The 71,878-nt window shown below is 46.1% G+C and overlaps 1 protein-coding gene across 1 annotated transcript; it reads left to right on the top strand.

Annotated features, from left to right (window-relative positions):
* The first annotated feature begins 49,346 nt into the window (after nucleotides 1-49,346).
* LOC132427902 (CREB-regulated transcription coactivator 3-like) lies at nucleotides 49,347-55,487 on the top strand. The gene is made up of 5 exons (XM_060015424.1): nucleotides 49,347-49,547; nucleotides 49,635-49,715; nucleotides 51,157-51,259; nucleotides 51,713-51,917; nucleotides 55,457-55,487. The coding sequence occupies exons 1-5, from the start codon at nucleotides 49,347-49,349 to the stop codon at nucleotides 55,485-55,487; spliced, it is 621 nt and encodes a 206-aa protein (XP_059871407.1).
* The last annotated feature ends 16,391 nt before the right edge of the window (nucleotides 55,488-71,878 follow it).

The raw sequence follows: 71,878 nt of genomic DNA, 5'->3' as shown, positions 1-71,878 counted from the left end.
GCAGATCTGGGTCCCAGGGTCTCTGGCTTCAGGGCCCTGGGGGTCTCAGGGCTAATTCCTGTGCACTGGTGTGTGAGGCTGGGTCCTGCGCTCTCTGGTGGATAGGCCTGTGTCACAGGATGGCTTTGGGCTCAGACGGTTTTTAGGCAGCCTCCTGTTGGTGGGGGGAGCTGTGTCCCCTCCTAGTAGTTGCTTGGCCTGAGGTGTCCCAGCACTGGCACCAACAGGCTGTGGGTGGGGCCAGTTCTTGGTGCTAATGGGCTGGAGGGAGGATTCCACAATGGCACTTGACAGCACCAATGTCCACGTGGTAGGACAAGTTCCCCAAATGTCTGCTGCCAGTGTCTATGTCCCCAGGGTGAGCTGCAGTTGCCTCCTGCCTCTTCAGGAGACTCTCCAAGATCAGCAGGTGGGTCTGACTCAGGCTCCTTTCAAATTACTGCTTTTGCCTTGTGTCCTGGAGTGTGTGAGATTTTGTGTGCATCCTTTAAGAGTGGAGTCTCTATTTCCCACAGCCCTCTAGGTCTTTCGAAAGTAAGCCCCACTGGCCTTCAAAACTAAACGTTCTGGGTGCTCATCTTCCCAGTACAGCACCCCTGGGCTGGGGAGCTCAATGTGAGGCTAAGATCCCTTGCTCCTTGGGGAGAACCTCTGCAATTGTAGTTATTCTTCCATTTGTGGGTGTTCCCCTGAGAGTATGGGTCTTGACTGTACTGTGACTCTGCCCCTCCTACCCTTCTCATTATGATTCCTTCTTTATACCTTTAGCTGTAGAAGATCTTTTCTGCCAGATTCCTGTCTTTCCCATCAATAGTTGTAATCATGGCGTGCCCATGAGGGGAGGTGAGATCAGGGTCTTCCTATTCTGCCATCTTGCAGCAAAGACTTCTCACCGTTGTTTTAATTTGCATTTCCCTAAGACAAGTGATGTTGAGCATCTTTTCATGTAAAATAGTATTATCTCTTAAATTTCATTTCTAAGTGTCCATTGCTAGTGTACAGCAATACAATTAATTTTTTTTATATTGACCTCAAATCTTGCATTCCTGAAAAATTCAATTATTAGATTCTTTTGGTATTGTCAACACATATATTGTGCCATTTGTGTATAAAGAGAGTTCTGTTTTTTTACTTTCCAGTCTTTATGCCTTTTACTTTTTTTTCTTTGCCTGGCTAGGGCTGCCAGCACAAGGTTGGATAGAAGGGGTGAATGTGGCCACCCTTATGTTTTTCCTAACTCTGGGGATGAAGAATGTTCATTCTGTCACCATTAAGAGTGATGTTAGTTGCATTCTTTATCAGATTTAAGAAGTTCCCTTTCATTTTCAGTTTGCTGAGAGTTCTATTATACTAAACATGTCCTGAAATTTATCTCATGCCTCTTTTTCGATATCTCTTGAAGTAATCACATGTTTTTTCCTCTTTATTCTGTTAATGTGGTGAATTACATCATTTGATTTTTTTAATGTTAAACTAGTCTTGTATTTCATGATATATTATCTTTTTTATATATCACTAGATTTATTTTGCTCATTTTAAAAATTATTTTTGCACTCTGTTTAGGAATGAGTTTGTCCAGTAGTTTTCTTTTCTCTCATTCTTGTCAGATATTAGAACTAGGTGTTGCTGGTATAGTAAATGACTAGGGCAATGTTTCTTATACCTATGGAAGAGCGTATGTGATAAAGACTTTATTTCTTTAAGTGTTTGTTACAGTTTTCTTGGGTAGCCGCCTTGGCCTGGAGTTTTGTTTGTGGATATGTTTTTGTTTAGCTTACAGTTTTAGTTTCTTTAATCATTACAGAATTATTCAGATTTTCTACTTCTTCTTGTGCCTGTTGTGTTATTATAGATTTTTTTTGTTTTTTTTATAACTAATTTCTAAAAGAGAATTACTTCCATGTCATCCCCTCAGGGCTCCTCCCACTCTGCATCATCTTCCTATTTCCTAAAAGCTAGGAAATGTAAAGATATTACCTTAAAGCTGTCACTCCATCCTGGATATCATCACTCACAGCATCTAGTGTAAGGATAGATTTAAAATAGATACTCCATATTTAGTTATTGTTTTTTCTGTTTTCCTTTTTGTTCCCAACTCTTGTTGGAATCTCTTTTTGTTCTATTGGTTGGTCTTTACAGGGAAGCTCTGTAAATAGTTTGGAGTTTTGTTTTCTTTTGACTCAGAAAGGATGCTACACATGTTAACTTGGCATTTGTAAGGGATCTTAACGTCAAAGGTCTTCAAACACATTAGGAATTTCTTGCTATTGAGCAAGCAATTCCTCTCTCCCTTGTGGGCCTGTGGCTCAGGGAGCAGAGCCTCAGTGTGTTTGCTTTCCTATGGAAAAGGATCCAAAGAACACAAGAAGCCACTCTTGGCTGCTTCACAGATGCCGGCTTGCTAGACCAGCAGTGGGACCCTCTCCAGCCTTCTTTGCCAATATTTGATGACACAGAGACGCACTAAACAAGTTTGATTTGAAAAGGAGCCACGTAGTCATGGAGAAAGGATGTGCTTGGAGGGGAACCCATTCAGTGCAGTAGCTTGGTGGGCTCTAAAACAAATGAAGGAAGCCCTTCCTCCTTATGGACCAACAGAACTGTAAGGGACCTTGGACATGACTTGGTCCAACCCTCTTATTAAACAGGTGGACAGACTACTGACCAGAGAAGTGGCACAATTTATCCAGTTCGTGCAGTGGGTGAAGGTGGGGCTGAGACCAGCAGCTCAGTCTTCTGACAACCACAGCTGATTGTTTTCTGCGGCTGAAGGGTGTCTCCCTTACTTCACTTTAGGTCCTTAGTTTCATGTTCACTAATCTACCCAAACAACTAACCTTAGGGAGTGATGCTCCTGCTTCTCCTCACAGTGGACCCACTTCCTTTGTCCCCTTCCATTCTTACCCAGGGGAAGAGACTGACAATTAATTGAGCCATGGATTATTTGTGATGTAATTTCCAGGCCTTAATATCAAGAACCATGTGCAATTTTTCTCTCTTTTGCTCTGTGTGGTCCCTTCACTGGGTAAAAGCTAGAAGTAGACATTCTCTACCAAGTGGCTGGTTGGGTAGGTGATTCAGGGGTCTTCTTGGGGCCAAATTACCTACTGAACAATCTTCAGGCATGATGGGGAATATGCATCAATAGTTACTCTTGGAAAGAGGAGGTCTTAGAATCTAAGTGTTATTTAACAAATATTTATAGAGTCTTTACACAGGGAATGCTACAGTGAATATACTAGATAGGGTTCCTGCCCTCGGGAAGCTAACATTTCAGTGGGGAAAGTGAGTAAATAAGAAAAGAAAAAAATAAGCAAGGTGTCATAAGTGGTGATAAGACCCCTGAAAGAAATACAGAAAGTGACACAGTAGAGAGGAATTTGGTGGTTGGCTGGGGGTCTAGCTTATACCTGGTGGCTAGGGAGGGCCTGTCTGAGGAGCTTCCACTTAATCTGGACCTGAAAGATGGGGAAGAGCCAGCCCTGAGCAGAACTTAGAGGAGAGCGGAGAGAACACGGCAAGGGACTTGGATGTCATAGGAATCTCACAGACTCCGGTCAATGTGGGCAGAGAATCACATGCAAGGGGAAGCGAGGTACCAGATGAGGTTTGAGTGAGGGCGAGTACCAGATCTGACAGGGCTTTCTGGGGAATTAGAGTTTATCCTAAGAGAATAGGAATATTTTAAGTTGGGGGCGGGTGACAAGATCCAATTTTTATTGATATTTTTTAAAAGATCGCTTTGGCCAGTGGAGCCGCCACTGTGCGGCAGAGGCTGCCAGCTCTTCCCGAATATCCATCTTTACTATCTTTACATAGTAATGGACTTTCTCACTGGTCACGTGGCCACCCAGGTAAGGATGACACTCCAACCTCCCTGGTAGTGGGTGTGGCCTGTGACCGGGTCGGGCCAGTGGAATGTGAGGGAAGTGACACAGGCAGGGCAGGTCTGGTTGAGGATTGACTCCCGTGCCCCCCACCCCCCATCATGAGCAGGGTATCCTCCTGCCCCTGTGTGGAGCGCACCTGTGTAGGATCAACTCCGCTCACCCGACCCAGGTAGGAACCAGACACATGTATTACACGCGGGCCAGGTCGGCAGGCTGATATTCAGTGAGACACGGAGCTGTAGGTCCTTACTCGTTGCAGGCCACCTCAGTGATCCCCGCCCCCTCCCCATCTGGGCTTAGGGATGGGAAAGGCTTGGGAGGCAGTAACCTGTCTCCACAGACACTGTATCCTCAGCAACGTGGCTCTCCCTTGTCCTCGTCCCCAGTTCTTTGCTTACGTAGAAGTGGGGGGATGGGGAAGGGGACTGCCAACTCTCACCTACCTCTGAGCGAGTGCCTGCTGCCCACATATGGGTGGCCCTGTTTAAACAGGGAGAACTTAGGGACTCTTTTCCTTCGGCTTTGGGTCCTGGTTGCCAATTCAGTGGTGACAGGTGGTCTTTATCAGCAGCCCATTATATGATTATTGCTGTCGTCAGTATCACAGTCATGGGCAATACCAGCCACATCATCGTCATCATTAAGATTGTCACTGTCACCATCCCTGTCTCCATCCCCGCCATCCCCACTGTTACTACGGCCCTATGACCGCTGGCCACCTCCACAGTCATCACCACTACAAACACCATGACCTCCTCCAGCATCACTGCCCTCCATCTGTAGTAGGTGGGTAGGACTAGCTGCTCTAACAAATGGACCACAGAATGTATGATGGCTCCAATACAGTAGAAGTTTCTTCCTCATTTACGTAATTGTCTGCAGCAGGTGTTCTTGGTTGGCAAGAGATGTCCTCCACACAGTGGCTTAGAACTTAGGACCTTGTGATTGTCTGCATGTAGCCCAAGGAGGGGAAGGAGGGTGTGGGTGGGCACACTCAGGCGGAAGCGACTCATATTTCTGCTCACGTTCCATTGGCTAGAACACAGTCACATGGCCGTGCCTAAACGCAGAGGGTCTGGGATGGGCGGTGTAGCTAAAAATGAAACAGTTTTTGATCAAGTGGTAATATTCTCTTCCAGGCCATCCTCACAAGCAATTTAGTGCTTGTGCTCTGTTCTAGGCTTGCGGGCTTCAGTAGTTGTAGCACGTGGGCTCAGCAGTTGTGGCTCGTGGGCTCTAGAGCACAGGCTCAGTAGTTGTGGTGCACAGACTTAGTTGCACCGTGGCATGTGGGATCTTCCTGGACCAGGGATCGAACCTGTGTCCCCTACATTGGCAGGTGGATTCTAAACCACTGTGCCACCAGGGAAGTCCCAGTGATCGGGGAGTATTCTCTAGAAGCAAAGTTGGGAATGAAGGGCCAACTCCTCTTTTGGCAGCTGGTGGTGGTGGAACCCAGGGCACTTCCAGCAATGATTCCAGCCTCTGGATTTGAACTTTCAACATTCATATTGCAGGGAGAGAGCCTCGCCGAGCCCCGTTTGGGTCCGGTGTCTGAAGGATCCATCTGCCATGGATGGGGAGCTGTCTTATTGGAGGTGGTGTCCTCCCCTCACCCTGCCCCAAGGAGTGTGTCCTATGGAGGACGCAGCATGGGGGGCATTTGGGAGTGAAGATCACAGCTGCGTCGAAGGTAGTTCTTCCCATGTTTCAAGCCCAGCACCTCTACTGACTAGCTGGGTGACCGAGGCAGACGGGCTGTCTAGCTTCTGTGCCTCACTTTTCTCACCTATGAAATGGATATTGAAAAGCAGAAACCATCTGAGAGGATCCATTTAGGGGATGTGTGGGGAGGGCTCCCCATGTGTGCATCTCCTCCTCTGCTGGGATCCGACTTGCCTGCTGTGATGAAGAGGCAGCGTGACCTCGGAGGAGCTGGGAGAGTTGCCTTCAAGCTTTTCCCTTGACAGTAATGTCCCTTCCAGGCTTGCCTGACTGGCCCTGCAGCCCAGGTGCGCACGCACTGGGGCAGGCACAGGGGAGCCCTCTCTGCAGGGCGCTGGCGTGTTTACAGATGCTCTAATAGCAGCGGGGCTGTGAGCCGTGAAGGAGCTGGAAATGCAATTTTCAATTAGGAGTCTTTGCTTGTTCTTGCTTACATTGCACTCTAATTAAATTTCAGTCAAACGTGGCACAGTGGTGCAGGGGGAGGGCAGGCTCCCCTTCCTCTAGACGAGAGGCCTCTCCTTTCCCTCCCCCTGGAGTGGTCTCAGTCTCCCACCCCTCGGCCTCCGTGGGGGCGGTCTGGAGCCGGTGTCCCTGCTCAGTGGGTCCAGCAGGCTGCCAAAAGTCCTGAGGGGGCCCTCAGCAGAATTAAATTGGCTACTGCTGTCGGGATGCCCAGCTAACGGGGGATGCTCCCTCCACCAGCCATTCTGGCTAAGAGAGGCGTGGAGGAAAGCAGGTGGAGGTGCAGCCGTGGGGCGCCGACTGGCTTCCGATCAGCTGGGCTTGCCGGCGCTCGTGCCCCCCGAGGGAGATCCCGGGCTGCCCTCTCCCCCTGTTCTCTAGCAACTCACCCCGCAAAGGTTTTAGCTAGCAAATCGCCCCGCAAAGCTCCTTTAAAGCAAACAATGCCTTGAGTGTGATGGAGGCAGAAGGGAGGGGATGAGGGGGAGAAATGCCCCCAGGATTGGCCATTATGCCCGCCATCGGGCTGGTCCTGGAAGGCTGGCTGGGCCAGGAGGAGGTGGCACCTTGGCTGGAGAGGCCGGGGATGGGACCCTCAATCTGGCAGTCTTTTAAAATCACACCTTATATTTTTTGCTCCCTAAAAATGTGTCGATGACCAGGCAGGGCCAGGTCACTTTCTGTCCCTAGCAGCAGGTGGGGCTTCACGGGCTCTCGGTGAGCCGGGCAGTATTAGGGACAGAAGCTACTGAAGAGGGACTGGGCACCCTCTCCCAGTGCAGGTGGAGCAGGGTGCACCTGTGGCTGGTCTCAGGTCAAGGGTAGACCAGCACTCTCGCCCTGATGCCTCCTCTGGCTGAGGTCGTGTCCTCCTCTGCCCTCCTCAGAGCCGTTTGGGAACAATACACCGTTCTCTTCATGACTGGGTAGCTGTCCCCGTTTTTCAGTTTTCTCTTTCACTTTTTTTTTTTTTTTTTTTGCAGTATGCGGGCCTCTCACTGTTGTGGTTCCTTCCATTGCGGAGCACAGGTTCCGGACGCGCAGGCTCAGCGGCCATGGCTCACCGGCCCAGCTGCTCCGCAGCATGTGGGATCTTCCCGGACCGGGGCACGAACCCGTGTTCCCTGCATCGGCAGGCGGACTCTCAACCAGTACGCCACCAGGGAAGCCCTTCTCTTTCACTTTTAATGGTCTCCTTCCAGCAGGGAGATGGCTTCTTTCCCTCCCGCTGCATCCCCGTTGGATATGGAAATTGCGGGGTTCCCCTCTCCCCCATCCCTCATGTCTCCTCCTTGGCTTCCGGTTTCCTCTCCCTTTCCCTCCTGGGCTGTGGAGAGCCCCCAGAACCTATCCCAAAGACAGGCCACGTGGGCGCCGGGCCCACCTCTGCTGTGAGTGCCCGGCTTCTTACATCAGTGGGGGAGGGCGGGTGTTGGACATTTTCTGCATGGTGACTCACTTCGGTGGTTCATGAGGAGAGCTACAGACTCTGCCCAGAAGAATCCCCACAGTACCTCATAGAATCCCTGAAATCATCCAGCTAAAAGCCTGTGACTAGATTGTCTTCGTGGCTCTGAGGTTCTATGATTCTCCTGAGGCCAAGGCTGGGGGTAGAGAACACACAAGCCCATTGTCTTAGGACGCCTCTCACACCAACCGTCCTCCTCCCCCAGCTCCAGGCAATAAATACCTCCCTGGGAGTGGGAATTCTGGCTCTGCCACCGCGGTGGGGGGGGGGGGGTGCTGGTTGGGTGACCTGATGGTACGGTCTGGGGTCAATCTCAAGGAGTCCCCCCCTGCAGTACGAGGTGCCGCCATTCTCCCAAGTGAAATTTCTCCTCCCTGGTGGGGTTCAGAGCTGCTTGGAGCCCTGCACCGCCCACTTCATCTCTCACCCTCTTCCCGCCAGTGGAGCTGAATACAAAGAGACAAGGCAAATGGGACAAAGTTCCTGTGTCACCAGGGACTCTCTGCTAGAAGCCGCTCTGGAAGACAGCTCTTGCTTCTGACTCCCTGAAGCTGGACCTTGGGACCACCTGACCCCGTCCTGCCCACCCCAGGAGCACAGGCAGGGGCCGGGGCTTGGCTTACCTGCAGGTCACTGCAGCGGCTCTGCCTCTTTGCAAAGGGGACCTGTCAGGAGAGGCTGTTCTGCTGGAGAGGTGAGAATAGATAGGAGCTGTTCTCTTTTCCCCTGGAAGCTACTGCCAGGGCCAGTGTCTCCACTGCTATCATGAGCTCGGGCCAAGGAGCGCTGCGTGGGGCATGGCTGTGCCGACGGGGGTGAGACGGGCCGCGCATACCACACAGCCCCATGCAGGGGGATGAGCTGCTTGAGTTTTGGTCCAGGAGAGAAGGAAACAGATCAGAGATGGCGGAGAAACAGTATTAAGGTTCGAGTTTGGCTGTAATGAGGTGCCATCTCGCACCGGTCGGAATGGGTGTCATCAGAAAATCTACAAACAGCAAATGCTGGAGAGAAGGGAACCCTCCCGCACTGCTGGTGGGAATGTGAATTGATACAGCCACTGTGGAGAACACTGGGGAGGTTCCTCAAAAAACTAAAATGATATGACCTAGCAGTCTCACTCCTTGGCATGTATCCAGATAAAACTATAATTCAAAAAGATACATGCACCCCGATATTCATAGCAGCACTATTTATAATAGCCAAGACATGGAAGCAACGTGAATGTCCATCGACAGATGACTGGGTAAAGAAGATATGGTACACGTATACAATGGAATATTACTCAGCCATAAAAAAGAATAAAATAATGCCATTTGTAGCAACATGGATGGACCTAGAGATGATCACACTAAGTGAAGTAAGTCTGAAAGAGAAAGACAAATACCATATGATGTCACTTATATATGGAATCTAAAATATGACACAAATAAACTTACCTATGAAACAGAAACAGACTTGCAGACGTAGAGAACAGACCTGTGGTTGCAAAGGGGGAGGGATGGATTGGGAATTTGGGATTGTCAGTTACAAACTATTATATATAGAATGGATAAGCAACAAGGTCCTACTATATAATACAGGGAGCTATATTCAATATCCTGTGATAAACCATAATGGGAGAGAATATGAAAAAGAATGTATGCATATGTATAAGTGAATCACTTTGCTGCACAGCAGACATTAACAACATTGTAAATCAACTATACTTCAATAAAAAGATTCAGGTTTGAGAGGCAAGAACGATCCCCAGAGACAAGCTTCTTCAGGTTAGGGGCTGGGACAAGGTAGAGTGAGCCGTCATAAGGATGTGAAGTTGGGATTCACACGGCCCTGACTTCAAGTCCTGACTCTGCTACTCACTAGCTGGTGACCTCAGTAAGACTCATGCCCTCTCTGAGCCTCAGTTTCTTTATTTATAAAGCGAGAAGATAATACCTACCTCACAGGTTGTTGTAGGAATTGAAGCATTTCTAAAGTAGTGACACATGATACCTGCTTTATAAACGTTTGCTATTATTAACTTGATGGGTCAGGACAAGAGGCATAGGCGCGAGGCCGCTGAATCTCAAGTCAGCTGAGGGGACAGGTAGGAATAATTACATCTCTAAATTTTATAGTCAACAGAGAGAAAAAGAGTACTTTTAAAAGCATCCAGAAAGAAGTGAAGGCATGGACTCCGATGAGTGTGTACTCATTATTCGTAATAGCCAAAGGCTGGAAGCAACCCAAGTGTCCACTGATAGATAAATGGATACATTTGGACACGTGTACAACATGGATGAACCTTGAAGGTATTACACTAAGTGAAACAAGTCAGTCCCAAAAGGGTAAACACTGCATGATTCCATTTACATAAGGTCCCTAGATGAGTCAAATCCATAGAGACAGAAAGGAGAAGGGTGGTTGCCAGGGGCTGGGGGAGGGGGAGAAGGGGAATTGTTATTTAATAAGTACATAGCTGCTGTTTGGGAAGATGAAGAGGGTTATGGAGATGGGTGGTGATGACGGTTACACAACATCATGACTGTACTTCATACCACTGACACACACTATTTAAAAATGGTTAAAATGGTACATTTTATGATATGTGTATTTTACCACAATAAAAAAGAATCCAGAGTTTACGCTTGGGGTGACATTCGACGTGGGTGGAGGGGAAAGGTCTGGCTGACCCCCTCAGCCTCCTGAGCTCTACTTCTTTTTCCCAGGTGTCCCCATCCTCCTGTTGAGGGAAAGACCACTTTCTGTTCGCAGCCCCACTTGTCACAGACTTTTAGATTGAGCGCTGCCCCTCTTCTGCCAGCCCTGCTTTCCCTCTCCCCTCTAGAAGCCCCTGATTCATTCGGAAGATGTCTCCTGCTGTTCTCTGAAATCCCGTTGGCAGCCCTGGTGAGCGTCAGGGGCTGGCTGCTCTGATATTGGCCCTGGCAGCCGGGACTGGTACAGCTGCAGGCCCTGGCCTCACAGTCAAGCATTCCTGGCAGCTGGGGGCTTCCGGGGCTGGCTGCCCATCCAGCCCTAGGGAGGCAGATGGTGGCAGGGATGCAGGGCTGGCAGGGAGCTCTCTGCAGTGTCCACTCTACTCAGCAAGGGGGAGATAGAGCCCCACGTTTGGTTCTGTGGCCTAAGAGAGCTGCCCGTCAAAGTGCTTCTGGTGTGTGGTGTGGGATAGGGGCACGCCGGTCCTGTTAAAGCCCCACCCGTCCCCACACAGCTCGGATGGAGGATGGATGGGGCTGGGGTCCAGACCCGAGCTGTGTGCCACCCCTGCTGTCAAGGCATTCGTTCTGGGTACCTATTGGTTACGTAACAAACCACCCCAGCCCTCAGTGGCTTTAAACAGCCATTTGATTATCTCACAGTTCTGTGAGTTCTGACTCACATGGTGTTGGCTGGGACTGCTGTCCTCCGAGGGCTCGGCTGGCTGGGACGTCCAAGATGACGCACCCACGTGGCTGTGGACTGGGAGGGCCGCTGGGGCTGCCAGCTGTCGTCAGTGCCCAGACGTGGCCGCTCCAGGTGGATGCATTTCCGGAGGGAGCGTCCCAAGAGGAAGTGTTCCAAGGGGGACAAAGCAAACGTTTCCACTTCCCAGGCAGGCACTGCATTAACGCCGAGGACTTCTGATTCAGCAGCCCCGGGGCCAGCCTAGATTCAAGGAGTGGGGAAGCCAAGAGAGTGCCAAAGAATTCATGGCCAGCTTGAATCCACCCTAGTCCTGGATGGCCCCAGGCCTCAGCTTCCCCTTGTCAAATGGAGCCACGTTGTGTTTCCCAAGACTTTAACAAACCTTTAAAACACCATAGAGAGTCTGAGGAGCAGAGCGCAGGCTGGTGGTGTGGTTGAGGGCGGGAGGGCCGAGCAAGCCGGGGGGGCGGCGCTCTTGCTCAGTGGGCTGGTAGTTGGCTAGAAAGGACCGATCTTTGCCAGGGAAGGAAACCCACAAATTGCAGACTTACTCTGTACCAGATGGTGGACTCTACTTTCATTTTCCCTAATCCTCCAAGTAATCCTGTGAGATGGGTAAAATCGGCCCCCTTTTATAGATCAAGAAATTGAAATCCTGGTAATGGCTTGCGGGATTCACCAAGCTAGAGAGGCAGAAAGGTGGGCTCCGAACCCAAGGGTGTCCCTCTCTGGAAAGCTGTGCCTCTTCCACTGCACTGTGGTCCCCAGGAAGCAAAGCCATGCTTTGTCTGCAGCTCAGGAATCTTCAGAGCAGAAGGACCAGGTTGACCTTAACATCCAAAGGGCCCTTCAGAGCCATTTATGGTAGGGAGAGCAGGGAGCTGACTGCTCAGGAGGGTTCAGAAAGGGTCAAGCTCACAGCATGTCTTGGCCGGAGCAGCCCCAGCTGGAAAGAAGCTCCTGGGAGCCGCAGGGAGAACCTGAAACTATGGGCAACTCTGGGTCCTACCAGGCAACAGAGGAAGAGGGATACTTTATCGGGAGGCAGGAGGCAGAGAGAGGAGGCTAGGAACAAATTGAAGGAACTTCTGGGTTGTAGGGCTGGAACCTGGGAACAGCAGATAAAGGCTATCCATCCTTTCACCTATCTGTCCATCCTTCCATGAATTCATCCATCCATTCATCCATACACTTATGAATTCATTCACTGCTTTCAACATCTGAGTTTCTACGATGTGTCTGACCCTGTTTTGCATATATGATTAAGATGCAGCCCCAGGCCTTGGGGAATTCAGATTACCCTAGGGCAGGCAGAGCTGTGACCAGGTGACGGCATTATTGTGTTGGTGCTGAGATGGGGAGTGCAGGGGGAGCAGCTATGGCAGACCAGAGGAAGGACAGAAGACTCTGAAAACCAGAGACCCAGTGTGGAAGGCAGGGGTGCCAGGGTGTAACTGGGCCTGATTCTGGAAACGATGGGCCTTGGGCCCAAGGGCTCAGCCTCTGGGCCTGAGAAGAGCCGCTGTGTCTGCGGAGGATGTATGTTCCCCTGCAGTGGCAGGACTCCAAGGTAAGGCCTGGGGTCTTCCAGCCCTTTCTTTTTTGTGTGTGTGTGGTACACGGGCCTCTCACTGTTGTGGCCTCTCCCGCCGCGGAGCACAGGCTCCGGATGCGCAGGCTCAGCAGCCATGGCTCACGGGCCCTGCCTCTCCACGGCATGTGGGATCTTCTCGGACCGGGGCACGAACCCGTGTCCCCCGCATCGGCAGGCGGACCCCCAACCACTGCACCACCAGGGAAGCCCTTCCAGCCCTTTCTTAAAGATGCGAGTGGTCTGACAGTTCCAACTTCGGAGACTGTGCCCTTGGGGAACTGTGGCTGAGGCCACGCCTGTGACATCTCAGAGAAAGTGTCTGACAGCTCTTTCTCCAGGGAGGATCAGACATGAGGAAGACAGCCCTGAATGTGCAGCATGAAGGGTTTTGGTTCATCTTAAGACAGAAGTTGAAGAAAAAGTTTTTCTCATCTTGATGTAAAAAAAGAAAAGATACTTTTATTATATTGGAGCATATATAACGCAGACTCGTTTGATATTGTAATAAAACTGGTTTATCCTTGGTAATGTCCTTTGCACTAAAATTGTTCCCTGTCTGGACCACTGCCTGGAGCAAGGGGGCAGGATATTTTGCCATAACAGAATTGCAGAACTCAAAATTCAAATTCTCAGGTCTGAGATGACACACAGGAAGAAGTGTGATCAGAAGCATTTCGTGGTTCCCAGTTTTTTCACTTGCAGATATTTTCCACGGGACCTTATGCAGCCTACCTGGATGTACAGTATCGCCTCTTACTCTTCTTTTCCCTCTGTACAGTATTATGGGATTGTTTTGTCATCGTGTACTCCTCACATTTGCTTTGTGATGTAGATGATAGTTCTTCCAATTCTTCTGATGAAAAATTGAGTCTCAAGGAGGTTATAGAGACCCTCCAAGATCCCACAGCCAGTGAACAGCAGAACTGAGACTCAAATCCAGGTCTCTGATGCCAGGCCTGAACTCCTTCTGCTCTGCTGGACCGCTTCATGTGAGAATTGAGGCACCTCCATCCGTTTGGTGTTTGGAGGCAGATGGATAGAGCTTTGGACTCTCAGGGGTTCCCTTCGTGATCGTCAGCTGGAGATGCGTGGACCACATACTGATTGATTCTCTGTGTATCTTTTTATTTTTGCTATTAGCTCTATTACTCGTATTCTGCTTATTTTCTTATATTACCCACTATGCAACTGTGTCTTCACCCAAAATAATGATGGCTAAGTGACTTGAAATAATTGACCAGCTACACAATGCCATATAAGCTTAGGATTGGTTGTAATAGTATGAACTCTAGATATGGAAAGAAGCAACAAGGGTAAATGATTTCTTGGGCCATAACAGACTAGTAAGACAGGTGGTCCAGAGACCTTTATGGCTACCATTAGACTGGCCCAGTTCAGTCATAACACACTGAGTGATCTATCAACAAAATTATCTATGTATCTCGAGTGGTTTGTGGCAAACAGTGTGCCTGTTCCTTTGGTCCCAACTTAACGTGGGGATGTGGCAGTTATTCTGTTGGGCTGCCCAGCAGGTTTCTCCCTTTTCCTCTTACTTCAGTTAACGTACATGGTCCTCAGGTCTCCTCCAGATCACAGGGGTTAGCATGTGACCTGTACCTGGTCAATCAGAGCATCCCAATTTCCCTGGCCTTAGTGATATGTCCAGGAACGTTAATGTGATCCACCTGGCCAATTAGAGTCTTTTCCCCTTGATTTTCTTCTACTGATGGCGGCAAGACAGTCTTTTATGTTGGGGTCACAGTGCTGGAAACATGTGGCTCTGGGCTGCCAGAACGTCTTCCCACCTTATGGAGGAAGCCCATTCATAAGAGAAGAGGAAGCTCAAAAATAGAGGGCCAGGAGGTGGCAAGAGAGCTCCCCAAGGTCGCGACTTGCATCCTGGATTCAGCTGTGTGGGGTGTTAGCTACCCCTGCCTCCACCCAGCCTTCTCAGTTATATGAGTGAGCACGTTCCATTTATGATGGGGCCAGCTATTGCAGGGATTTCGTCACTTGAAATCAAGAGTCCTGACCAGTATAGGGATCACTTGTACTAAACAGAGACCTAGTCAAACTAACTTATGTATACAGGGAGTTTATCGTGACCACTTGGGGGCATATACTGGAATTGAGAAGAGTGGTGTACAGCTAAACCTTGTAGGTCCATGAGATCATGAGGCAGCTCCTCTAGCGATCTTTCCTTCTCTCTCCCTCTGGGGTCTCATGGCCTCAACTCTGCTTCCTTCTGGGTTTCTCTGTTCCAGTCTTCTGTTTCCCTCTGTAGACTAGTTTCCTCTGCGACTTGTTAGACCCCTCCTATACCTAAGCTCACCTGTGGCTTTGGCCAGCCCTGTGCCCACTGTGGCCCTGACCTATGTGACTTTGCACCTCAGCCATCTGTCTTCTGATGTGATGTATTGATACTAACATGGCCTGGGAAGAAAGCAAAAACATGTGTTCACTTCTGGGCCAGTCATCTGTGGCTGGAAGCATGAGGTCAGTGGATATAATTATGGCTGCTTAGACAACCCTGTCATCAGGGACTGTGGGTGGAACAGTTCCTCTCCAGGGGTGGGATAGGGAGGCAGCCGTGGCACAGCTGGTGTTGGGTGGCTGACATTGACGTCATGGTGAGGTTGGGATATTGGACCCCTGTCTCTTCTCCCAGTAACCCTGCATGGCCAGAGGTCCCATGGCCTCCAGGGGCCCGAATCATTCTGCCATGCTTCTTCCTGCTTCACTCTTCCCAAACGTCTTCCATGACTGACTCCACACTTGCCGTGTATGTGGCTCTGTCATCCCACCGCCCTGTCTAATCCTGGAATGCATCTCTCCAGCACTGCCCCTCTCCTTAATGACCAGGAGAACCCAGCTTAATTGTCTGCTCCTCATTGTAGCCTTTTCTGAGCCCCAAAATTCCTTGTCTATGCTCCCCAGTAAATCCTTGCTCTCTGCAATGGAGTATTTATTACATTGAGTCACAATTATGTTTTTTTTTTTTAATTTGTCTGTCTCTCACACTAATTGTCTGTCTCTCACAGTCATTTAGCATGTAGTGGGAAGATTTGGGAATAAAAAATAAATCCTGAGTTCAAATTCCGACTCTAACGCTCTTTAGCTGTATGTCTATGATGAGTGATTAAGCCTTTCTGAGTGTTAATTCCTAACCTGTAAAATGCAGACAAGCAAGGCACCCACCTTATGGTTTACTGTGGGTGTTAAATGACATAATGTGTATAGGTGAATAAATGGCATTGTGCGTTCTTGAAGGCAGGGACAGTGTGTAACTCATCTTTGGCGCCTGGGTGCTAAGCACAGGGACTGTCATGCAGGGGACTTAATACAACTTTGTTGAATGGATGAATGTTTCATTCAAAGAGTAAAGCTCTCAGGGTGGACTAGCAGGCCCTGTGGTAGGAGGGGATGCTTAGAGGCTGGGAGGTCTCTTCTAGTGGACTGGCAAGAGATGTATAAGGTATCATCTCTTGCCCTCTCCCAGGTCTCATATCATGTGCCTTCTCTATGACTCACAACACAGGATGACTTCTCATTTTGGTCCAAAAGGAGCTGGTGGTATCAGACTTACTCTCTGTATTAGTTATTTTGCTGCATAACAATATCACCACAAACTTTTAAGGTTAAAACAACACACATTAGTTATCTCATAGTTTCTGTGGGTCAGGATTCTGGACACCCCTTAGCTGGAACTGCTGCAAGGTTACAATCAAGGTATTGGGCATGGCTGGGATCTCATCTGTTCCTTTACAGGTTGTTAAACTAAGGGCCGCAGGTTTGCACTGGCTGTTGGCCAGAGACCAACACCAGTTCCCTGCCCCGTGGCCCTCTCCACGTGCAGCTCATAACATGGCAGCTTGCTTCTTCATAGGCAGCAAAGGAAAGGGAGGAACTGCAGTAAAACAGCCCTACGATTGTGTGTCACACCATCATGTACAGTAATCATGTATACATGATGGTGTAAATTCCATCACCTTTGACATATTCTTTATGGTTAGAAGCAGGTTACAGATCCTCTGTATACTCAAGGGAATGGGACCACATAAGGATGTGAACATCAAGAGACAGAGATAACTGGAGGCCATTTCAGAGTCTGCCACACCATCTCACAGCAAACGACTATAAAATGGAACAAAATATTTGAAACAACTATTTTCAGACATTGAACAGAGCACAGAACTGGACTGTGGACCTAGAAATAAGCATGGGAGATAAGCTTGGCATTTACCCTGGCTTTCAGCCTGGGGTCAATTTTCAAGCCGTGGTACAGGAAAACAGAACTCAGGTAGAAGGTGGAAGTCTTTTTGAGCAGAGGAAGCAGAGATTGGAATTCAGGGCTGCTAAGTGGCTGGAATTGGAGGCGTAGGGCACCAGAGAGGAGGAAACCACAGAGGAGAAGTCCCCCAAATTCCCTAGGAACTTGGCCAAGTCCCAGTCTGTTCACATTTAGAGAAAGACTCTGAGAAGACAGTAACAGCTGCTGGGGCACTTTGGCAGATTGTATTTTGTAAAGATGGTCACAGCAATATCTCCTATGCCACATGCTCTTCTAAAACGTGACTCTGGAATGGTCTCATAAAGAGATGGAGTCTGTTTCTGTACCCTGGAGTCTGGATGGGCTGTGATTGCTTTCACCGGTAAAGCACAGGGAAATTATGCTCTGTGATTTATAAAGCTAGGCAACAAAAGACTATTCAGCTTCCATCTTCTTTACTAGAATTCTTGTTCATAGAGTCCTGGGTGGTTATGGAAGCATTCTGCCTATCCCAAGCCATACAGAGAGGCGACATCTAGACAGACAGTCTGGTCAGCAGCCCTGAACTTCAAGTCCTCTGAAGCCAGGCGCCAGAGAGGTCAGATAATTCCAGCTTGAACTGTCAAGGTAGACTCATCACTTACCTGAATCTTGCCAGCTGAGGCTTGAGACATTGTAGAGCAGAGACAAGTCAATATTACCCTACCCAGCTTGATTTCCCTACCCACAGGATTAAAGAGCATAGTAAAATAGATTTTTTTTAAGTTGCTACATTTTGGGGATAATTTGTTAAACAGAAACAGTTACCAGAACATGAAATTAGAGTTGAGCAGTTTTCTGCTATGTGCTGGGGAGACATTGGAATTCTGTCTCATGCAGAGTGACCTTGTTGAGCACACTGGACATTTAATATAAACCCTTAGGAAGAACACCTTTAAAATGAAAAGTCTGTGTCCATGGAGGGCAATACTCTAAGATTAAGAATAAACCTGAAATAGACCCTCCTTACCAGGAATTTAACTGCCTAACAGAACAAAACATAGCACAATTTAGAAGTAGCTAATATAACAAAGTATCTCTATACAGTGTCATTGAAAATGTCCAGCATACAATAATAACCAAAAATGTGAAGAAGGAGAAAAATATGACCTATAATGAGAATAAAGTTAATAGAAGTAGAATCACAGATCCCACAGAGGTTAGAATAAGTGACTAAGGATTGGTTCAGTGGGTTGTGTAGGCTTCCTGGGGTCAGGGGACTGGTGCCAGTGTTCCGGTGGATGAGGCTGGATGTTGCCTTTCTAGTGGGCAGGACCATGTCCGGTGGTGTGTTTTGGGGTGTCTGTGACCTTATTATGATTCTAGGCAGCCTCTCTGCTAATGGGTGGGGTTGTGTTCCTGTCTTGTTAGTTGTTTGGCATAGGATGTCCAGCACTGTAGCTTGCTGGTCGTTGAGTGGAGCTGGGTCTTAGCGTTGACATGGAGATCTCTGGGAGAGCTTTCCCCGTTTGATATTATGTGGAGTTTGGAGGTCTCTGGTGGACCAATGTCCTGAATTTGGCTCTCCCACCTCAGAGTCACAGGCCTGACACCCAGACAGAGCTTGAAGACCGTCAGCCACACAACTCCCAAGTCTACAGTTGCTCCCAAAGTCCACTGCCTCAATTTTGGGCTAATTCGTCATCTATTCAGGTATTCCACAGTTGTAGGGTACATCAGGTTGATTGTGGAGATTTAAACTTCTGCTCCTGAGCTCACAGAGAAATTTCCTTTTCTCTTCTTTGTTTGCACAGCTCCTGGGGTTCAGCTTTGGATTTGGCCTTGCCTCTGTATTTAGGTTGCCCTCTGGTGTCTGTTCTTTACCCAGACAGGAGGGGGTTAAAGGAGTGGCTAATTAGGGGGCTCTGGCTCACGCAGGCCGGGGGGAGAGAGGGGTATGGAATGGGGGACGATCTTGGGGTGGCAGAGGCACGCGTGACATTGCACCAGCCTGAGGCATGCCGTGTGTTCTCCTGGGGAAGTTATCCCTGGATCACTGGACCCTGGCAGTGATGGGCTGCACAGGCTCCCAGGAGGGGAGGTGTGGCTAGTGACCTGTGCTTGTACACAGGATTCTTGGTGGCTGCAGCAGCAGCCTTAGCGTTTCATGCCCGTCTCTGTTGTCCGCGCTGTTAGCCGCAGTTCACGCCCATCTCTGAAGCTCGTTTAGGTGGTGTTCTGAATCTTTTCTCCTCGCACACCCCGAAACAATGGTTTCTTGACTCTTAGGCAAGTCCATACTTTTTCCCAGATTCCCTCCCTATTAGCTGTGGTGCACTATGCCCCTTCAGACTGTGTTCACACAGCCAACCCCAATCCTCTCCCTGGGATCTGAACTCTGAAGCCTGAGCCTCAGCTCCCAGCTGCACCCTCCGCCCTGGTGGGTGATCAGACAAGCCTCTCAGGCTGGTGAGTGCTGGTCGGCACTGACCCTCTGTGTGGGAATCGCTCCGCTTTGCCCTCTGCATCCCTTTTGCTGTGCTCTCCTCCGTGGCTCTGAAGCTTCCCCCCCGCCCACCCTCGTCTCCACCAGTGAGGGGGCTTCCTAGTGTGTGGAAACTTTTCCTCCTTCACAGCTCCCTCCTAGAGGTGCAGGCCCTGTCCCTATTCTTTTGTCTCTGTTTTTTCTTTTTTCTTTTGCCCTACCCAGGTATGTGGGGAGTTTCTTGCCTTTTGGGAAGTCTGAGGTCTTCTGCCAGTGTTCAGTAAGTGTTCTGTAGGAGCTGCTCCACATGTAGATGTATTTTTGATGTATTTATGGAGAGGAAGGTGATCTCCATGTCTTACTCCTCTGCCATCTTGAAGGTCCTCCATGATATATTATTTAGCCTTAGAAGGAAATCATGCCATTGGAAACAACATAGATGAATCTTGAGGGCATTATGCTAAGTGAAATAAGTCAGACAGAGAACGGCAAATACTGTATGACCTCATTTATATGTGGAATCTAAAAAAAATAAACTCAAGGAAACAGAGAGCAAATTGGTGGTTGCCAGGGGTGGGATTGGAGGTGGGTAAGGGTGTTGGGATGGGCAAAGGTGACCAAAGGGTACAAACTTCCATTTTAAGCTGCATAGTTTTTGGGATGTAATGTACAGCCCAGTGACTATAGTTAACACACTGGATTATATATTTGAAAGTTGCTAAGAAAGTAAATCTTAAAAGTTCTCACAGCACAGAGAAAACTGTAACTATGTTAGGTGATAGGTGTGTTACTAATTTTTTATGGTAATCATTTTTTAACATGTACATGTATCAAATCATTACAGTGTACACCTGAAAACTTACACAATGATATATGTCAATTATATCTGAATAAAGCTGGAAAAAATTGTTTAATGAGTCTGAGAAGGGGGTGGGAGCTTCTATCCCCACGTAACAGGCCAGGATGTGGAGGTTTAAAGGGTGCTGTGATCAGCTAGTAGGTGGATGTCCAGACACCTAGGTCTTTGCTTACAGACTAATCATAAAGAGGGGGCTAACACCTGTTGTAGTGTAAGTGTCTGACAGTTAGCTTTTTAAATTGTAAGATAAGTGCCTGACATTAAGCTTTTCATTGCTGAAGCAGCCATTTCAAAAGCATCCATCTGGATTAAGCATATTGTTAGCTACACAACTTGGTAAAGAGCCAGGCTGCCCCACCCACAGACTTCTCCTTTTATTTAATTAATTAAATTAATTAATTTAAAATGTAAAATATTACCGTATTTTTATTCGTCTCATTGGTGGATGTCCCTTCGTTGCGGCAACAGCGAGGGGAAAGAGGAGGGGAAAACAACAACAACAGCAAAAGGAAACTTTATTTCTCAACGTACTCACGCCAGCTGACGACGGCCAGCTGTCAACCTTCGGTGGAATCGCATTCCGGTGCCCAGAACCGGCCTGGCATGGGGAGTGAGGAATCCGTCCCCTCCCCAGCAGTTGTACCTCACCCAGGGATGTTGGAGAAAAATGCTGCCGGGTCCCAGGTCCCAGGTCCCACGGCTCCAGTCCCTGGGTCCCCTGTGCCCTGTCCACGACCGTCCCTGAGTGGAGAAATGCACACCAGGAGGATCGGGTCTGTCATCGTGTCCCCACGGCCCTGTGCTCCCGGTGCGGCCCACTCACTTGACTGCCGGTTGTCTTCTCCTTTTATTGATAGAAAGCCCCTGGTGACCTAGATAGCTGACTTCTTGAGGGACCCAGCTTTTCTTTTCCCATGCCCTAATTGCTACTCTTATGTTTTAAATTCACCAATAAAGAGTGAACCTGCATAACCCTAGGCATCCCACCCTCGACCCCAGTAAGGGCAGAACCCAGATGTGTGGGCCCCGTACACTTCCAGGACCTGAGGGTAACAAACCTTGTTTCTTTAGTTTCTTGCTGGTTATTGTGAGGTGCATCCTGCAGTCATAAGGACCACCAGCACTGGCCTGCAAGTGCAGATGAGCTCGCCCAGGTAGCAGATATTGTATTTAAAAGGAAAATGTAAATGTAAAATGGGATGATGGTATCTGTCTCCATGGGCACTCATTTAATCCTCTCAACACCACTATGAGGTAGGTACACACTACTAACTCTATCTTGCAGATGAGGAAACAGGCACAGATAACTCAAACAACCTGCTTACGGTAGCAAATCTAGTAAGTGGCTGAGTGAGGGCTGGAACCCAGGCCGTCTGGCCCAGAGACCATACTCTTAACCTCTTCACTTCACTGGCTCAACTCAGCAAAAATCTCCATTTACTGTAAACTTAAACATGAATATCTGAGGACTATGTTTAAGCACGAAACTTGCATAGAAAATGTATGAAAGGGTGGATGGATTTCAGGCAATTCTTACTTCTTCCCCTTATGCTTTTCTGTCCTGTTTGGCTCTTTTTTTTTTTTTTTTTTGAGTGAGCATATGCTATTTATACAAATACAGTTGTTAAAAAAAAAAAAACTGATAAAGCTAAGAGGAGAAAGAAAACAAACCCTTCTTGTTCAGTCAGTTTCCCACATCCTGAGTAGCTCAGTTGGACCTCAGAATCCCACCCTGGTAGGTAGGTGGATTTACCTGCACTGTTTTCTGAGGATTTTGGTTAGCTCAGGACTTTAAACACACAGTAAATGGATTCACTCAGAATGAGAAAAAATTCATACAGTTATGTATGTACGTAGGTATGATTTTATACTACAGGCTATGCGTGGCTTTTGGGGACTTTGAATTCTTCCTCCCTCTGATAGGAAGTTCCTGGTCAAGTGGAACCCCTGGCCTGTGCCTGGTCTTTATTTCTCTTCTTCTTCCTTAGGCCAGTTTGTGTGAGCATTCTTGACACAGCCCCAGTGGTGCTTTTGTGTGTTGAATCTTTGGACTGGACATGGATGGTGACTGCTTATGCTGCCTATGAGCAGGTAGTCGTGGTGAAAGGGGATGTGCAGTAACAGAATTGCATACAGTGGAGCTTTGGAGGGAGGAAGTGGGCACCTGGTCAGAGGAGGAGTCATGAGGGCAAGAAGTGGGGCAGGAACGATCCAGACCTGGGGGGGATAGTCAACATGATGGGTGACAGAACCCAGTTCCGGTGATGAGGGAGAGGAGACCCACAGCATGGCTGGCTTCTGGGCCCACGTGGATGACGATGCCTGTCCCTGGAGCTGGGTTTGCAGCAGCAGGAAAGGTGGTGACTCAGGCTTGGGTGTGCCTGTGGACCATGCAGCAAAGATGTCCCAGTGGCTGTGGCATATATAGCTGAGAACTTAGAAAGGGAGAGGGAAATTATGCTTCCACCCTTACAACTGGAAGGAGACAAATGTCCCACCTAGATGCATGAGTCTGAGTTATGTGGTCCTGGCTGGGTGATTTCCTCTAGCCATGTCTCAGAATCTATGGAAGGGGGAGCATGCACTTTTGATGGGCAGCTGCCTTTTGCCTCCTCAGATACCCATGTCTTCTGGTGATGTATTTACACACTGACACATTGCTGAAAGGTGTGAAAGCTCTGTTTCTCACTTTCGCTCTTCATCTCTCTCCCCTTGCATCTACCCCTCCAACTTCCTCCTTTTCCTTCTCAGATCTGATGCTCGGGGAAGGGAAAGTCTTAATACCTTGCTTATTATGAATCAGTTTTATCAATTAATTATATTGATAGTACCTACTGTGTGTCAAGTACTGTGTTTATTGAGACTATAGCACAAATGGAACATTTAACATTCTCTCTTTTTAAAAAAATTTAATCCTTCCAATGGTCCTGTGAGATGGGCAGCATTTTTCCCATTCTACTATTGAATAAGGGCTCCCTGAAATGTCCCCAAAACAACTTGTTTGTAAGACAAATGAGCTTATTACTTATTGTGTTAAGGGAAAATCCTACTTTGACAGTTGAGTCTCAGTGTCTCAGAAGAGAAAGGGTAATGTTGGGATACTCATTGTGATTTGAAGTCTGGTTTAAGGAGTGTCTCAATCAGGGACTTGGTTAGGTTTGGGTCAGGGTCATGATACAATAATTTAGAATTGGTGGGCATTGCAAGGAGAGGAGTTTTGGGCAAAGGCTTCCAAGAGTGTTGGGGTGTAATTTGTCACTGCTGATTTTTTTTTGAAGAGTTGATGGTCTTTCAGGAAGTTCCTGGAGTGAACAATAAAGTTACTTGCAACTTTTGTCTTCCTGGGAAAGAGTTTCCTGGAATAATAGTAAAGTTATGGTGATGAAGAGATGGAATAGTAAAGGCACATTAATGTGGGCAGTAAGCTGTATGAATGTTTTGACTCTCACCACATAAATGATATTGATTCAATGCAGGAAAGACCAAAATCTGGGTGTGGTAGTTAATGTGTGTTTGTAAGTTTATACTTATGAATCTCCATTTGTAAGAGTGTCCCCCTCTCCATACTGGGGAAGGGAAGGATGACTCTAAATCACAAGAAACTCTTATCAATGGAGAAGGCACTGACTTAAATTTGTATAACAAACTGTACCCTTGTTTACATGTTTTCCTGGTTACCATCCATAACTGGCTTCTCCCATTCCCTAATGTCTTTCTCTGGTCTTTAGCTGAAGATGGTATTTAAGGTGGTGGCTTGGGCCATCTCAGAGAGTTACTCAGTTGTCCTTGGCATCTTCCATGTATACATGAGGTATACATATTAATAAACTTCTGTTTTTTCTCTTATTAGTCTGTGTTATTACAGGAGGTCTCAGCCAAGAACTCAGAAGGATAGAGGAAAAATTATTTTTCTTCCTCTATAGAATCAGATTTCAATCAATATGGAAAAAGAACCTCATATAAAATTCAATAGTGATACCTAGCAGGACTCTCTGGGGCTCCTGGGCACAAAAGCCTTTCTGTGTCCCTCATTTCTTGATTACAGGAAATGAACTTCAGGCTCCATGACCTCCCCTGAGTTCCAATAAGCAGGTTCAAACTGTTGCTAATTAGGGAAGGGAGGGGATGCAGAGACAAGGGAGGAGCAGGCAAGAAACAATAGTGCAGCCTTGGGGCAGGGTCCTGGTTTCCCATCAAGGGATATACATAGCAATATCTTTGAGCTATTTGCGGATACTGAAACCTCCACCAGGTGGGAGAAGTTAACCATATGCTGCCTACAAGCACATAGACCCCAGACCTGTTGGAACCAGAAGGTTGATGATGCCGACTCCCACTTACCTCACTACCAACCAATCAGAAGAATGTCCACGTGCTGATCATGCCCTCTTTGAACCATTGCTATAAAACTCCTCACTACCCTCTCCAGGTCAGGACACACAGTTTTGAGGGCATTACCCTACTGTGGCCCCCTTTGCCTGACAAAGCAATAAAGCTATCCTTTCTTACTTCACCCAAAACCCTTTCTCTGAGATTTAATTTGGTGTTGGGGTACAGAGGCCCGGTTTGGCTTCAATAGTAATGAGTAAAAGGTGTGCCATTTAGGTTCTAGAAACCAGAGGCACAACTTCAGGTTGGAGAGGAACTTGTGGAGGTCATGTGAATAATTTTAGGGATCAGATCTGTAGAGGAGGTTGTGGCTGGCATTGTGGAGTCTGTTACGGATGTGTCCTTTTGTGAGGAGTTGTGACATGCAAAAATCCATGGGAAGAAGAGTTGCCAGGATATCAGGGAGAGAACCCAATCAGGGCGTGTCAGGGACAGAGAAAAGAAATGAGGATGCTGGGTAGGTAGAGGTGAGGGTGAAGGGAATCTGTGACAGCTGCCCTGAGATGTCTAAAGAGTTGTCCCATACCAGGGAGCTTATCTCATTCTATCTTACTGTAAAGCATATAACCAGGATGGATGGGCAGATGTTTAGGGCAGCATATATTTGCTAACAAGAAAGAAAATCCTCATAGTCAGAGTGGTCCAACAGTGGGGCAGCTGCCTCCTGAAGGATGAGTTCCCCATCACCAAAGAGATGTAGCAGAGGCTGAGCGACCAACCACATCAGCATGTGGCAGAAGGGGCCCAGCTGGACTCTGAGGTCCTTCCCGTCTGTGAAACGGTGGTTTGTCAATATTTCTCAGTTCAGTTCCTTTTGGACTTAAATAAAAACTTACTTCCTAGAAGCCTGAAAAAACTCAGGTGTAGCATTGAGAAATATGAAAGTGCTTTCTAAAGGCTCCTCTGATTTCTCTTTGAAATGCTAAAATATGTTGTAAACTTCTTGGCTTTGGAACTCACAGCTATTCAATTCCTTCTACAGGTGATAAAAATCATCCAGCCTGGAGCAAAGATGTGTGAAAATAGATTAGGCAGTGTGTGAAAACACTTCCCATCAGACACTTGGCGGCTTTTTTTTTTTTTTTGGAAATGTTAATGTCAGTGCTACAAAGCTGTTACCTTGGAATTCACACCTATTCAATTCCACATCCAGGTAAATAAACATCCCCTGTGAACACAGAAGTGTGAAGCCAAATTGAGGAAAACTGTGAAAATTCTGGTCTCAATCCATCCTAAGGAGGAAGGAAAATAACGTTGTCTTCCTTCTTCATCCAGTATCATTTATTTGTGAAAAATTTGAACTTGAAGGGCTGCAGGGGAAATAACTCACTAGCATTAACTGAGCACCTACTACAAGCCAGGGTCATGTTGGGGGTATTTATATTTAAATATCCCCACGACCCTGTATTTTAAGTTTTATTAGGCCTGTAAACATGTAAACAAACAGAAACCTCAATTAAATAGGGTTGTGAGACTAGAAGGGGAGCTCTCACATCCCGTGACAATAGCAGAGTCCAACAGGAAGAAGAAAGTCTTCCCTTCCTCACTGGGCAAGGAGTCAGCCAATGAAAAACCATGGACTCCTTATTTACTATAGCTCTCTCAACTTCTTTATCCTCTCTATAAAATCATTCTCCTTCCCTTGCCATGTGGGGACTTGCATATGGCGCACCATGTTTGCAGACCCGAATTGCAGTTCTCTGCTGATCTCGAATAAACCCATCTTTGCAGAAGAAATATCTGGCAGTCTATTTGTTTCAGGTCAACATTTTGGTGGTCTGTATGGGCACCAGAGTAAACTCCCAGTGGCTCTAGGATTGGTGAGCACACAGGTGCAGTATCCACAATTTAGCCCATTGATGCTCACTGATTTTCTCCCTGACCCTGAATTTTGAAGGTACATCTTTCTTCTGGATCCCAGTTCATGCCCTCTTTATATTTGAAACTCTCCAGGCTCACAGGGGATCTATTTTAAGGTGATTAAAGGATAAGGTGTTGTTCTTTATACGAGTACTCATTTCACACTTCGATCAATTTTGAGAACATACTGTTTCAATTGAAGCTGGCTGAGATGCTTTCAGATCATTCCTTTGGGAACAATGGCTACTTCACTGAAACTGTCCTGTTTTTTCAACCTTTGGCCCATTCCTTTGGAATAGGGGCTGTTCTATGGAAACTGGCTGAAAAGTCTTTGGCCTGGCACATCTGGGACCAAGCTGTTTCCTTAGAACTGGCTGATATTATCTTGCAGGCTGTTTGAGGTTCAAGCTGTTTGTATTGAGCTGTTTGAAAATTGTACTTTTATTCTAGGAGAAAACCACTGAGAAATGGGATTCCAGTTATCTAAATATTTTGAGTCCTCTCCCTAACCCCAACAGGGACTCTGGCTGATTTTAGGTTTAAAAATTGTGGTCCTTCCTCATGCACATTTCTAATTAAATAGACTCACCTAACCAAAGGCAATTTAGAATATCAATGGCTATTATGGGGAAATTTTGAAATCCCCAAACTTGGTTTCCTTGAAACTGAATTGGACTACAATAGCTCAAAAATTTCTATAACTGAGTGGAATGCTATTTTATTTGGTATTTTGAGGTTTCCCAATGTTATCAGGGGTCTAAAATTGCATCTTTGAAAAATAATATTTTAATACTAACTGAGGCAAACAAGCGCTTAAGAAAAGATAAAATGGGTCCTGAAGCCTCAGGCCCTTCCTCTTTGGCTTCTTTGTCTCAGGCCCCACCTCTGGCCCCATCTTGCCTCTCTCCCTCAGCTCCTCCTGGTCAGATTCTGCCTCTGGCACCATTATCATTCGTCCTTTCTATGCCACCTATGATTCCTCTATACCTGTAGTTCCCCCATACTAACTATCTTGCCAAATTTCCCTTTTTCTCTGAAACTCTCCCTGTTCCCTTTTCCTCTGAACTTATCAGGACCTGCTTCTTTAAAATTAAGCCTTCTAAGGATCCAGAGGCTAAACCTTTAATTTCTTATATTCCCTGGACTAAAGCTGAATTGTGAGACTTAGTCAAACATTTTTCCAAAGTAAACAAAGATCCTCATAGATTTGCTGATGAATTTAATAGAGTCATTCAAACTTATCAGCCTGTTTCTCTGATTTATATCAGCTAGTTTATATGCTTGTTGTGGAAGGCCCTGCCCAGCATTGGATGAAAATTGCTGATTGGGAAAATCTTAAAGGGTCTCTAGAATTAAAACCAGGAGAACCACCTGCTAACTTACATGATCAGGCTTGGACAATCGCTAGGTCACTTCATTGAGCAATTCCTAGGGCTTTTCCAAAGCCTCTTTTTTTTTTTTTCATAAAGTTATTTATTTAATTTATTTATTTTTCGCTGCATTTGGTCTTCATTGTTGCATGTGGGCTTTCTCTAGTTGCGGCAAGCGGGGGCTACTCTTCTTTGCAGTGCATGGGCTTCTCATTGCAGTGTCTTCTCTTGTTGCAGAGCATGGGCTCTAGACATGCGGGCTTCAGTAGTTGTGGCATTGCATGTGGGCTCAGTACTTGTGGCTCACGGGCTCTAGAACGCGGGCTCAGTAGTTGTGGAGCATGGGCTTAGTTGCTCCGCAGCATGTGGGCTCTTCCCAGACCAGCGATCAAACCCATGTCCCCTGCATTGGCAGGTGGATTCCTAACCACTGTGCCACCAGGGAAGTCCTCCCAAGCCTCTTTTTTTTTTTAAAGAGATTTCCATTTTTATTTTTTAATTAATTAATTAATGGCTGTGTTGGTTCTTTGTTGCTGTGTGTGGGCTTCTCATTGTGGTGGCCTCTCCTGCTGTGGAGCACAGTCTCCAGGCACGTGGGCTTCAGCAACCGTGGCTCGAATGCTCTAGAGCTCAGGCTCAGCAGCTGTGGCACACAGGCCCAGCTGCTCCGCAGCATGTGGGAATCTTCCCAGACCAGGGCCCGAACCCGTGTCCCCTGCATTGGCAGGCAGACTCTCAACCACTGCGCCACCAGGGAAGCCCCAAAGCCTCTTGATTCAAACAAAATTCAGTCTCGCACACAAAAATCTGATGATTCTGTTCATGACTCTTACTATTGACTTCAGATGGTTTTTAAAGAAAATTGGTCTTCCTTCAGATGTTGGTTCCATCAGGTAGCTTTTAACTCTGTGTTTATTAATGGGCTGAACTGGGACTTTTCCCTTCTAGGAAAAAGGACCAGAATGGAATGGGAAACTATGTTCACTCCAGATTTATTTAATCTGGCATGGCAAACCAGCTCTCTTGTACTCTAGATGAGTCACCTAAAAGGAAGACCGACAACATTCTTAATCTTCGACTCTAGCAAATGAAAGACCCCAAATGAGACCAAAACCCTCTTAGTTTCTGATATTATTGCAAAGAGCCAGAACATTAGAAAAGAGATTGTTATGAATGTAAGCACTTTAGGTGCCTTCAGTACTTTAACCAGCCTTTTCAACATCCTCCCAATTCTCAATGATGGAGCTTCAAGGATGGGGCTCTTCCCAATTGTCCCTCTTTTTTTTTTTAACATCTTTATTGGGGTATAATTGCTTTACAATGATGTGTTAGTTTCTGCCCCATAACACATTGAGTCAGTTATGCATATACATATGTTCCCATATCTCTTCCCTCTTGCGTCTCCCTCCCTCCCACCCTCCCTATCCCACCCCTCCAGGGGGTCACAAAGCACCGAGCTGATATCCCTGTGCCATGCGGCTGCTTCCCACTAGCTATCTACCTTACGTTTGTTAGTGTGTACATGTCCATGACTCTCTCTCACCCTGTCACAGCTCACCCTTCCCCCTCCCCATATCCTCAAGTCCATTCTGCAGTAGGTCTGTGTCTTTATTCCTGTCTCACCCCTAGGTTCTTCATGACATTTTTTTTTTCTTCTTAAATTCCATATATATGTGTTAGCATACGGTATTTGTCTTTTTCTTTCTGACTTACTTCACTCTGTATGACAGACTCTAGGTCTATCCACCTCATTACAAATAGCTCAATTTCGTTTCTTTTTATGGCTGAGTAATATTCCATTGTATATATGTTCCACATCTTCTTTATCCATTCATCCGATGATGGGCACTTAGGTTGTTTCCGTCTCCGGGTTATTGTAAATAGAGCTGCAATGAACATTTTGGTACATGACTCTTTTTGAATTTTGGTTTCCTCAGGGTATATGCCCAGTAGTGGGATTGCTGGGTCATATGGTAGTTCTATTTGTAGTTTTCTAAGGAACCTCCATACTGTTCTCCATAGTGGCTGAACCAATTCACATTCCCACCAGCAGTGCAAGAGTGTTCCCTTTTCTCCACACCCTCTCCAGCATTTATTGTTTCTAGATTTTTTGATGATGGCCATTCTGACTGGTGTGAGACAATATCTCATTGTAGTTTTGATTTGCATTTCTCTAATGATTAATGATGTTGAGCATTCTTTCATGTGTTTGTTGGCAGTCTGTATATCTTCTTTGGAGAAATGTCTATTTAGGTCTTCTGCCCATTTTTGGATTGGGTTGTTTGTTTTTTTGTTATTGAGCTGCATGAGCTGCTTGTAAATTTTGGAGATTAATCCTTTGTCAGTTGTTTCATTTGCAAATATTTTCTCCCATTCTGAGGGTTGTCTTTTGGTCTTGTTTATGGTTTCCTTTGCTGTGCAAAAGCTTTGAAGTTTCATTAGGTCCCATTTGTTTATTTTTGTTTTTATTTCCATTACTCTAGGAGGTGGGTCAGAAAGGATCCAATTGTCCCTCTTAATCAGCTTGGAAAATGTTTCTCCACATTAGGGATAAATATCTTCCAGTCCTAACTGATACCTGGGCCACACTCTTGGTGCTCAATCCCAATACTATAAAACAGCCACTGTCTCAGAGCACTAAAACCGTTCAACTAGTGGGGATCTTTAATGAACTTCAAGAGGTTCCTCTCTCTGAACCTACTCCCTTTTGTTTAGGCCCTTTGAGAGATAGACATTCTTTTCTCCTTAGTTCCTCTGCCTCTATCTATTTCTTAGGTGGAGGCTTCCTAGAGAATTATCATGCCAAAATTTCTTTCTCCCCAAAGGGGGAAATAATTCTAGATATTAACAAGTAGTCATCGAAGTAACCAATCAGGTAAATTAAATGACTCTTTGACATCTTTTATTTCTTCTGTCTCTGATGGTACTAGAACTGATTCTAGAAACACTGATCATTTGTCCCTATTGAAACAACTACCACTTTCCCTATGGGCTAAATCTCCAACTGACATTCATAAATTTCAAAGCTCACCTCCCATCAAGATTCTAATAGATCCTTTAAAACCTCTTTCCAGAATCCTTTCTAGGCATAAAGCCCTTAAAGAAGATTGCAAGGCTCAGGCCTCATTATCCCTTGTACCAGTCCCTGTAACACTTCTGTCTTTTACTGGTGAGAAAACTTAAGGGCTGAGGGTGGAGGTTTGTCCAGGACCTCCGTACAATAAAAAATATTGTTCTCTCAACACCCTGTTGTTCCTAACCCTCATATGTTAACAACATCCATTCCCAATGGAAGTAAGTTCTTTACTGTAATTGATTTATTCAGTGCATTCTTTAGTATGCCAGTTGATGAAGCTATCCAATACCTTTTCGCCTTCACTTGGGAAGAAAAACAGTTCACCTGAGCAGCAATGCCTCAAGGTTTTACTGAGAGTCCTTCTTATTTCTCACAATACTGAAGGCTGATCCAGATGATATAAAGTTCCCTAGAGGTTCTACTTTGTTGCAGTATGTGGATGATTTTCTTCTTTGTTCTCCATCTCCTTGCTAATACTTTTAGCCTTAAAGGGGCATAGGGTTGCCAAAGAAAAATTGCAGTTTGCCTAAACCCAGGTTTGATATTTAAGGCATCTGATATCAGATAGGGCTACACAAAGATCCAGATAAACTTAGGATATCCTAAATTTCCCCAAACCCAAAACTAAGTGCCAACTGTGAGGTTTGTCTCAAACTAGTTGATTATTGCAGAAATTGGACTCCAAAATTCTCTCTTATAGCCAAACCTCTATATGTTTTAATCAACGATAACAACTCCAGTCCAATTTTGTGGGAAAAACCGTTATGACCCAGCCTTCCAGACCTTAAAGGCAAGTTTGATGAACTCACTGGCCCTTGGGCATCCCAATTAGCAGCTTCCCTTTTCCCTTTTTTTGTGGAAAAGGAAGGGAACTCATCCCAAAATATATGGAGCACCATTGACCCACAGGGTATTATAGCCAGCAACTGGACCCTGGGGCACGAGGATGCCCCCCTTTTCTTGAGCCATTTTAGCCACTGCTGTTCTGGCTAAGCCCACTAAGAAAATCATAGGATTCCTTTAACCACTTTTGTTCCTCATGCAGTAGAAGCTCTCCTGAATTTCTCATCAATCTTAACATTAATCAATCAACCACCTCACCTTCTGTGAAGTCATTTTGTTAATTGCCCCTCATATAGCTCTTTTACACTGTAATAACCTTAACCCTGCTATTCTCCTCCCTTCTGTCACTGATGAAGTCTCTCATGATTGCTTAATGTTGGTGGATCACCTCCTGTCTCCTTGTGAGGATCTACAGGAAGCTTCTGTGGGTGACACTGATTTCTCATGGTTGACTGATGGTTCTTATTTAAAAGGTGACAATGGCAAATTTTGTGCCGGGTATGCTATTGCAACTACAATACTTTTGAATTGTTGAGGCAGAATTTTTACCATGGCTACTTTGGCCCAACAGGCTGAATTTTACGCTCTAACACAGGCTTGTAATTTACTCAAGGAGAAAACAGCCAATAGTTATACTGATAGCAGATATGTTTTTGGAGTGGCTCATGATTTTGGAATGTTGTGGAAGCAATATGGCCTTCTTACTTCTAGCAGAAATAAACTTAAAAATGGCCCCTCTGTTCAGGAATTATTGGATACAATACTTTTACCTGCTGCTTTAACTATTATTAAGATTCCAGGGCATTCTAAACTTGACTCTCTGAAAGCTAAGGGAAAATACCTTGCTGACATTTCCTCAGGGGATGCAATCCTTAAAGGGACCAACAGCAGCATAACCTCTGTCATGGTCCAAAGTGGTATTTCCCTAAATGATAACTTAGCAAAACTGGCTGGAGGACAGGAATAAAGATTCAGACATAAAGAATGGACTTGACATGGGGAGGGGGAAGGGTAAGCTGGGATGAAGTGAGAGAGTGACATGGACATATATACACTACCAAATGTAAAATAGATAACTAGTGGGAAGCAGCCACATAGCACAGGGAGATCAGCTCGGTGCTTTGTGACCACCTAGAGGGGTGGGATAGGGAGGGTGGGAGGGAGGGAGATGCAAGAGGGAGGGGATATGGGGATATATGTATATGTATAGCTGATTCACTTTGTTATAAAGCAGAAAATAACACAACATTGTAAAGCAATTCTACACCAATAAAGATGTTAAAAGAAAAAAGAAAGAAAAACTAGCTGGAAAAGTCTAACAATTGGCCTCAGAAAAAGAAAACAAGATGGGAAATTCAACAATTGTTGGTTTGATAAAAAGAGAAGGCTCTGGTTTGGACCAAATAACTACCCAGTCCCACCTGAGACTCTAAAATTTCCACTCCTCACCACTGTACATGCATTAAACCATTTGTCTACTGACAAAATGATATCTCTCATGAATCAATATTGGTGGGGAAACATTAAGAAGGCTGCAGAAAGTACCTACTTCACTTGCCCACTTGTTTGAGGTACAACCCAGGGAAACTTGTTCACTCTGCTTCTGGACATTTTAAATTGCCTAGTGGACAATTTGAGGTCTAGCAAATGGATTTCATACAACTTCTTCTGTCTAATGGATATAAATATGCTATCATCATGGTCTGTATGTTTTCACATTGGACTGAAGCCTTTCTTTGCAGACAGGCTACTGCTTCTTCTGTGGTTAAAGTCCTTTTGGAAAAGATTATCCTCCTCTCAAACTTCACAGTGATTGAGGAACTCATTTACTGGCCAGGTGCTTTGACAAGCCTGTGCTGTTTGGCTTGTTTTACTGCACTTTCACTGTGCTTACCACCCTCAATCCTCTGGTTTAGTTGAATGCACTAATAGCATTATTAAGACTCAATTAGTAAAATTTGTAGTGGCCCTCCAAATACCTTGACCAAAAATACTGCAATTGGTCCTTTTAAATCTCAGCTCCACCCCTTTTGGAACTCATAATCTCTCTCCCTTTGAGATAATCACAGGATGTCCAATTCGCTTGGCTCCTTCTCTTTTGTCCCACAACTGATAAAAAAAAGAGAATCCAATTTTACAAAGGTCTAATTGCTTCTACTAAAAATAACCATGTTTTGGTAGACCAATCTTTTCACAGTGTGCTCTCAAAAGACAAAGACCTTAAGCATCATATCTTGCAATATGGAGATTTTGTGTATTGGAAAAAGACACCTCCAGAAGAACTCTCTTCAACCTTGCTGGAAAGGCTCCCATCAGATACTGCTAATCAACCCTTGTACCACCAAACTCCAAGGCATAGACTCTTGGATTCACTTGACACACACAAGGAAACCACCAAACCCTTACTGGACCTGCACATCATCTGGTGGCCTGAAAGTAAGGAGTCCCTGGAATTGAAGCAGATAGCATCTGGTGAGACAGCTTTCCCAAGATATCTGGACCAGGACAGTTGCAAGTTTGTCAACAGCCTTTAATAGTGATATAATGCTTTTGATGATAACCAATGTCTGTGATCTTAAATATATATGGACTTTAGATTAGAAGTGCCTGAGAGTTCTCCCTCCTACCCCTCCATGTTACTTGAGTATGACCTCAATATGTTTTTAATCTGTGCGCTGTGAGACACAACACCCAGTAAAAAAAATTTTTTTTTGGTCCATTGAGGGACAAAAATGTCCTGAACCTGGAAAATCTGACTCTTGATCAGCAACATTTTCAGAGGTAGATCTTGATCAAAGTGGAAAATGTAAACAATTAACAAACAGAAACCTCTATTTAATAGAGTTGGGAGACTAGAGGGTGTGCTTTCACACCCTCTGATAATAACAAAGCACAACAGGAAGAAGAAAGACTCCTTTCCTGGCAAGGACTCAGCCAATGGAAACCATGGACTGTTTGTTTGCCCTAGTCTTCCCAACTTCCTTTTCCTTTCCATAAAATTGTTCTCCTTCCCTTGCCATGTGGAAACTTGCACATGGCTCACCACAGTTGCAGACCTCAAATTGCAATTCCCTGCTGATCCTGAATAAACCCATCTTTCCTGGAGAAATATCTGGTCGTCTACTTGTTTTAGGTCAACAGACCCATTTTGCAATGTGTAAATCACAGTTGACTTAGGTAAAATAATTTCCTTCAAAGGCACAGAGCTTATAAGTAGTACAGCAGGGATGTTGACATAAAAAACTGAACATTAGTTGCCTCAAGTCTCAGAGACCTTTCATATTTATTAGGGAAGTAATGGTAGCTGTTGTAACAAAAAGTCCCAAATCTCAATGGCTTAATACCTAAAACAGTATTAATTGCTCAACTCTGAGCAACAAGTCTGTGGTTGTTGGGTGGTTGCTGAATAATCTGCTCCATGCGGTCCTTCAAGGGCTGTTTTCCTTCTATTTCATGCTGCTACTATCTTCAAAATGTGGCCACCAATGTCACCCCAGAAGGAAAGAGAATAAAGTGGAGATTTATATGGGCCAGGCTAGAGGTGGTGCACACCACTTCTACCCTCATTCCCTTCATCTTAGTTCAGTCATATGACTCAGACTAATTCCCAGGGTGCTCAGAAATATAGTTAAACTGTGTTCCCAGGGGAAAAATAAGATTTTTGGGAATAAATATATGGTGAATTGTTTCATTATTTATGCTCAATAAGACACTGTGTTACAAGTATAGCAGGCACTTTAATATGTATTTTCAGACTCAATATATGAATGGAAGAATGCATGAATGAATGATGGCTCAACCCCACAGTAACAAGAAGCTAGTTATAAAAAAAACCAGAAAATCAAAGCTGGATTCATTGGAGACATTAAAGTTAATGTTGGTTTATGTAAATCAAAGTGAAAGTGTGAGTTGATGAGAGTAGAGGGCTGGGAACAGTCATTGGAATATAGTAACTTATATGTGTTAGCTGTTTTAATGACTCACCGATGGGTTTCCCCTGGTGGTCTTCAGTGAGACACCTCCAATCTCCACTGGCTCTGGTCTGTTCTTTCTGTTCCTCCTTAACCAAATTCTGGAGTTTTTAGTAATAATTGGTATTTTCTCAGTGGAGAGGAGGTGCTCCCTTAAACATTTGGGAAGCTCTGAATCAGTGATGATATTCTTAGTCAGTCAGAAAGAGATCCTGGCTTTTTAATTGATGTTTAGCAAATTTGCAAGTAGAGATCCATTGACATGTTTACTTATGTCACTCTTCGAGGCCATGAAAATTAATAAATTTTGCTAACAATGGGACAACTTACTAAGTGCTGAAAATTTTTTTTTTCTACAAAATTCTCTATGGTTTATGGGGGAAGCCATTTTATCTTCGGAAGCACTTGTTCTTACTAGGCTGTGCCCTCATTGTGGAATGTCTTACTTACCAGTCCCTCTATTTAGCAAATTATCCCTCTCTCTTTGTGTTGATGTTTTCCAGCCAGGACAAAGGGATATGAGTTTAGGGGTCTTGGGAAAAAGGGCTGAAATGCAATTAGCTTTCCTGTGAAGATTGTATGATGAATGTGAAGCAGGGTCTGAGATGCAGAAATAGAGAAAGAACCTGAGAGAATGAGGTTTCATAGAGAGGGTCACATTTGAAATAGGAATGCTGGTCATTCCTGTCAGAGGGACTCTGCTAAGTGGGCACAGTGTATTCAGCAATGAGGTCTGGGTTGGAAGAAACAGGAGATACCTCTTGGTCAGACAGATCATCTGATGGCCTTGTCAAGGAGTTTGGACTTGGCTCTGTGGACAGTGGTAGCCACTGAAGGTGTTTGAGCAGTAGAGTGAATGACCAGAGCTATGCCCTGAGAAGCATAATCTAGCAGTTGAGGAACCTGGATTTGAGCAAAACAGTGATACGAGTGTGGCAGTGGTCCAGTGAGACAATGGGAAGTTGCACCAGTTGGCACAGTAGGTGGAATGAGGCCAAGAAGCTAAATGCCAGACCCAGGGCCAGATCTTTCTCTGCAGCACACCACACAACCCCAACCCCAAAGACTCTTAGTGTAGGGAAGCGGTTCTCAGTCTTGAGTGTGTACCTGAACCAGTTGGAGGGCTGTTAAACTCAGATTTCTGGGTCCTACCCCAGAGTTTCTGATTCAGAAGATCTGGGGTCGGGGCTGAGAGCTTATATTTATATCAGGTTCCCAGGGAATGCTGGGTTGTTGGTCTGGGGCACATTTTGAGAACCACTGGGAAACAGATCAGCTTTACTGAGAACCTGAATAAGCTCACAGAGATGCAGTACCAAGATCAGTTCTTTGCACACATGCACATTTGTCTACTCAGGTGTGGTCACATGGTAAAGTGGCCTGAATGGAAGCCTGTAGCTCCTAAAATAGTGTCCCATTCCTCTGGGTCTCCCAGGCTTTTCAATTCGGTCTCCACAAAAAGGTAACTGACCTGCCTTTGAATTGGCTCAGAACCAGTAGGTAGCAGAGCCTCTGAGAAGGGGACATGGCCAGGGGCTGAAGAAATAGTGACTGCACGAGGAGAGAGGTTGTTAATGGGGAAAAATGGTGGTATTAAGGACTGCTTTTGCTGATTTGTTACAAGCTCCTAAGATTCAGGCCCTGTGGAGTGATGGGTGGGGTGAGGTGGAGGTGGAGGGGAGTAGGGAGGAATGAGGAAAAAGAATGGATTCAGCAAGAAGAGGAAACCAAGAAGAAGGGGAGCATGAGGATGAAGAAAGGAAAAGGAGAAAGTCAGAGAGAGATGAAAGGGAAAGAGAAAGCTGAGGTTTTGACTGGCTATAGCCTTGTTCACACAAAGTTTGAATTTTCAAATTCTAGGGTCACTTCTCTCCATAACCACAACACTATTAAAACAAGGGTGGCTACTATTTCTTGCTATGCGTTGGGGACTTTATATCTTTTCTTCATCAGAATCGTATACAACCCTGCAAGGTAGGTTTTATTGCCTGCATTTTAATGATGGGGAAACTGCAGCTCAGAGAGGTTAAACTCTGGATTAACTGCTCCCCGCCCTGTGCACTTTCCCTCCTGTCTCACCCTCAATTGCAGGACACTAGGTCCAGAGGGAGGGTGAGGATTGCCAAGCAGCACCATGGACAGCAGCTCTGAGCCGTGAGGTAGAGTGAGAGGTAGTTGCCTGGAAGTGGTGGGCAAGACAAGCTAATGCAGAGCTACTTGTTCATACCACACCTGGTTTGGTCAGGATTAGAGTCCTTCAGTTCAGAGCCTGGAGTTGACACCCTTGATCACTCAGCCATGCCCTCCTTGCCACTCAGCTGTTTTTGTTGTTGTAGGTTTTTTTTGTTTTATGGTTTAGTATCATTTCTGTCTCAGCAGAGGACCCCACTTCTCGTTTCACAAGCTGTAGGCTCCCATGATATCCTTCATCTCTACCTACAAAAGAATGTTTCTTGGGCTTTTTCTTTTTTAATTTAAATTGAAGCATAGTTGATTTACAATGTTGTATTAGTTTCAGGTGTACAGGAAAGTGATTCAGTTATACATATATCTATATATTCTTTTCCATTATGGTTTATTACAGGATATTAAGTCTAGTTCCCTGTGCTATACAATAGGACCTTGTTGTTTATCTATATTTTTTGGGGTTCTTTCTAATCTGCCTTTCTATTAACTGTTGCTATTTCCTGAGGCCCCGTCCTCTGCTGAGATGGACATGAAGATGCACTGCCCAGATCTTCCTTCAGGAAAGGATTTGTTGCCCAAACTTCTGAGTGCTTTTGGCATAAAGCCTTCAGCTGTCTTCAGGGATTCCCTCAGCGGCAGGGTCACCTTGGCTGGGGTAGCAAGAAGCCAGTGGCTGATCGAAGCAGAGGTGTCAGGGTTCACCTGTGAGTGCTCCACAGTGTTGGCTGCATGACTGCCTGACATCTCCCCTGCCCACTCCTGCTTTCATTCCCTTCCTTCCACGGGTGTGGATTCCAAAAGCAACCCCCTGGTGAACATCCTGCCCAGACTCCATCTCAGAGTTGGCTTCCTGGGGAACCCAAACTGCCATGTCCATCAATTACTTGGACCTCCCTCACTCCTTTATCTCAATCCTGTTTATTTTAGAGAATCTGAACACAAGTGCAATCTTGTTTTCCTGCCATTTATCTTACCTTCTCTGATGACACTTATATTTTATTTTTTCTGCTATTAGGAAAAGGTGCTGGCAAGTCTCTTGGGTGGTTTCTGAGAGATGGTAACACAAAGCCAGTCCTTTTGCTTCTAGGGTGTTATCTGACAGATTTTTTTACATGTGTGAGATGACATCGGAGCATGGTGATTGCCAGAACACAGTTGGAAATAGCAAAGCAAGGGATACAGGCTGAACGTTCACCAAAAGGGACATGTCTACACAAACCATATTAATACATGATCACAGCACACCTCTAAAAAGAATGAGAATGCTCTCTCCTTCTGATTTGAAGTGATCTCGAATATATATTGTTAAACAAAAAAGCCAAGGTACAGACCAGAGTGTGCAGTCTACTGCCATTTATGTGAGAATACGTTTAAGTATATGCTGTGTAGCTAGAAAATTGCATCTAGACCTATGAACAAGAAACTGACAACTGGCTACCTGTGGGGCAGGGAGCTGGGAAACCTGGAGGACAGTGGTGGGAAGGAAGATTTTTTCATGGTTTCCTCTTTATATTATGTGGATTTTGAATTACGTGGATTTTGTATTATGTGTTTTATCAGCTTGTTCAAGAAATAAGTTTAATACATCCATAATAAGCCATAGAGGCAATTATACTTTTTTTTGGAGAATGGCAGGGAATGAATTCTTTTAGTTGCTTGGGGCTGCTAGGAGGGATGCTGGCATGCATTTTGTGGATGGCGGATATCTGAGTGAGCTCTGACACAGTGGAGCTTTGGAGGAAAATGGCTGGGAGAGTAGGTGAGGGGTCTAGACCCAGATTTGCTGGGACTGAACTTGGCATGGAAGCAAGGGATTGTCAGGTGCACGCCCCTCCCTCAGAGGATCGTGCTGACCTAGACACACAGCTTTGTTGTCATGCAGCTGCTATGCTAGCTCAACAGCCCAGAACTGAGTCTGCCCAGTGCACCTCAGGGGGACCCGTCCTCTCTGCAGCAGACCCTGCCCGCAGGGCTCCTCCTGCCTTGCCCAGGAAGTGGACTGTCTCCCTTTTGGTCTGAGTGAGCCATTTGGGCTTCTGGATGACTGAGGAAGTGTGGGCGAAGGTGGCCAAGGGTGTGAAACTGGACCTCTTGCTGATTTGCCTGTTAGTGGTTTGGAACAACATGTACACACTTCATGCCAGTGGCTGCCAGAGATGTATTTGCAACCAGAGCCCTCTCTTCTGAGCTTTATAGTGCACATCCCATTGTGTTTATGACGCCTCTGTGTGGACGCCTCACGGAAGCCACGTCATCAACGTGCCCTGAGCTAAACTTCTCCTCTCCCCACTTCACCCTCCCCCATCCCCTCAGCTCACAGTCTGTCTTGGTAACGTCCAGAAACCGAAGTGTCATTCCTGACACCTTTATCCATCACCTCTCCTATATTTTTCTAAACTGCAAGTCACACCTCTGCCTTGAGCTATTCTGGAGCTGTATTTCCTGTGGTACAAATTCCAAGCCCCTTAGCATGTTTTGCAAGTCCCTGCGGCCTGGCCTCACCTGTCTCTCTCACCCCATCTCCAACACCTGCCCCTCCATGCTTCCCTTCACTTCTTCTGCTTTTTTTCTTTAAACTTTTATTTTTTCTATCTTTTTAAAAATTAATTTTTATTGGAGTCTAGCTGTTTTACAATGTTGTGTTACTTTCTGCTGTACAGCAAAGTGAATCAGCTATATGTATACGTATATCCCCTCTTTTTAAAATTTCCTTCCCATTTAGGTCACCACAGAGCATTGAGTAGAGTTTGCTGTGCTGTACAGTAGGTTCTAGTCAGTTATCTACATTATACATAGTAGTGTATCTATGCCAATCCCAATCTGCCAGTTCATCCCACCCCTCCTTCTTCCCCAGTATCCTTATGCCTGTTTTCTATGTCTGTTTGAGTTCCCATCCACTCCCAACCTGGGCGGCTCCGGCTTGCCTTTAAACACTCAGCTCAGGGGCCACACCTCTGTGGGTCCTTCCCGACTTCCATTCTGGGGTTTGTGCCCCCTTTCATGTGCCCCTACAGGGCCCCCTGCCACATGCCTCTGCATAGCACTGGTCACTCCGTGGGTCACTGTCAGCTCGCCACCCCTGGGAAGCTCTGGAGTGCAGGATACACGGTTGGGTCATCTCTGAGTCTTCAGAGCCCAACACTGTGCTGGACACCAGATGGGACTCAGGCAATGTCAAATGAATGAAGCAAGTGACTCCTAACCTCCCATGCTGTTGGGGAGGAGCCCAAGACCACGCAGCTGGCTGGTGATGAGCCTGAGTTAGACCCTCCCTCATGAGAGCCCAGGGCTCTGCACCCTGCAGGGTGGGCCTTGCTGTTGACTCACAGCTCATGAGGAAGAGGAAATACCCAGTAAAAGTACTTTATCAGGTTTCTGTGGTCTATTTTTTTCCATTTCAAGTGGCTTTCTCTGAATTTCCCAAGCTTCAACTGCTATGAAATTGAGGAAGAAAGTAATATGAATTTACTGGGGTCCTTACCTTGAGACAGTTTCTTCTCTCGACTTCACATTAAAAATAACAAACCTCTAGTGTGGGGACCTAGAACCCCATTTCCTGGCATGATAAATCCCATCATATTTCTGGAACTGATTTCACCACTAATTAAGGACGTATTATAGCTGCCCTGCTCCCACCCACCTCTCTCGTACTGACAGGACTGGCCCTGGGAGAAAGCAAGTGAGAAACTGTCTAAAAATAAAGCAGATCTGCAAGCCGGTCCTCAAGAAAGTTGTAGGTTTCCCTTTGGACTTGAGTGGGACAGAAGGAATGCAGAGACAGAAGCTTCTGAGGGATGCAGAGGGGAGTAGAGCTCCCGCGACTGTCCTTCTCCAAAGCCATCTGGCTTCTCCACTTGACTCTAGGCTCCTATCTTCAAGGGTCACAGGCCTGAGCCCAAAAGGGAAGAGACTATCTGAAGAGATACCACATCTCTGCTGTTTCCTCCACCTCATCAGCTAAGGCCACATCTCCTCATGGGTGGGGAGGGTCCCAACCAGCCTATGGTAATTGATGTCAGGATAGAGGTTCTGTCTTAGTTTGGGATGCCATCATAAAATACTATAGCCTGAGTAGTTTAAACAACAGAAATTTATTTCTCACAGTTCTGGAGGCTGGAAGCCTGAGATCAGGTTGCCAATACGGTCAGGTTCTGATGAAGACTTTCTTCCTGGCTTGTGGATGGTTGCTTTCTTACTGTGTCCTCACGTGGCAAAGACAGAAAGGGAGAGAGTGAGTAAGGCCTCTGGTGTCTCTTATAAGGGCAATAAACCCTCATAAGGTCCCACCCTGATGTGAAATAAAATTCACATTTTATGGCAAGACAAGAAAAATCTAAACATCAACTATTTTTGTCTGTTGGCCTCCTCTCGCCCCCACTACTGTGCATTGTGTATCTGCATTTTGCATCGACCAAATGTCCTCCATCGACAAAAATACCTGCTCAACCGTAAAGAGCAGCATTCTCCTAGCATCAACAGGACAACTCCTTAAAAGATAACATTCCTTCTTGATCTTGTAAGGGGCCATGATGACACTTAGATTTGGATTATGTAAATGTCAATAATGAGTCATTTAATGTACAACCCTCTGTCTCAAAAAACTAATATAACTGACTTCTAAAGGGTGGAACAGTATCCAGGGTGTATACAGTATAAAAAGCCTAAGGGGTTTCCCTGGTGGTGCAGTTGTTGAGAGTCTGCCTGCCGATGCAGGGGACACGGGTTCGTGCCCCGGTCCGGGAAGATCCCACGTGCCGCGGAGCGGCTGGGTCCGTGAGCCATGGCCGCTGAGCCTGCGTGTCCGGAGCCTGTGCTCCGCAACGGGAGAGACCACAACAGTGAGAGGCCCGCATACTGCAAAAACAAAGCAAAACAAAACAAACAAACAAACAAAAGCGTAAGGTTTGTGCTCTTCCTTGTATGGAAATCACACCTTGATTAAAACAAAAACATGTGAGAAAAAAGTCTTAAGTTACGTTCCAAATACAAATAATTCATTACCGGAATGTCTTGTAGACTTTGGAAGGTCTCTGGATGTCCACAAGCCGAATGTGTGTCTTAGGTTTCCCGATGCTGAGCGGTCGTATGCCTGACAAAAGGCAATTATTTGCTCATCATCACAATGTTTAGTGATGAGGAAGCAATACCTTAAGCATTTCACACCCTAACATATTATTTTGGCTACATTACTGGTTCTGGTATGTTTTAGGAAATGGGGTTTGGGTTGACATGTAACACATAATGTCCAGGTTAAGTCTCAGGTTTACTTCACAGGTTTCTTGTGTGCCCTGGAATTCAACAATGTATGTGAAGAATCCAGCCCTGGGCTGGCACAGGGCAGGTGTTCAATAAATAACAGGGTTAATTTGTAACAGAAACCCACCGTCAGATGAGGCTGGCTGGGAAGTGGGAGAGTTAGAGGTGAGAGCAGGCAGAGCAGGACGTGCCTGGGGGTGGGCATCGGGGCCACGCTGGGCCACAGTTGGGGCCTAGATGTTAGCTCTGGGGGAAGCACCCGTGTGGGACCAGTTGTGGGCCTGGTGGTGCCCAGCATGATCCAAATACAGGCTAGAGGGACCTGGGCCGGCAGTGAGTGTGAGCTCTGAGCCTGCTTGGGCAGCTTTCCCAGCTGGATGGCTTGGTCAGTCATTTATTCATTTCTTCTAGTTTTAGTATATGTATTGGATGCCTGGGGTAGCTAGGCATCATTCTTGCAATTATGAGTGGGGGGGATACAAAGAGGATAAGACTATTTGCCTCCAGGTTTGAGTGCTACTTACAGAAACAACAACTACGGAGCACTTCTGTACCCCAGGCCCTGGGCTGAGGGCTTGAAGTGGATCTCATCGTAGCTTTATGACATCATAGAGGCTGTTATAGCTTCATTTGCAGAGGAGGAAACCAAAGCTCAGGGTGCCAGCCACCTCCCCAAATCAGAAAGTTTGACTGTAGAGTCTGCATTTTTATGGTCACTGTAGAAAAAAACATGCACAGCCAGAAAGAAAATTACATGAAATTCTAATCTATAATGATGGTGCCTGTTAGCATTATGAGATTTTAGAGAATTTTCTCATATAAATACACACGAATTCCAGGCATGTGTCATGGAAGGGGTCAACTTTGCCTGTCCCAGAGAGGGGAGGGGCCAGATTTCCAGTCAATTGTCTTTCTGCAGACTCCTCCTCCAAGGTGTTTCTCCCCAGGGATCATTCCTCTTTGCCCTCCCTTTTCTGGGACAAATCCACATTTTCTGTTATAGGTGGAGTTGTGTCCCCAAATTCCTATGTTGAAGTCCTAACCCCCAGTGCCTCAGAGTTTGACTTTGTTTGGAGATAAAGCCTTTAAGGTGGTTATTAGGTTAAAATGCGTCCTCATCCAATCTGATTGGTGTCCTCATAAGAAGAGGAAACTGGGACACACAGAGACACCAGGGACCTGCACCCACAGTGGAAAGACCAAGTGCGGACACAGTGAGAAGGTGGCTGTCTGCAAGCCAAGGAGAGAAACCAAACCTCCGGGACACCTTGATCTTGGACTTCCAGCTTCCAGAACTGTGAGTAATGACTTCCTGTTGTTTAAGCCTCCCCATCTGTGGTGTTTTGTGAGGGCAGCCACAGCTGACTAAGACCCTCTGCCTGGGCATATTTGGCACTCCTCACAGGGCTGATGGGTGGACCTGGAGGATTTAAGAAACCTGGCTGATTTTCCATCAGCAGGAAATTTCAGAGACTGTACATCCCACAGAGTGGATCCAGGCGTGCGGAGTTACCCAGTTTTCTCCATCACCCACCTCTGGAGAACTCAGTTAGAACAAAGCAAGTATAAGAAGGAAGGTCAGATTGGGAAGCCAGAGCTGGTGGTGTGGTTCTGTTTCTCTGGAGAAGCCTGACGGATGCAGAGGCCTTTGTGCTGCATTTGGGACAAGAGAAGAGTCTGAGCAACACTGGACGGCCAGGAGGGGTCAAATGCAGCGCCAGTGTCTCTCCAGCTCCAGCCGTCTCTGATGCCAGGACAGTGGGAGCACAGACAGAAGGGCTCATGGGAGCAGAGGAAATTCTGATTCAGACATTTTCCTCAGTCTGGGAGGCTGAGTACAGGAAAAGGTGAAACTGCCCTGGAGCCCCAACCTGCTATCCACCTGTTCCATCTCTACCACCACCAACACCATGTACAGCATTTCAGATGTGAAACGATTTCAAAGGAAATTTTCAGGGATGATGCAGATGCCATCCAGCTACAAAGAGGGCGGGAGAAGGACATCCTCTCCTTTTTCATTTCACAAAGACAATGTGGGGGAGGGGAATATTGGTTCTTTGGGCTGGTTGCATAATTAAAATGACAAAAGGCAGATTAACAAGAGAAACTCAAATTTAATTCATACGCATGGGAAATTCACATGAGCGTGAGAAATTCCAAGGAGAGTAAGGCTAGATAGGGTATATACTTTACACGGGCCTATATAATTTTGGGAATGGGCAAGTCTGAAATCCATTGGACAGGATGGCAGGCTGAAAACTCATGCAGGATCTGCTCTTGCAGTTTTGATTCTGAGGCGCACTTTCTTCTTTGAGAAGTTTTGTCTCAGGAAGGTGACATTGATGAGGCAGCTGTTGGTGTCACTTGACCCAGTTTCACACGGTTCCGGGGCTCTTTGGAAGCACATCACAAGGTCCTTGGAGAACGAACCTCCATCAGAATCATGAAGAGGGCCTGTTAAAAGCGGGTGGCTGGGTCCCACCCTTAGGGTTTCTTACTCAAGTCTGGGTGCAGTAGTGTGGCTAGTCATGGGCTACATGTTGAGGACCACAGCTTAGGATGCTTCTGGCTGCCAGAAAACAGAAGCCTAAGCCAAATGGGCTTCGCAGTAAAGAGGATTTGTGATCCTTACAAGAAGGGAGCCTGGAGGTAGGGCAGGTTCAGGCTTGAGTGAGCCTCCAGGTCATCTGGGACCCAATTCCTTTTAATCTCTCCTTGCCAGCTCTTTGTGGCCTTGGCTTCATGGTAGCAATATGGCTGCATCTGCTTCAGACATTGCACCCTTACTCCAAAAAGTCACTGAGGAGAGAGCACTGCCATCCCAGTATTCCAGGCCTGAGTCCTCATTCCCTCCACTCACATCACTTGAACCTGATTAGACTCCATGTCCACCTCTGAACTAATGACTGAAGCCCAACAGGGCACAACACAGGAACTGTGTGTGGGAGAGGCGGGTACCCAGTGAACTCTGGGTGCCGTTGGGAAGGGCAAAGGGGGAGCAGATGCTGGTAGGGGGACCAACCTCTCCCAATTTGCCTGGCACCTTCCTGGTTTTAGCACTGAAAGTCCTGCATCCTGGGAACCCCCTCAGTCTTGGGCAAACCTGGACCGATTCCATGAAATTGGCCATTGTGAAACTCCATCAGAACAGATCAGCAGTATGTATGTATTCCTCTACAGCAGGGTGGTAGGGAGTGACAGAGGGGGTGGGGAGAGCAGACAGATGTGCTTTGGAATCCCAATTGGTTACATTGGGTAACCTTCTTGTGAAGGCTAGTCTCTGTGAGCTTGGTAACTTGTCTACAAAAGTAGATGACATCTTCAATAGTTTTATTGTGGGGATTCAGTGAGGTTGGGGATGAGGGCCTGGAGCACATAGTCAGGAACCCAGTAAATCCTTTACCTTCTCAGGGCCTCAGCCCAATGCCAGACCAGAGCTCCCTAAACCTAGGTCCATCAGTCCTGGTGAAGTGTATTCAAGATGGTGCAGGAAGGAGAGTATTTATTTGTCTAAATGTTCATCAGTGTGTTAGTGAGGGTGGCTGGGACCGGATGGAAAATATATGTGCTGCTTCATTAAGAGCTTTTCACATTAATGATTTTCTTTCTTCCTTGCACTAAAGCTCAGAGTGAAGTCTGTTCCACTTGTTAGAGGGCTCCTCACTGTAATAGGCATTAAGGATACCCACTGTGATCTGCGCCCCAGAGAGTAAAGGAGAAGGTCCAATAAATCCAGTGTGTGTGTGTGTGTGTGTGTGTGTGTGTGTGTGTGTGTGGCGGTCCTATCAAGACAGCTGCTCGTGTGTCAGATGAGAGGGGTCTCCAGAATTATTCTGAGCTCTGAAAAATCTGCTTTCCTCCTGGATCGATGAGGCCAAGACCCCTTGTCTCCATCGAGCCGACATGGTGGGTGGAGGACCCCTGGACGCCTAGGGTGAGAGGCCAGGCCTTCCAGGGCAGGACTGCCCCAGCCCAAGGATCTCACCAACATATTTAGAAGACAGAGCTGGTAAAAAAGGAGAATGATAGTGGGGCCATGGGTTCACATAAATATCCTAACAGGATCATTTTCCTGAAATGAAGATGGACTGCGAGTTGTTCTCTTCAATTACAGGAATAATAAACACTCTCTACTATTGATCAGTTTTCTTTCTTTTCTTTTTTTTTTTTTTTTGTGGTACATGGGGCTCTCACTGTTGCGGCCTCTCCCATTGCAGAGCACAGGCTCCGGACGCGCAGGCTCAGTGGCCATGGCTCACGGGCCCAGCCGCTCCGCGGCACGTGGGATCTTCCCGGACCGGGGCACGAACCCGTGTCCCCTGCATCGGCAGGTGGACTCTCAACCACTGCGCCACCAGGGAAGCCCTTGTTCAGTTTTCTTAACTACAGGCAGTGTTGTTAACTATAAAATGCCTCACACGGACTCTGTGTACTGTCCCCATTACTGTACCATAAAAGCTGTAATCAGACGGTTATTGCCAGTGTTAGCTTTTAGTGACTGAAGGGATATTAGATTTATTTAAAAAAAAAATCACACACACACACACACACACACACACACACTGGATTTATTGGACCTCAACAAATGTTCTTTTAACAAAAATCATAATTTTAAATACTCTTCAAGAAATGGCCTCATTAACTCTTATACCAGATCCTGTATTTAAAGAAAATTCCAGTTAAGTGGGATCATTGTCTTCTCTTTTCATGAAAGCTGATCTCTAAAATGGAGATTGCCTTGGAAAACACATATTCCATATTGCCTTGGAAAACACATAGCAATTGCCTTGGAAAACACATATTCTTCATTCTTTTTTTCAGATCTGTCTGTCCCTCTGTGCCTGTGGTTTCTTGATGAGGTCCTCATAGTAAAGAGTTTGCTCAGATAAACTTAGTTTTAAAAGTGAGACCTTTTACGCTGCCATTGATCACGTTGCGGTGTAATTTGTTCTCAAGTTGTGTCCCCTCTGAACTGTGAGCTCTTCCATGTACGAACGTCACAGTGTCTGTGTCCCTAGAGCCTCAGATGATGTTCAGAATGATAGGCACTTGATGGTTGCTGAGTAGAATTGAATCGCAGTGGTCAATCTACGAATGAAGCCTGATGAACGACTCAATTACATGTGTGCAAATTCAGGGGCAATTATTATTGATTCTCATTTGCTGCAGTCAAGGGTGAGCATGAGAGTAAAACAAATTCGTGGTAAACCCTGGCAATAGAAATGCAGGCAAAGCCCTAGCTCATGAACTTGGATAGTTTCCCTGCTGTGGTTAATACTTTACCTGACTGGTGAAGATCAGAACCATGGACAGAAAGACCACTCTGTCAGGGCTACAACACCAGGGTAGGGATGGACAGTAAGAAGATGCTTTTCCTGCATCCAGAATGCCCTCATGCTATCCACTGGCCTGGTTACTTTTCCACCCTTTGCCACCCAACTCAATTCTCAGGCTCCCTTGAAGTGGTTCGTGATTATGTTGGGGCCCAGGGTAGGCTACCCCAAAATGGGCCTCAATGGCATATTGATTATTTTGAATTAAAGTTACTTAAGAAACGGCTGATGCAAGAGAGACACTCTGACCCCCCTTTCTGTCTTCCTGAAAACAGGAAATATGTCTCTTGTGTGAAAGGTGTCCCCCCCCCCCCCCCACCAGATCTGGAGGCAGAAGGACACCCTTGTCACCAGAGATGGGGAATTCTGGCTGAGAAGCCTGCATTAACAAAGCTTGTTATTTCTTTAATTTATTACCTCAAGCCCAAACTCTGTTTAGATTCTTCACTAATTGGGCACCCAAAAACTTAGTTTCTTTGTCCTGTCAATTGCTCACAAATTTATTGTTTCTTTGTCTAAAACGTATTGTTGTTTAATGCTGTTTTAGGAGAGTTTTGGGAGACAGCAGAGCTAAATGCTTTTTTCAGTCTTCCATTTTTAACCAGAAGTTTTGGCTGTGAAAAAACAAACATGATTTTCAACTGAGAAAACTGAGATGAAACTGGTTAAATTGGCTGGATTTTGTTTTGTTTGTTTTTTAAGACAATAGAAATCGTCGTCGAATGGAAAATGTTTTGTGGGGAAGTGAGATTTGAGATATACTTTGAAGGATACAGAACTGGGCTTCTCAGAGCATAGTATAGACTATCAGGGTGAGGAAAATCTCAGGGTTTTTCCTCACTTGACATTTCCTAATCATAAAGGACTCACTGCTAGAAACTCAGAAGCTAAGTAGTTGGTGGCCTTGTTTTTCAGATGGTGTCCTCAGATCGAAGCCCGCTCTCCTTCCTGCCCACAGAAGCTCAAGCCCAAGTGTCACCCCCACCCCCTTACCCCACGCCCCAGGACCTCCCCCAGCCTCTGCTGCAGCAGCCCCATGCCCAGGAGCCCTCTGCTCAGCAGCCCCAGGCAGCCCCATCGCTGCCCCAGTCAGACCTCCAGCTCCTCACGGCCCAGGTGAGTCCCACCGGGAACACCAGGAGGAGGGAACGCTTAGGTCGCCCCGAGTTCCAAGCTAAATGGTCCCCTCCTTCTTTCCTGAAGGGCTCATCTTTGACCAGCTTCTTCCCAGATGTGAGCTTTGAGCAGCAGTCCATGAGGCCAGGCCCAGCCTTTACTCAGCAGGTGAGTGGTCGCTGGGGCCTGCCTCTTCCTCGGAGCAGGAACTGCCACAGTCAGGCCTCTTCCGTGTGTGGAACCCACACCAAACAGACTCGGTACTGCACCTCTCTGACCTCAGGTGTGCTCAGCGGCTAGGACAGCCTGGCACTGCCCCAGGCCCTAGAGGCTCGTGCTGGCTGCCTTAGCTAATTGTCAGGCCTCAGCAGAGGACCTGTTTGAACAAGTGGTAGAAGACTTTGTGATGACACTCTAGCCATAGAATTGTAGAGTCATTGATGCTGGACGGAACCATAGCAATTCACAGATCTATCTATCGTGTTGAGGAGACTCAGACCCAGGGAGGGGCTTTGCCTCGGCCTGAGTTGCTGTGCCCTGCACGGTGTGTGGCCTCCTGGGAGCTCGTCCTGGCTGGGGTCAATCCCGAAGGTACTTTCATTCAGACTTTCTCTTTTTCTTTTTAGTTTCTCCCTAACACAGACCATTTTTTAATATCCCTAGATTTTATAGTATTCACTAATTATGGTTTGGGCTCCAGGATATATTATGGAGAGAAGGAAGAGCACTTTCCAGAACTTAATAATAATAATAATAACAGTAAAATAAATAAAGACAGATGTTTCCTGAATAGGCCATGGGGAAGCCTCGTGGTAAGAACCAGTAGTCCCTGCCTCCCCAATTTCTAAAGAAGCCATTTGAGTCTAGGTGAGTCAGTGTGTTTCTGAAAAAATGATGAAAACTCCTACTTTAAGATTTTTTTAAATGGTTTAAAAATTAATTTCAGGAACGGCACCTAAAATAGGCCCCAGAAACTGGGAACTTCGTGGTGATCTGTACATATTGAAGTTTCTCTGGTAGTCAAAGGTTATATAGTTAATACATTTTCATTAACAAAAAAATAAGAATAAAAAAGATAAATAAAGTAGGCCCCAGTTCTAACCCATCCTCATAGAGGCTTTCTCACAGAGAGGGGCTTGCCTGTGGTTCCTCCCTCTGAGTGAGAGAAGGAGAAGGTTCTGCTTTCTTGTTTTTCTAGAAACCAAAGAGGAAAAGAGCCCATCACTTCCTTGGTTACAGACAGGGCCTTTGAAGGGCTCCACAGGTGGTAGTTTCCAGACGTCTTTGTGTGCTGAACAGGGGAGGTGGCGGAGACCAGAGGGCCCGCAGAAACCATGGCCAGTGGTGGCTCCTGGGGTGGCATAGAGGGCCAGGCAACGCGCAAACAGGGACAAGTGTGGCCCTCAGGGACCCCTCCTCTACCGCAGCATCCCCCTGCCTGAGCAGAATGTTCTGTGTAGGCTGTCGCAGCGGCCGGGCACTCTGGGATCCTAGAGAGAAGTGACCGTAAGAGAGCGTTCACGTCTGGTTTTGCTCCAGGAGCACACCACACTGTTGTGTCCTTGGAAACAGAGACCGTCCCTTACAATGTGACCTTTGATGCTTCCAGGTGTCCCAGGTGCAACAGGGTCCCCGAGGACCACAGGACTCCTTTCATTTGAGACCAAACCTGTATTCCAACTGCGGGAATTTCCCAAACACCATCCTGACAGGTGAGGGCTGCTTCTTTTAGTTCACTGTGTTTCTACAGATACCACTGTAAGATAGTTTAAACAACATAATATTATATAAAGAAGAAAATGAAAGGCCTGTCGCTCAACTTTACCTTTCTGAGATGCAGGTGTCCAGCCCCAGAGCCTGTGAGGCAGTAGGGAAGGGGCCTGGTGACCCAAGCCATTTCTGAACTGCTTAATTTCCCGTGATTGACAACTGTTCCAAGGGAGAAAACCAGCAAAACTGGGAGTTGTGGGACTGACTGAAAAGAACATAGATTCCAGAGCAAAACAGTAGGCCCAGGAGTGGTTGGGACACAGGTGATGACTGTCCTGGTTGGGAAGATGACAGGAACGGCGTTTTGGGGGTTGTCATCAGTTGTGTGCTCTTAGTGACCTGGGCCCTCACGCCTCCTAATCCGCATTGTTTTCCCCTCCCGCTGCTCTTTCCAGAAGACTCGAGCACCAGCCTGTTCAAAGACCTTGGCAGTGCTCTGGCAGGCATGCCCGAGGTCAGCCTAAACGTGGACACTCCATTTCCATTGCAAGAAGAGCTCCAGATCGAACCCCTGAGCCTGGACGGACTCAGCATGTTAAGTGATTCCAGCCCGGGCCTGCTCGACCTCTCTACTGAAGAGACGTTTCGAGCTGACCGACTGTGCAGAAGGGAACGGAACAGGAGGACTTATTTCTGAAACAGCTAAAACAGAACGGAATAGAACGGAGCCAGCTGCAGCCCTGGGCGTTAGTTATCCCAGGCTTCTGACACGGAAGGAACCAATTCCTTGGCTCCCAGCACTCAGACGAGGTCCCACCTCAGACCCCGTGGCTCATTCTAGACCGCAGAGCTGGGCGCCGCCCCTCAGGCCTGCGGCACAGGTCCTGTTGCTGCGGGCAGGCTGCTCTGGGGCTTCCGCCGAATTGGTCGTCACCGCAACCGTTACATCTTTTACTGGCCATCTGATCGGTCAATGTGTAAAAATATAACGAGAGGCCTCAGGAGACGTGTGTAGTGCTCAGAACCACTGATGTCAATCAACACTGAAGAAAGGACCCGGAGCGCGGGGCGGTTAGGGACCACAGGCCTTCGGAAGTTGGCTCAGCGTCCAGCAACAGTACCACAGCCCCACGATGCCTTCTCTGATCCGGCCATCGTGCCTCAGAGGCGGCAGGATGTTCCAGGGCAGAGCGGAGGGCCAGGGCTCTCTCAGAGGCCTCAGTTCTAGCAAGAAGAAGGCTGTTTACTACAAGTCCAAGAACAGACTTGAGTTAAGCAAACTGAATTCTAATTTGTCCCCCCCCCCCCCCCCCCCAGTTTGTAATCTCTTTTCTGCTGCTTCAGAACCCCTTTTCCTATGGACAAGAGGAAAAGGAAGACTATTTTATTCAGTCACTGAAAAAAAAAATCCCCTGGTAATAGATGAGACCGAAGAGAACGGTGCTTCTTCTTGGAGGCCGGGGAAGAGAGAAAGGGGGCTGCAGGCATCTCAGAGACACACGAAGTCCTCCAGACAAGGTCCGGACCACACAGGCCTCCCTCTCTACAGACTGGCTGGAGGGAGTGGCTGGAGGTCTGGATCGGGCCCACCCAGCAGCTGCACAGCAGCAAAGGGAAGCTATTTCTCTGTGGAATGGGGGTGGTTCATGGAACCCCACTAGACCGTAAGCTCCTTGAGGGCAGGGACTGTGCCTTAGTCATCATCGAACCTCTAGCGCCTAACAAGTGCCTGGCGCTGGGCAGGTGCTGCAGAAACACGTGTCGAATGCACACATGAATGAGTGAATGAAGGCACGAATGAATGAATCTGCTTTGCTGTGAGGCAGTCTAATCTTTCACTGTCACTGTTCCTTACAAAATCTTCTCAGAGCTTCAGCTCTTCTAACACTCATGCCTGTGGTTAAGTTAAGCACGCACTTTAATGTGCTTTTAACACTAGGTGACCAAATCCACGGTTAGACTGCACGCCCTGTTCTCCTCCAGGGTATGCAGGTAGGTGGAAACTGTCTTCTGAGTACATCCAGAATGGCTCAGCAAACTGAGACCTCCCACCTGCCTGGACCTCAGGGGTCCTGGCCACCTCATAAGATCTTCCCTCTCAGACCCAGGTTTTGCTCTCTATTGCATTAGGAAGAGAGTCATTCTCTGAGGTTGAAGAAATAGTCTACAGTAAAATGAAGGCCTAATTTATGAAACCATCATTAGTCATCAGTACCTTAGCACAAAACGGTATTACTATATTTCCACCACCACCTGCCCCTTCTCACTTAGTCCAGGCCAGCCCCTGACCAGAAACCTGATAGGTGGGTTTGGAAGCTGTCTGGGGAGGAGGGTGGGCAACGGGGCCGAATGTGGGCATGGGTAGACAGCACAGAGAGGACAGACACACTGAAGGAGGGATGAAGATGCCGGAGCCTTTGCCCAGACAGCCGGTGTCCTTCCGGGAGACACCAGGGGTGTTGCTGAAGGGTCCAGACGGCTCCCACCCAAAGAAGCAAGGCTGCACCTTGTGGGTCTGAATCTGACATGTGTGCCTGGTGGCCGGAGGGGTCTGTCACAGGGTCCTGGGCTGTTAACCTCTCCAGACCTTGTCCCATTTCCTTCTGTCTTCAGGGGGTACCTTCCCTCCAGTCTTCCCAGTAACCTCGATCGTGCACTGCTCCACCTTCACCGTGGAGCCCAAGTCTTCCCGCCTCACGTTCACCCTGAAGCCCCGCTACTGAATTAGGAAGTCAAACCAGAGTCCTCTCTGCCTGAGCTCTGACTCAGGCAGTTGGCCTCCCCTTCGAAGCCATATTCCCAGTTAAACTTCCCGATCTCAGAGGGCAGTGACTTTTTGTTAAAGTAAAAAAGCCTTTCACTGTACACAGCACCCCAGTGTGCCAAAGGAAGGCAGATCCTGGCTGCCTTTCCCGTGTCAGAGCCCCCCAACTCTGATCCGGCCTTTCAGACAGTAGTTGTGGCGCATGGGCTTAGCTGCTCCGCGGCATGTGGGATCTTCCTGGACCAGGGCTTGAACCCATGTCCCCAGCATTGGCAGGTAGATTCTTAATGACTGGGCCACCAGGGAAGTCCCAGTTCCCTCTTATTTCTGCTGTCCAGCTCCCCAAGTGTAACTGCTACTGTCTTCTCTCCTATTCACCCCAATCCCACAGGTTTATGATTAAAAAAAATTCTTCAGGAGGGAGCCAGGTTAGATGAAGGTATTCAATCCTCCATCAGAAACCGGAAGCACCTTTAGGACTTATTTTTTGTAAATACCCCCATACGTCTAATTCTTCTCTGGGGCCACGGAACCTCAGTCACAAGGAATGCAGTACATGAATATCTTTAATTTATAGCAACTGAAATTGTTCAGGGCCCAAGAGTGGGCCCTCGTCTAACACTCAGAAATGAATTGTCCGAGGAGACACACGTGCTGACAGAGCAAGAGACTTCATTGGGAAGGGGCCCCGGGGGGAGAGCAGCAGGGTAAGGGAACCCAGGAAAACTGCTCTGCCACGTGGCTCGCAGGCTTGGGTTTTATGGTGATGGGGTTAGTTTTGCGTTGTCTCTGGACAGTCATCTTGCTTGGCCCATAGTCTGACTCAGGGTCCTTCCTGGTGGTATGCACATTGCTCAGCCAAGGTGGATTCCAGTGTGAGGGTTTCTGGAAGGTTGGTGGGACATATTATGGGCTGGTGTCTCCCCCCTCTTTTGGCCCCTCCCGAATTCTCCAGGTTAGTTTTCGGTGGCTGCACCATGTTCCTTACTGGGACCTCCTGTCATGCGACAGCTCAGGCAAGTGGTTATCGTTGTGCCCGGCCAGGGCGGGTGGTTTCACTCAATGGTTCCCTAACAAAGTCCCATCCATGGCTTTGCTCCTGAGGGACTTGCTCGCTAGACAACCTGAGAGGTGGTGAGCTGGCTTGCGTGAGAGAGGGATGTCCTGGGACACAGGCCGTGTGCTCAGAACATTTTCATTGCATGTCTGGGAGAAAGGGGTGGTGGCCCGTCTTTCCTGGGAGCCCCACCACGCTTAGCCCTGTTTCCGTTCTCTACCACCAACCATCTAAGGCATAAGTCAGAGCATATTGTTCCCCTGTTAAAATGCTCCAGTACCTTCTCATCTCACCCAAACAATCCAGTGTTCCCCCATGAACCCCACAGCTTTGCATGACTTGGGCTCTGGCTCTCCGGTCCTCCCTCTTCTCACCCAGGATGCACCTGCTGTACCTGTTCCTCCCATAGGCCAAGGTCCCTCCTGTCTCGGGGCTCCTGCTCTGCTGCGCCCCTGGCCTGGAGGGCTCTGCTCTGGCGCCTTCTTTCTGCTGGCACCCCACCCTCTGGTCTCAGGTTGAAGGCCTTCCCTGACCACTTCTCTGTCCCTCTGGGGGCTCCACATGAGGCCAAGCCTGGTCTGCGTGATGCTATCCCAGGTAACAGCTGCTCGACAGGGAAAGGAAGCTACATCCGGATTGCAGACATTCCCGTCGAGTGTGAGGGGATGCTAACGAGACTCTCACAAAGGATCCATGTATGGGCCTAGAAATATGAGGCTGGAAACACTGGGGAGACCAGTCAAAGGCCCGGGCGTAGCTCCAGAAGGGTGTCTAGTGAGGTTGTTCAGGAGGGCAGACGGTCCTGGGCTAGAACCCAAGATCTGCCGCTTCCTTGTCCCGTGACAGGGATCGAGTCACTTAACTTCTCTCAGCCTCAGTTTCCTCACCTGTGAAATGGGAGTGAAAAGAGCATCTCATTGGGTCATTGCAGCAGGGATCAGGTGCCGATGCTGGTGAAGACTCTGGCTGCTCCTGGTACGTCTAATCCCAATACACCAGGGGTCTTTTCCCACCCGCGGCCCCAAAGGTTCCAGGTGGGCGCAGCGGGTCAGCACAGATGTGTGAAGTTCTGATGTGGGGATGGGGCCGGGGGGCAGGTACGGAACGTCTGAGGGATGAGAGCTAGGAGACAGAGTTGAGCTCTGGTTTCCCAAGAAGATGGGCTCAGGAGGCCACCGGCCATTGGGACACCCAAACAGCCCCCTTGTCCTGCCCACAGCATGTGAACACTTGTGGCCAGACAGGTTTGTTTTGTGTGTCCGTCAGTAGGACTCAATCAGAGCAGTTGTGTGTCCACCAAAACTGCTGTTTGTCAGAGCGTCAGTGGCTGTGGGAGCTGGCTGGGCACCACCTGGGAGGCCCTCCCAAGGCTCTGATGCTGGAAGCAACATGCTCAGGATGGGCTTGGGGAAGGGGAGAAGGATGTGAAGTGGGGGAGCTCACGTGGACAGGCTGGAACCTGCGTGGATTCCACTGTCTCAAGCCTGGTGATGCCAGCGTCCTGCCAGAGAAGCTGGTGGCCTCAGGCACTCCTGGATGGGAGGCAGATCCAGAGAGGTGGAGCTGCCCAGGCCCGGTCACTGATGCCCACCACATGAGTCAGCGAATCGGGGATGACACGGGTGACCTGCCAGAGTGCCTGCCCCACCCTTCTGAGTGTGAGCGACAGAAAGGGCTCAGCGGCTGGGATTCTGCCCTCCTAATCTCTAGTCTCAGCCAGAGCATCTCCTGCAGCCCCTCCTAACCAGAAGCCCTGGGGTGGGAGCTCTGGGGGCTCAGAGGTCAGCCCAGCCAAGCTGACGGTCACCACGCTTAGTGTGAAGCGGTCCTTCAGGTGCACGTTGATACAGTGGTATGTTGCAACCTGTCAAGGTGGGGGTCAGGTGTGAAGACCGCGTGAGGCACAGGAAGCTGTCCTCCGTGAGTATGCTGGTAGTCAGCTCCCAGCGCCAGTGCTTGGCCAGTGAGAGCTTGAGCCACCGCAGTGACCAGGAGCACAGGAGAGATACCATGGGGCAGGGAGGGGCCAACGCCACCCTGACTTTCAGAGGGTGAATGTTAAGGACTGGATATTTGTATCCTCCCCCACCAAATCCATGTGCTGCCGAAATCCTAATGCCCAATGTAATGGTCTTAGGAAGTGGGGCTTTTGGGAGGTGATTAGTGCCCTTCTGAGAAGAGACAGGAGAGAACTGGCTTTGTCTCTGCTGGGTGAGGATACAAGGAGAAGACAACCGTCTGCGACCCAGGACGACACCTCTCACCAGACACAGGATCTGTCAGTGTCTTCATCTTGGATTTCCAGCCTCTAGAACTGGAGACATAAGTGTTTTTCGTTTAAGCCACCCAGACTAGGGTAATTTGTTGTAGCCACCTGAGCTGACTAAGGCAGTTTGAAAGCAAACTGACACATGCAAAGTGTGAGCCTGAGTTCATCCCGCATGAGGCTAAAATGTGGGCAGCTCAAGCATTTTGGTGCATTTAGGGGGCCTGGGCAGGAAGAGGAAGTGAACCGAGATGGGCGTGAAGCCAGGGTGGAGGAGGGACTGGCTCTCTCCACGGAGCCACCTTCAGGGCAGTCAAGTTTAGCAGACCCAGGTTAATTGCATCCCAGGAGCTGAGCTGGAGGGAGGAACCGACACTTCATGCAATGAGCACTGGCTCTGTTTCCTTAGGGGTCTGGGGTCGGGGGAGGGGCAGCAGGAACTGATGGGAGGACTCAGGGTCGTGCCGCTGCCATGCTGGAAGCCGGGTAGAGAGCAGGAAAAAGGACAAAATGCCTGTGATGCACCGAAAGAGCAAAGCCACGCGTTAACGAGGTCTGAGGCTGAGGGCCAATTTGCACAGGAAAGGATGGGTGTCTTTCCCAGGCTTCACCCCCACTTGACCATGAGCTATAGGCTTGGCGCCTAACAACCAGACTTTGCTCACAGCTGACACCCCGTCCACCCCAGGAAGGCACTGATGTGCAGGAGCTCCTGACCCATCTAAAACCAGGGTTTCAAGTTTCTGCATCAGGTATCTTCCCCGCTGTTCCTCTTCTGACCCGTCTGGATGAATTGAACAAGGAATCAACTCGTCAGTGAAAAACAGTCAGTGAGATTTATTCATGTTATTCATTTGCTCAAAAAGTATTATTTGAGCATCTGTCAGGCATGGTGCTGGGGGCTGGGACATAAAGGGGAGATGGGCAGGAAGGTCCCACTGCACAGAGCCTGTCTGGCAGACAGACGACACCCAGGGGACCTGTACCTATTGCATTTCAGTGGTGGCAGACGCTGAAGCAGAAGGGGGCTGAGGAAGGCTGTGTAGAACACGGTCCTCCCTGGTCTGGGGTTCCTAGAGAAAAGAAGGGTTGAGGGGAGATATCCACACTGAGTAGGAATTACCCAACTGGGGGAGGCAGAGAGGAAGCATGTGGTGAGGCAAATGGCACATCTGAGGAGTTAAAGGTAGCCCAGCGGAGCCAGAGCGTAGCTCTTTGGAAACATGATAACTGAGGTATCCAGTAACGATAATGATACGATTACCAAATTCTTACTCTTACGGGCTGAATCCAGTCCCCTCCCCCAACCCATTTGTTGAAGCCCTCGTTCCCCAGTATCTCAGAATGCAACTGTATTCAGAGATAGGGTCTTAAAAATGTAATTCAGCAAAATGAGATCGCTAGCATGGACCCTAATCGAATATGACTGGTACCCTTATAAAAAGAGATGAGGACACAGACCCACACAGAGGGAAGACCATGTGAAGACACAGGGAGAAGATGGCCATCTACAAATCAAGGAGAAAGACCTCAGAAGGAACCAACTATGTTGACACCTTGCTCTTGGACATCTAAGTTCCAGAACTGTGAGAAAATAAATGTCTGTGTCTTAAGACCCCCAATCTGTGGTTCTGTGTTACGTCAGCCAGAGCAGACTAATACACTTGCTAAGTGCCATGTGCTCTAACTAAGCCCTTTATACCTATGACCTTATTTCTCATGTCAACCCTAAGAAGTGGGCGCCACCACTCTCTCCATTCTGCTGCTGAGGACATCGAGGGACAGGGGTGAGAAGTGAAACCACACACACCCAGAATTTACTGTCTGCATTCAAGCGACTTTACCATTGGACGGTCAGCACGAGCATGACTCCTACTGCAGGACATTCTTGCCCAAGAAGACAAAGTTGCAAATAACTTTAGGGTTTATTTCAGAAACTTCCTAAAAATCCATTTATCTGGGTAAGGGACTACTCAACTTTCTCTCAAAAGGGTAAGTAGTCCTTTCTAAGAAAAACGGATTGATCAACTGGACTCGTCGAGGGACCACATACACTGCAAAGACTTGTTTCACATCCCCCCTCTAAAACCGCATTCCTTTGGATAGGACTCCAGCCCAGCTGCACCTCAGATTTGGACTTGAACCCACAATCCCTGACTTGGGAGGGGACTCGAATTCACTGTCTTTTAATTGAAACGGCTCACCTGGACTCAGGACTTACTGAAACTCATGTTCTTTTGTCTTGACACAGAAATAATTTGGTGTGAGGCAAAGTGATATACAAAGAGTGAGTTTATTAGCATAGATCGCTTGTAAGAGATACACGTGGGCAGGCAGGGGAGCGCAGCCCTGGGAACAAAGAGGGCTACGTTTTTATAACCAAAGAAAAAGTGGGGAAGAGAGAAGACCACCTTCTTCCTCGTTCTTGGGCAGACAGCAAGGCTTACATCATTAGTTCCTCCTTTGACCCTGTATGGTTTAACTGGGACTGTCATGGCGCCATGTAAATCATATGTATGTTAGAAAAAGGGTGGTAATATGTATTAAAAATGGTAATTCATCTCAGGTTTCTGTATAATGTCCCCTTTCACCTAGTTTATTTCCCCTTTCAGCTATAATCCTGTCTTGGTTGTATGCAAAAATGCTACTCTTCAAGGACCGTTAACTCCCCGACTTCATGTAACAAGATTCAGACCCCATATCTATTGTCTTGTACTTTAACAAGACATATGTAGATTGTTGCTTGGTTACTGGATTCTTTTCTTGAGTGGTCGTTAGCCTACAACAGTCTCCCAAACACTTTAAGAATTATTTTTCTATCTTTAATCCCCTAGTGGGATTTCTAAACTAACTCTTTGATTATCTTACTCTATCCCTATCACCTCCTTGCTGTGTCCACCGATCCTATTGCATTGTGAATGTTGCCCAAGGCCAATTAGGCCACCAGCATTGAAAGATCTACCTTAAATCAGACCACCCTCACCTTATAAATATCCCACCTTTGCTTTTCCCCGGACAGGAGTCTACAGAGGCTATAGCTCTCCTCACCACAGGGAGCAGCAGAATCTGGCTTTGCCTGGTTAGCTGGTTATTTTGGTTGTCTTTGTGGGGAGCTGGCAGTCAGCAGGGGTTAAGCAGTTTGTCCTGGATCATGCAGCTAGTGAGTGATGGAGCCAGGATGGGACCCACATAATCTGGCTGCAGCTTCTGTGCTTCAAACTGTGGTGTCTGAGGGTCAGAATCAGAGGGAACTTACAGTCTCCAAGTCCATCCCACGTCTGCCTGACTCTTCCCAAGTGGGCAGCTCCCATTGCTGGGGAGCCATTGGAGGCAATGCGGTACAGAAGAAGGAACAAGGGCTCTGTGTTGACACAGACCAAGCTCATTCATTGACCAGCTGTGTGACTTTCAGCAGGTGACGCAATCTCTCTGAACTTTGAATTTCCCGTCATCAAAATGGTATGGGCCACAGCTCACATGATCATGGTGAAGATGAAAAAGAGCTAATGTTTTTTTTTTGCGGTACGTGGGCCTCTCGCTGTTGTGGCCTCTCCCGTTGCGGAACACAGGCTCCGGACGCGCAGGCTCAGCGGCCATGGCTCACGGGCCCAGCCGCTCCGCGGCATGTGGGATCTTCCCGGACCGGGGCACGAACCCGTGTCCCCTGCATCGGCAGGCGGACTCCCAACCACTGCGCCACCAGGGAAGCCCCCAAAGAGCTAATGTTGATCAAGTGCCTGGCACATGGTAGTTGCCCAATAAATGATATAGTCAATCCCACTTGCTTGGATGGAATGAACATGTTTCCCTGATTGCCTCTTCCCTCCCCCATCATTCAACTTGCTGTTGCAACAATCATGGACTATTCACCAGCAGTTAGAAGGTTCTAGAACTTTAAGTAAGTCCCTCTTCTCAGAGCCATTTAACCCCTTTCACTTTTGTCTTCAAATCAGTGGAGTTGGAGCAGTAACTCCAGAGAGACATGCCCCCCCCACCACCCTGGGCTCTTCCAGACCTAGGGTCCTTTGCTTCTGTAGCTTGGGGATGGAAATGGACACTCCATCACTCTTGAAGGAGGGCTCATGGCTCAGCGAGAAGGGCACTGGACAAAGGTCCAGGGGCCTTATCCTGTTTGTTACCAATCATCTGTGTCTTGACCTCCCCACGTTTCTTTTGGGGGGATATTGGGAACAGAATCAACTTGCTCTTGGAGAGACTCTCCTATTGCTTCTAGCCACCCACCCAGGCTCAACCCCCACACACAGAGGTCTTATTCTTTTTGTCCAGCAAGAAGGAGTTTTGACGCATCACACTGAACCCAAGAAACCAGGGGTCCCAGGAAGAAGGCAGAGCTGGGATGTAAATGGGAGGGGGTGATGCACATTCTCACATAAAATGTGGTTGTGAGGATGTTTATGATGTAAGGCAGGTGGGCAGCATGCAGATGCCATTCTTGTGGCCAGCAGCAGGGCTGGGAGGAAGTACACGATCTCTCCTGTGCTCCGTAGCCACTCCTTCTGGGGTGCTACCCAGTCGGCTCACTTCCTTTGACAGGAGACGTTATGTGTTTGCAGAGCATGGGCTCAGCCTCCAGGAGTACCTGGTGGCACCTCCACATGGGTATTTTGACAAAGCTAGTGCTCCATTCCCCAACGCCAAACGAAGTGAAAGCCTTCTGTATTTCCTGAGGCAGAGAAAAATACTGATCCTTAACTGCAAACAAATGTGACGATATGCCCCTTTCCCTGTTTCATCAAGGAGACGGGGTCCCAGTCAAACAGTTTCCATCAGTTAACACCATAGATTGAGAGTGGCTTTCCTCTGACAGGATGGGCTTTACCTTTTCATCTCAATGATCTGGCTCATTTCTGCTAAGGTTCTATTCCCTCAAACTGCCTCTGTGTCTTTATGGTGCCCCTTCCTGACCTCCCTGCATGTAGCAGTTTTGCCAGGAAGTCAGGATAGAAAGAGGAATGTTTGTTATAGATTCTTTGGAGGCAGATGGTTCTGGGTTCAAATCTTGATTCATGAACCAGCTGGGGGAAGCCTTTGACTCTCTGAACATTGGCTTGAGATATGACATCTATGAATCTTGTGTATTCTGAGTGTGTATGCCAGTGCACACCACCCACACATGCCCACCTGTTATACAGTGCTAGCTGATGGGAGCAAAACTGGGGTCTGGCATCTAAGGGGAAAATAAGCTTCTTCATGGGGTTGAAGACCAGAGATGATTTATATAATGTAGCCAGCACAGTGCCTGGCAATTGAAGGTGCTCAATAAATGAGAGATTACAAAGAGAAATGGGGGACTTCCCTGGTGGTCCAGTGGCTAAGACTCCACGCTCCCAATGCAGGGGGCCCAGGTTCGATCCCTGGTCAGGGAACTAGATCCTGCATGCCGCAAATAAGGTCCCACATGCCACAAGGAAGATCAAAGCTATCACGTGCTACAACTAAGACCTGGCTCAGCCAAATTAAATAATAATAAAAAAAAGAGAAATGGAAAAATTGATTTAGAAGAGCAATGGACACACTCAAGTGGCATTGTCCTGGCAGAACAGGAAAAGGCAGAAGAAAGGAAGCAAATGGGATAGAGATAGATTTCATCCTTTCCGTCGATAAAAATGACCACCTGCAGACAATACAGTATGACTGCTGGGTTGGGAATGTGGGAGAGGAGGGTAAGATTTTGCCTCAGTTCCCAGGTTCCAGATCTATTTTGCAGCTTCCAGACTCCATAGAAAACTCTGGAATGCTCTTTGAAAAGAAATGTACCAAGTAACAACCTCACTAGGTCTCAATATTTTCATTTGCAAAAATATTATAATGCTTATTTCATGTTGTTACAGTTAAATGAGATAAAGTGAAAAGCATATGCGTATCATAGAAATTAGAAAAATGTCAGATGCTTTCCTCTTACCTAGCAGAGTCTCTGGTGGGAGTGTGGTAGAGCCAGGATGAATAAATGAGATGTGTTTCTTTGAGGGAGAGTCTTGCTGTGACCCCAGATAGAAGGTGGGGGGACATGTGGCAGATTTGGAGAATAAAGACTGGGAGATTCAGCCAGGGCTGTGGCAGCAGACGCTGCTGATGACTGGGAGGGGAGGGTGGAGGACAGCCGTGCTGGGAGCTTTGGGACTCTTGTCTAGCCTGCTCCATACTGACCAGTCAGGCTTGGAAGTACATAAGAACACTGTCAGATCCTGAAAAAGGGCCATTACCACGGCTCCCGTACTCATCAGCAGGAATGTTTTTGGCCTTTGTCTATTGGCCAAAAGGAGGGCCACCCTGGAGTCCTGCCAGTGAAACTGCTCAGAAACTGGTGAATTCTGAGGGGGTGTGTGTGTACACACCCTGTCCCCTCACACCCCACATGGAGTGGCTTTTCACCTTACCTTTTCTCCAGCACCAAATGAGATCAGCTGTTGATGTTACAGTGCTGATAGGTGTGTGCTGGTATCTCACTGTGGCTTTCGCTGGAATTTTCCTAATGCCAAATGATGTCGATTATCTTTTCATGTGCTTATTTGCCACTTGTATATTTCCTCTGTGAAATGTCTCTTCATGTCTTTTGGCCATTTTCTAATTGGACTATTTGACTTTTATTGCTGAGTTTTGAGAATTCATTATATATTCTAGATACTAGCCCTTTGTCAGATATGTGGTTTGCACACCTCTTTTCTGTAGCCTGTATTTTCATCCTCTTAACAGGATCTTTCACAGGGCAAACATTTTCCTTTGAATAAAACTTAATTTTTCTTTTCATGAATTGTGCTTTTGGTGTCATCTAAGTATGCTTTGCCTCATCCTAGATTCTGAAGCTTTTCTCTCATGTTTTACACTAAAGATTTTATAGTTTTATGTTTTACATTTAATCCCATGATCCATTAAGTTAATTTTTAAAATAATGTGTGAGACTTAAGTCAAGGTCGTAAGCCTATGGATGACCAACTGCTCCAGCGTCATTTGTTGAAAAGGCATCTTAAGTCGTTTTTAATGGGTAAAATCACCTAGACCTGGAGGTGCTGGATGTGGAGCTGCTGCTAAGCACCCCAGCAGCCCTTGCAGCCTCTTTGAACTCCCCCACTGAGCTTTCTAAGAACCACGCAGTTGTTGATGTTGTGGCTCTCAATGGCCTGAGCCAATGAGTCATCACACCTACCTCCCCACCCCTGGACTCAGTCCTACTACTCTGCCCCCAAGCGAGGTGCCCTGAACCATTATACTTGGGTCACAGCACACTCCAGCATGCCCCCATCTGCAGGTGAAGGTTTTTCCTTACTGAAGTCAGTCTGTAAGTCTGGAAAAGGTAACTGCCTTCTTCAAATGAGCAGATACATGTGCAAGTTTACCGGGATCGTGAAGAATCAGGGAAACATGATACCACTAAAGGAACAAGGTAAACTTCCAGTAACTGACCCCAAAGAAATGGCTATCCATGAATTACCTGACAGAATTCAAAATAATTCTTCTAAAGGTGCTCAGAGATCTACAAGAGAACATAGGTAAATAATTTAATGGAATCAAGAAAACAATACAAGAGCAAAATGAGAAGTTAACAAGGAGAGAGAAGAAAAAAAACAAAACAAAAAAATCAAAACAAACAAAAAACCACCAAACAGAAATTTTGGAACTGAAGAGTAAAATGACTGAGCTGAAAAATTCAATAGAGAGCTCCAACAGCAGACTTGACCAAGCAGAAAAATCAGTGAGCTTGAAGACAGATCAATTAAAATTACCCAATCAGAAGGGTGAAAAAAAATTTTAGAATTAAAAAAGAAATAAGGCCTAGGAAAAACGTTTAAGAGAAAAATTCACACACCATTGGAGTACTGAAGAAGAGGGGTAGAAAGTTTATTTGAAGAGATAGTGGTTGAGAACTTCCCAAACCTGGGGAGAGATTTGGACATCCAAGTTCATGAAGCTAACAGGTCACCCCAAAATTTCAATCCAAAACAATCTTCCCTGAGACACATTGTAATAAAACCATCAAAGATCAAATATAAAGAGATAATTTTAAAAGCAGCAAGAGAAAAATTTTCTTTTATACAAGGGAACTGACATAAGGCTATAACAGATTTCTCAGCAGAAACCCTGCAGGATGGAATAGAATGTATTATTTCAAAAAAAGCTGCCAAACAGAATACTTTACCCAGCAAAGTTGTCCTTCATAAATGAAGGCAAGATAAAGACTTTCCCTAACAAACAAAAGTTGATGGAGATCATCACCACTATTCCTGCCTTACAAAAATGCCGAAAGGAGTTCTTCAACCTGAAATGAAAGGATGCTATTAAGTAATACAGAAACATTTGAAAATATACAACACACTGGTAAAGGTAAATATATAGTCAGGTTCAGAATACTCTAATTTAATATGATGATGGGTTAACCATAGCACTAGTGTAAAGGTTAAAGGTCAAAATTATTTAAAATAATTTTAGCTACAATAATTTGATAATGAATACATAATATAAAATATGTAAATTGTTACATCAAAAACATAAATGAGGGTGGAGTGAAAATGTAGAGTTTTTGTATGTGATTAAAGTTAAATTGTTATCAGTGTTAAATGGATTGTTATATCTATAAGATGTTTTATGTAATATGGTAACTACAAAGCAAGAACATACAGTAAATTCACAAAAGGTGAAGAGAAGGGAATCAAAGCATATCACCACACAATATCAATTCACAAAGGAAGGCAGCATGCAAGGTATAAAGGAACAAGGGAACTACAAAACAGCCAGAAAATAATAAGATGGCATTAGTACATTCTTACCTATCAATAATTACTCTAAGTGTAAATCAGTTGAATTCTCCAATCAAAAGACATAGAGTGTCTGGATAGGTTAAAAAACAAGATCCAAATATATGCTGACTACAAGAGACTCACTTCAGCTTTAAGGATACACACACACAGGTTCAAAGTGACAGGGTGGAAAATATATTCCATGAAAGTGGAAACCCAAAGAGAAAATGGATAGCTATACTAATATCAGACAAAATAGACTTTAAGCCAAAAATGGTAACAATGGACAAAGAAGGTCATTATATATAATAAAGAGATCAATTCATCAAGAATTAACCATTGTAAATATATACGCACTCAATATAGGACATCTAAGTATATTGGATTTGAACCAAACTTTAGAGCAATGGACCTAGCAGACATATACAGAACATTTCACCCAACAGCAGCAGAATACATTCTTCTCAAGTACACTTTCTCCAGGATAGATCTTATGACAGTCACAAAACAAATCTTAGCAAATTTAGGAAGACTGAAATCTTCCCAAATATCTTTTCTGAACACAGTGGAATGAAAGTAGAAATCAACAACAGGAGGAAAGTTGGAAAATTCACAAATACATGGAAATTAAACAACACACTCTTGAACAACTAATAGATCAAAGGAGAAATTAAAAGGCAAGGGAAAAATATCTTGAAATAAATGAAAGTGGAAACAGGACATACCGAAACAGGTGGGAAACTGGAAGAGCAGTTCTAAGGGGGAAATTTATAACAGTAAATGCATATATTGAGAAAAAAGAAAGATCTCAAATAAACAACCTAATTTTACACCTCAAAGAACTAGAAAAAGAACAATGAAGCCCAAAGTTAGCAGAAGGAAGGAAATGACAAAGACCAGAGCAGAAATAAATGGAATAGGGAGGAGAAAAATAGAACAAAATTGACAAACTTTTAGCTAGACTTACCAAGAAAAAAAGGGAAAGAACTCAAATAAATAAAATCAGAAATTAAAGAGAAGATATTCCAACTGATATCACAGAAATACAAAGAATTATAAGTGACAGCTATGAACAATTATATGCCAACAAGTTGGATAACCTAGAAGAAATGGATACATTTCTAGAAACACACTACCTATCAAGACTGAATCAAGAAGAAATAGAAAATCTGAACAGACCAATCATGAAAAAGGAGATTGAATCAGTAATCAAAAACATTGTAACAAAGAAAAGCTCAGGGAAAGATAGTTTCATTGGTGAATTCTACCAAACATTTAAAGAAGAATTAACACTAATCCATATCAAAATTTTCTAAACTCATTTTATGAGGCCAGCATCACCCTAATACAAAGCCAGATAAGGACACTACAAGAAAAGAAAACTACAGGCCAATATCTCTCAATAAAAATTCTCAACAAAATATTAGCAAGTCAAATTCAACATCACATCAAAAGGATCATACACCATCATCAAGTGGGATTTATCTCTGCGATGCAAAGACGGTTCAACATATGAAAATCAATCAATGTGTACACCACACTAATAGAATGAAAGATACAAATCATAAGATTATCTCAATAGATGCAGAATAAGCATTTGACAAAATTTTACATCCTTCCATTATAAAAAACATTTAACAAATTGTGTAGAGAAGAAACATATCCTAATGAAATAAAGACCATATATGACAAACCCACAGATAACACTGTACTCAAAGGTGAAAGACTGAAAACTTTTCCTTTAAGATCAGTACAAGATAAGGATGTCCACCCACCACTTTTATTCAGCATAGTACTGGAGGTCCTAGCCAGAGAAATCTGGTAGAAAAGAAATAAAAGTTATCCATATCAGGAAGGAAAAAGTAAAATTGTTTTTGCTTGCAGATGATATGATCTTATACATAGAAAATCCCAAGATTCCACCAAAAACTTTTAGAATTAATCAATGAATTCAGTAAAGTTGCAGGATACAAATTTAACATACAGAAATATTTCATTTCTATACACTAACAACATTATATATGAAAAATATATGAAAAAAATCCCATTCACAATAGCATCCAAAACAATAAAATACTTAGGAATAAATTTAACTAAGGAGGTGAAAGATCTGTACACTGAGTACTATAATACTTTAATGACAGAGATTGAAGAAGACACAAACAAATGCAAAGAAATCTCATGTTTATGAATTGGAAGAATTAATATCATTAAAATGTCTGTACTACTCAAAGCCATCTATAGAATCAATTCCAATGACATTTTTCACAGAAATAGAATGGACAATCCTAAAGTTTGTATGGAACCACAAATTACCTGGAATAGTCAAAGCAATCTTGAGAAAAAAACAAAGCTGGAGGCATCACACTTCTTGATTTCAAACGGTGCTACAAAGCTATAGTAATAAAAACAGTATGGTGCTGGCATAAAAACACACATACTAATGGAGAAGATTGACAGCCCAGAAATAAGCCTTTGCATATATGGTCAATTAATATGTGACAAGGAAGCCAAGCATACTCAATGGGAAAATATAGTCTCTTCAATAAATGATGTTGGGAAAACTAGATAACTGCAGGCAGAAGAATGATAGTGGCCCCAGTCTTACACCACTCACAAAAATTAACTTGAAATGGATTAAAGACTTAAAAATAAGACCTGAAACTCTAAAACTCCTAGAAAAGAAAACAGGAAAAAACCCCTTGATGTTGGTCTTAGCAATGAATGTTTTTTTTGGATTTGACACCAAAAGCAAAGGCAACAAAAACAGAAATAAACAAGTGGCACTGTATCAAACTAAAAAGCTTCTCTACAGCAAAAGAAACCATCAACAAAATGAAAAGGCAACCTATGCAATGGGAGAAAATACTTGTAAGACATATATCTAAGGGGTTAATATCCAAAATATATTAAAAAAACTCATACAACTCAATAGAAAAAAACCCCCAAACAATTCAATTAAAAAATGGGCAGAGGATATGAATAGACATTTTCTAAAGAAGACATACAAATGGCCAGTAAGTTCATGGAAAAGGTGCTCAACATCACTAACCATTAGGGAAATGCAAATCCAAGCAATGAGATATCACCTCACACCTGTTAGAATGGCTGCTATCAAAAAGACAAGAAATAACAAGTGCTGGTGAGGATGTGGAAAAAAGGGAACCCTTGTGCACTTTTAGTGGAAATGTGAATTTGTGTAACCACTGTGGAAAACAGCATGGAGTCTCCTAAAAAATGAAAACTATCAGTAGAACTACCATATGATCCATCAATCCCACTTCTGGTTATATTTCCAAAGGAAGTGAAAACAGCTTCTTGAAGACATATCTGCACTCACGTGTTCATTGCAACATTATTCACAATAGCCAAGATAAGGAACCAACCCACAGGTCTGTCAACAGATGAATGGATAATGGAATATTATTGAGTCACGAGAAAGAAGGAAATCCTGCCATTTGCAACAACATGGATGGATCATGAAGGCTTTATGCTAAGTGAAATAAGTCAGACAAAGACAAATACTACATGATATCACTTATATGTGGAATCTTAAAAAACCAAAATCATAGAGTAGAATGGTGGTTGCGAGGGGCTAGGGTGTGGGAGAAATGGGCAGATTTTAAACTTCTAGTTTAAAGATGAATCATTTCTGGAGATCTAATGTGCAGCAGTACAGCATGGTTATTATAGCTCATAATGCTGTATTATATACTTGAAACTTGCTAAGAGAGTAGATCTTAAATGTTCTCACCACACAAAAAAGTAGTTGTGTGACTCGGTGGAGATGATTGCTAATGCTATGGTGGTAACCACTTTGCAATATATAAGTATATAAAATTGACATGTTGTTCTCCTTAAATTAACACAATGTCATATGTCAGTTTTATCTGGAAAGCTGGAAAGAATATTTTTAGATGCATTCATCACAGTTATTTTAAAATTTATATCAGCTCTGACATCTGGGTACCTTGTAGATTGGTTTCTGTTGTCTGCTTTTTCTCTTGATCTTGTGTTTGTGTGCCTGATAATATTTGTTTGAATACTGGACACTGTAAATGAAACATAGTAGTGGCTCTAGATGGTATTCTTTTCCTTCTGACTGTATTTACTCTCTCCTTCAGCAGTGATATAGAGTGAGAACAGGGCTCTTCAATTTTGTCCGCGACGGTGGGGTCTTCAGTCTGAGCTCCATCCTCTGTAAGGATCAGTCTGCTGCTGGTACACCCCCTCTTTTAAGCTATAACCTTTCCAACCAATACCCTGGGGGTATTTATCAAAGTTTATCTTCCTATGTGGGTCGTGGAGGCCAACTTTTAGTTCCCTAGTATACAAATCTCTGATAAATTGCACTTCAGATCCTTTCTGTTTGATTTCTGTCTTTGGAAATCTGAAGCCTGTGCTGTTTAAGTATAGGTGGGCACCTTGGAGGAGGGGGAGGAAACAGATACAGTGCGTTTGTTTCATTTTTCTGCACCTCCCTGCTTTCAGGGACCTGGACCCCTCACGTTCAGTGTGGGCAAGCTAGAACTCCAACTTCTCAATCCGCAGTTCCATGATATTGCCAAAGCTCTCTTGGCTTCTCTAAACTTGGCGGCCATCCTTGGCACAGCCCCTCACGCCTGCCTCTCAACCTCATCTGCTGAGCTGGTCAAGCTTGGGGAAGCGCATGGCAGGACCGGGGTTCGCTGCAGAGAGCTCTCTTTACTTGGAGACCTTGGGCGCAGAGGACCTATTCGTCTGGTGCCCTAAACAGACTTCCTGTCTTGTCTTGCTCTGTTGATGTGCTTTATTTTTAGCTGCCCTAGGTGGGAGTGTCGGTCTGCTCCGAGCTGCCTGTCACGGCCAGAAGTCCTTCAGAGCCAATGCTTTGCCTGACTCAAAAATCCTTAATCTTTCTTCTCTAGCAGAATGCAATATCTAGTTTTCATGTAAATATGCCCACAAAGAATGAAAAATCTGTTGATCAGAGATACATGCGTACAAACACACAAACATACTTCATATAAATTAGACTCAGGGTGTTTTGCTTTTACTGTAAGCACCAGAAAATTGTTGCCTTGGATACATTTGAGGTAGTGGTCTAAGTCCCAATTTGAATAAAAATAGGAAAACAGCATCACGGCCAAAGGAGCTTGACTTTTTCTATGTCCTGGGTGGTAACCAGCTTTCACAGACATGCAGAGAATCACAGTCCCCTGCAAGGCCAAGACCGCTGCCTAGGGGCTTTTCCCACTCATTCAGAATGGCTGTAGGTCCTCACCAGGTGCTGTCCCCAAACACCTTATATCTATGGACTCCTCGCCTTGGGACATGGCCTGCTGCTGACAAAACCCTCCACTGCCTCTCCCCCAGCCTGCCCTGTCCACCTGCTTTCCCCGGAGTCTGTTGGAGGGTTCTTTTCTCAGGCTTGCTTTGGACCCACATGGGCTTGGGAGCCTCTCATTGGCCTCTTACCTGGGCCTCTCCCTCCAGCCATATTTCTTGGAGTTCCTGACCCTATCAAAGTCTCTTGCCCCTCCTCTGCAATGCTGAATCCTCGATGAAAACACTCCTCCCTCCCTTCCGCCTTCCCTGGCCTCTCACAGTTGAAGACACCACCTCTGGGAGGCCTTCCTGGATTCTTGGCTGGGTGAGCTGGTGATGCCTGCAGCTGGGTACCCACAGCTGCCCTTGGCGTGGTACTCTCTGTCCAGGCTGCTGTTTATGTTCTGTTATGTCTTGCCCTGGTCTCTGTAGCCCCACCCCCACCCCAGGGAGTGGCCCTCACTGCTGGATAGT

This window comes from Delphinus delphis, chromosome 7, assembly GCF_949987515.2.
Source record: "Delphinus delphis chromosome 7, mDelDel1.2, whole genome shotgun sequence".
Lineage (NCBI taxonomy): Eukaryota > Metazoa > Chordata > Mammalia > Artiodactyla > Delphinidae > Delphinus > Delphinus delphis.
This window is presented reverse-complemented; position numbering and strand designations above follow the sequence as displayed.

What these genes read in the sequence shown, in the direction of transcription:
- LOC132427902 (XM_060015424.1), top strand. Translation starts at nt 49,347, where the DNA reads ATGGTGTCCTCAGATCGAAGCCCGCTCTCCTTCCTGCCCACAGAAGCT. An exon ending in TCCAGCTCCTCACGGCCCAG is followed by an intron (nt 49,548 to 49,634) that starts GTGAGTCCCACC and finishes TCTTTCCTGAAG; the next exon opens with GGCTCATCTTTGACCAGCTT. An exon ending in ACGTTTCGAGCTGACCGACT is followed by an intron (nt 51,918 to 55,456) that starts GTGCAGAAGGGA and finishes CTTCTCACCCAG; the next exon opens with GATGCACCTGCTGTACCTGT.